This window comes from Babylonia areolata, chromosome 1 (genome assembly GCF_041734735.1).
Source record: "Babylonia areolata isolate BAREFJ2019XMU chromosome 1, ASM4173473v1, whole genome shotgun sequence".
NCBI lineage: Eukaryota > Metazoa > Mollusca > Gastropoda > Neogastropoda > Buccinidae > Babylonia > Babylonia areolata.
The window spans coordinates 23,696,323-23,768,411 of record NC_134876.1 but is presented as its reverse complement, the minus strand read 5'-3'; the positions used below and the strand labels follow the sequence as shown (position 1 = coordinate 23,768,411).

The 72,089-nt window shown below is 39.6% G+C and overlaps 2 protein-coding genes across 4 annotated transcripts in view; both read right to left on the bottom strand.

Annotated features, from left to right (window-relative positions):
• Nucleotides 1-22,582: 22,582 nt before the first annotated feature.
• LOC143280963 (uncharacterized) lies at nucleotides 22,583-52,762 on the bottom strand. Of its 2 annotated transcripts, XM_076585816.1 has the most exons (18): nucleotides 52,661-52,762; nucleotides 48,967-51,056; nucleotides 46,230-46,295; nucleotides 44,933-45,115; nucleotides 43,457-43,593; nucleotides 42,430-42,541; nucleotides 40,670-40,969; nucleotides 39,244-39,355; nucleotides 37,241-37,344; nucleotides 36,731-36,807; nucleotides 35,206-35,354; nucleotides 34,016-34,131; nucleotides 31,292-31,426; nucleotides 29,337-29,649; nucleotides 28,783-28,871; nucleotides 28,081-28,176; nucleotides 27,212-27,280; nucleotides 22,583-23,112 (listed from the first exon to the last, which is right to left on the bottom strand). In XM_076585816.1, exons 2-17 carry the CDS (start codon nucleotides 51,052-51,054, stop codon nucleotides 27,215-27,217), a joined length of 4,143 nt encoding a protein of 1,380 aa, XP_076441931.1. In that variant the 5' UTR covers nucleotides 51,055-51,056; nucleotides 52,661-52,762; the 3' UTR covers nucleotides 22,583-23,112; nucleotides 27,212-27,214. The 2 variants fall into 2 exon arrangements, with proteins under 2 accessions (XP_076441931.1, XP_076441923.1); XM_076585808.1 differs by having other exon boundaries at nucleotides 22,583-27,280.
• Nucleotides 52,763-59,953: 7,191 nt separating this feature from the next.
• The window catches only part of LOC143280958 (erlin-2-B-like), a 24,474-nt gene continuing 12,338 nt past the window's right edge, over nucleotides 59,954-72,089 (bottom strand). For both annotated transcript variants that reach the window (XM_076585785.1, XM_076585795.1), the window contains exons 8-13: nucleotides 70,630-70,762; nucleotides 68,615-68,706; nucleotides 67,737-67,826; nucleotides 66,880-66,959; nucleotides 65,339-65,500; nucleotides 59,954-64,728 (exon numbers count right to left, since the gene is read on the bottom strand). In XM_076585785.1, the coding sequence (XP_076441900.1) occupies nucleotides 64,717-64,728; nucleotides 65,339-65,500; nucleotides 66,880-66,959; nucleotides 67,737-67,826; nucleotides 68,615-68,706; nucleotides 70,630-70,762 (569 nt within the window). In that variant the 3' untranslated portion in view covers nucleotides 59,954-64,716. The remainder of the gene's footprint in view (nucleotides 64,729-65,338; nucleotides 65,501-66,879; nucleotides 66,960-67,736; nucleotides 67,827-68,614; nucleotides 68,707-70,629; nucleotides 70,763-72,089) is intronic.

Genomic DNA, 72,089 nt, shown 5'->3' with positions numbered 1-72,089 from the left:
TGGGAGACAGACAGACAGAGACAGAGAGAGAGACACAGAGGGAGAGAGACAGAGACAGACAGGAAGAGGGGTAAGAGAGAGAAATACACAGATAGACAGGGAGGGAGAGAGAGAAAAAGAGAGGTACAGAGGGAGAGGGGCACACACAGAGAAGAATCACATCCAGACAGAGAGTCAGACAGACAGACAGACAGACAGGTAGATACAGAGACATAGAGACATGCAGACAGACAAAGAGAGCGAGAGAGACTGAGAAACAGATGATGTACACAAACACACACACACACACACACACACACACACACACAGAGAGAGAGAGAGAGAGAGAGAGAGAGAGAGAGAGAGAAAGTTAATCTGCTCGCAAAACAAACCGTGTGTTGTTTGTCCAGAAATCGACAATCATAAGAAATGAAATGCCGAAGCCGATTTCTCCGCGACGTAATTGGTCTCTTGATGTATATTACAGTGGATTCAAGAGGAGTCGAAAAGATGGCGAAAATGAAACAATATGGTCCCTTGTAAATAAACATTTGATCCGAAAACTGAGTGCTCCAAATCCTCTTCCACTTTTTTTCTTTTCTTTTCTCCCCCCCCCCCCCCCCCCCTTTTTTTTTTTTTTTTTTTTTTTTTTTTTCTAACATCGCCGCCTTGTATTTCGCGATTGCCCAACTTTGTACTCTCTCCTTCCTAGTGCTTTCGATACCTTAAATAAAGCTTTTGAAGAAGTATACCTGTGCTTATCGGTCGTAAACTGGGGGATATGTTTTTGGCCGTAAAAGGTGCTGTTCACTTCTCCACCACATCACCCCCCCCACCACCACCACCCCCTTCACCCTCACCCCACTACTCCCTCCATCCCTCCATTCCTCCGTTTCTTGTTTACTGAAAGTTTTCTGAAAAAAAAAAAAAAAAAAGTAGAGAAAGAAGAACTACGTTCCGTTCTGTCTGAAGCTGGCTAAAAACGTGTGTGGCATTATTTGGTTTCCATGTGACGTGACAGTGTGAACGTCCATGTTTTTTTAAGAGATCGATTACGAACGGGGGTCAGTGGAACGATATTTACAAACTCTTTGAGTATCGTTTTAACAAAATGAAAAAAAAAAGAAAAAAAAAAAAAAAAAGATCGAATCAAATATCAAATAAAGTGGTCGGAGCGGAAGCAATGATCCTATCTATCTATCTATCTATCTATCTATCTATCTATCTATCTATTTATCTATCTGTCTGTCTGTCTGTCTATCTATATATCTATCCATCTGTCTATCTATATATCTATCTATCTACCTGTCAATATATCTATCTGTCTGTCTATCCATCTATCTGTCTGTCTATATATCTATATATCTATCTATCTATCTATCGATCTGTCTGTCTGTCTGTCTGCCTGTATTAATATATATATATATATATATATATATATATATATATATATATATATGCATAGAGAGGGGGGGGGGAGAGACAGCGTGTCACAAGTGAACCAAACTTTACGAAAGTTTCTCCTTGTAACATTAATCCCCATACGACTGTAACAGTGTCTTAATTATAAACTGGTAGACATGAACCCGAAATATTACGTTGCACTCCACACTCATTAATCGGGTCGGATTACATTGACTGGAAAGGAATCCAGATGCACATGGTTCATCAGTGAAATGCATGTGCCTCAGAATGCTGTTTGCTAGTCTCCGTTCTGTGCAGAATAATCGGCAGAAAGAGAGGAGACAATAGAGAGACAGACAGACAGACAGTGACAGACAGAAAGACAAAGAGAAAGAGAGACAGAGAGAAAGACAGGGACGGAGAGACAGACTGTGACAGAGACAGACAGAGAGAGAGAGTGTGAATGACTGACCGACTGAATGAATGAATGAATGAATGAATCTTTATTTTCCAACGGTGGAGATATTAGCATATTGGCCGACTTGCATATTTTGCCGTTGTTCAAAGAGACACACAAACATTTTCACATATAAATGTAGTTATACTCAATACGGAACTTTACGATTGACCATGTCAAAACACTGCTCTAATCTGTAGACAGTTAAATAATATACACTGATAAATGGAATGCTTGAATATTATCATGAAAATTATGAACGAAAGAAAAGATAATAAAAAAAACAAGCAAACATGCCTTTGCAAAGTCAGCACAAAAAAACAAAAACAGACAAACAGAAACACCACGACATAAAATAACACATAAAAAAAAAACCCTAAAGCAACCAACTCATGCAACTCAGCCACAAAACAAGACAAAATCATTCAGATTACAACACCGCCCCCCCAACGAAGAACAACAACACCAACACTTCCCCTCCCAGAAAAACAAAAACTTTTCTCGACGATAGAAACCAAAGTGAACAAGACCCTTCCGAAACAGACACTTGGAAGTTGAGCCCGTTGACACCGCAACGTGGGGCCGTGTTAAATACTGGCTGCTCGTGAATAATGAATTGATCCTTTTGGCCCGGTGGCTAAAAACTGGTACTTACGCAAACGTCCACCGCTCGTTAAATGATCAACCCGAGACCCACATAACGACATCACCGCTTAATCCTGCAGCCAGAGAGATGGCGGTTTACGACCTGATTAAAACACAGTGCCAGAGAGAAAGGAAAATACAGAAAAAAACAACAACAAAACCTCCAAAAACCAAGGGGGTGGCTTTTTCTCCCTTTTGCTTCTGCGACTTTTTTTTGAGTGTGTATCTTTTGTTTTTCTCTCTTCCTTTGAGGCGGTATTCTTTTTAACTAATCTTTTGGATTTTTTCTGTTTCTTTTCTTTTCTTTTTTTTCTTCTTTTTTTTTCTTTTTTTCTTTCCTTCCTTCTACTGCTAGTTCTTGTTCTTGTCATTCTTGTTCTTGTATAACTGTGCATGTGTATGTCTGTATGCCTGTGTGCCTGTCCGTATCTATGTCTGTGTGTTTGTGTTATGCGTATATGTATGTTTGTGCGTGTGTGTTGGAGTGTGTGAGTGTGTGAAAGAGAGAGAAGGCGGGGGGCGGGGGGGGGGGGGGGAGAAAAAGACATTATACTGTGTTACAGGCACAAAGAAAGGGAGACAAACAAAAACAAGCAGACAGACGGAGACAGAAAAAGACACCTTTCTTTTCTTTTCTTTTTTTCTTTTCTTTCTCTCTCTCTCTCTCTCTCTCTCTCTCTCTCTCTCTCTCTCTCTCTCTCTCTCTCTCTCTCATTTTCTTTCCACATCTTTCGATGCTTTGTCATTCAAGAGGATTTCAAATCGGACTGGGTGTCAATCGAGAAGTGCTATTATTTTGTGTAAACCACTCTCGTCTTCAGAGACACAAGATGCATCCAGCCAAATGGACAGCGAAAAAGGTTTCCGCCCTTACATTACATTATCCTGACAATTAGCTAGTGTTCAGACACTTCTCCAAACTAGTTGCATGATCTGCTTGAAAGTGATTGAAACCTTCGCTGCACATTTCGGAGTAATATCATTCTTAGAGAAGCAAGATGGGGGATTCAGTGTGTTTTTTTTCAAGTTATTAGAAAAGCTTTTTGAAGCGACAGTTTGTGTGTTTGTTTAGCTGTTGGATTGTCGGGGATATTTGTATTGTATTAGGCTGGGGGGGGTTTTTGTTTCGCATTTCTGTTTCCTTTCTTACTTTTCTTTCTTTCATTCTTTTCCTGTTCTGTGCAAGTGTAAGTTAATTGTTCTTTTATTGTTGTTACTCTTGTTTGTTTGTTTGTTTGTTTGTTTGTTCAAAGTCTGATCTCTGCGTTGGGTGTATGCAAAGCAAAGTATCTGCTTCTGCTTTCTCTCCCCCCCCCCCCCCCCCCCCCAACCCCCCCCCCCCCCCCCCCCCCCCCGACCCCCTGCGACCCCCTCCCCCTCCCCACCTCTCCCCACCTTTTTTCTTTCTTCCTCCCTCTTTTTTCTTTCTTTCTTGTTCTTTCTTTTTTCTTTTCTTTCCTTCTTTCTTTTTTCTTCTGTTTTTTCATACCCCAGCAGATGTGGTGAAGTTTCTGGATGAGTCCTCTCGCGTTGATACCGCGTTGAAACTGAAACTGAATTGTTAATTGTTTTTGGTTTTTTGGTGTAGCTTTTTGTTTGTTTTGTTTGTTGTTGTTGTTTTGTTCGTTTGTTGTTTCTTGCTCGTTTTAATTCAGTTTCAAAGTGAGGGGGCTGACTACTTTTCTGAGGACAATTATCTTAAATGCATACCAGTTGTGAAGAGGATTGTATCCACAGTTAAAGGGGAAAAGCCAGGGGTATTGTTACTGATCAGATGTCTGACCCAGATGCCTGCTACGACTTTCCTGGACAGGTTTCTTTCTTTCTTTCTATTCTATTCTTTTCTTTCTTTTTTTTATTTCTTTGTTGTTGTTGTTGGGTTTTGTTTTTTTTTTGGGGGGGTGTTTGTTTCTTTTTCTTTCTTTCTCTGTTTCTTTTTTTCTTTCTTTCTTTTCTTTCCTTCTTTTCTTTTTTTCCGATTTTTCTTTCTTTCTATCTTTCTCCCCTCTGTTTTCTTTCTTCCTTGTTCTTTCTAAATTTTTTTTCTTTTCTTTCCTTCTTTCTTTTTTTCTTTTTTTCATGCCTTCCGACTTATCTTTCTTTCTATCTTTCTCCCCTCTGTTTTCTTTCTTTCTTCTTCTTTTTTTTTCTTTTTCTTTTTTTTTTTCTTTCTACCTTTTGTTTTGTTTTGTCCTTCTTTCTCTTTTTTTATATCATAATAATTATTTATTTATTTATCTATTCATCTATTTATTTACTTATTTATGTACGCTTATCTATTATTTATTCACCTTTTTTCTTTTCTTTTTCTTTTCTTTTTCTTTTTTTTCAAGGCCTGACTAAGCGCGGTTGGGCTACGCCGTTGGTCAGGGATCTGCTTGGCAGATGTGGTGTAGCGTTTACGGATTTGTCCGAAAGCAGTGACGCCTCCTTGAGCTACTGAAACTGAAACTGAAACCTTCTTTCTTTCTTCCTTTATTTGTATTTTGCTTTCTTTTTCCTTTCTTTTCTGTTCTTTCCTTCTTTCTTTCTTTCTTTCTTTCTTCCTTTATTTGTATTTTGCTTTCTTTTTCCTTTCTTTTCTGTTCTTTCCTTCTTTCTTTCTTTCTTCCTTTATTTGTATTTTGCTTTCTTTTTCCTTTCTTTTCTGTTCTTTCCTTCTTTCTTTCTTTCTTCCTTTATTTGTATTTTGCTTTCTTTTTCCTTTCTTTTCTGTTCTTTCCTTCCTTCTTTCTTTCTTCCTTTATTTGTATTTTGCTTTCTTTTTCCTTTCTTTTCTGTTCTTTCCTTCCTTCTTTCGTTCTTCCTTTATTTGTATTTTGCTTTCTTTTTCCTTTCTTTTCTGCTCTTTCCTTCTTTCTTTCTTTCTTCCTTTATTTGTATTTTGCTTTCTTTTTCCTTTCTTTTCTGTTCTTTCCTTCCTTCTTTCGTTCTTCCTTTATTTGTATTTTGCTTTCTTTTTCCTTTCTTTTCTGTTCTTTCCTTCTTTCTTTCTTTCTTCCTTTATTTGTATTTTGCTTTCTTTTTCCTTTCTTTTCTGCTCTTTCCTTCTTTTTTTTCGTTCTTCCCTTTCTTTGTTTTTCATTCCTTCTAACTTTTCTTACTTTCTATCTTTCTCCCCTCTTTTTTTTCTTTCTTTCTTGTTCCTTTTTTATCTTCGTCCTTTTTTTTTTTCTTTCTCTCTACGTTTTGTTAAGTTTTGCCCTTTCTTTCTTTCTTCCTTCTTTTTTTTTTTTTTTTTTTTTTTTTTTTTTTAGAAGAAATAAGTCATTTATAGTTTCAAACACACACACACACACACACACACACACACACACACACACACACACACACACACACACACACACACACACACACACACACAAGAATAGAGAGAAGAAAGGAGGAGAGAGAAAAAAAAACGCAAAGCAAGTACATAAATCTGTTAAAGACCAAGTTGCAGACATGGGCGAAATAAGGTCACAGCGAAAGACATAATTATTATTAACAGTGGAATAGAACACGGACATATCATTCTACATGCTTAACCCCTTGACACTTCACAAGTCAAGGGGTTAATCGGGAAGGGGGGAGGTGAGTGTGGAGGGAGGTGAGCATCACCTGCAGCGTAAAAATGTCATAGTCCAATAAAGCAGTCAGCTGACAGACGAAATAATAATCATTGTTTTCCTTCACTTGGAATACTTTCCTTTTAATTGTGGTAAATTTCATCATCCCTGATTATTTGATAGTTAACAGTAAATTCAGCATCATACCAGTCTATTTTCCGTGTCATCTGTGGATAATGTTGGTAGCAGCAAGCAGCAGTAGTAATAGCAGCAGCAGCAGCAGATGTAGTAGTAGTAGTAGTAGCAGCAGTAGTGGTTGTTGTGATCACAGTAGAATTGATATGAGCGAATGCTACTAATGCAAACGTACTGGTTTGTAAAGAAATAAACAAATAAATCAATGAATAACTAAATAACTAACTAACGAACGAACGAACGAACGAACGAATGAACTAACCAACCAACTAACTAACCAACCAACTAACTAAAACAGAACAGAATCCCTTATCACCCTCCTTCTTCTCCCGGCGCCAACCACCACAGCCGGCATCCCGCCTCCCGTCGCCCTATTCCCTTTCTACCGTTTCACTGAAAAGAAAGAAGGCAATAAAGATAGTAAGAAAAACAGACAGAAAAAGAAAGGAACTGTAACGACAAAACTAAGTTATAACGATATTGCTGCAAGTCTGAATGGCTAAAAACAAACTTCAAAACAAAAACAAAAAAAAGAAGTCAACTTTTATGATAGAAAACGTAAAAAAAAAAAAAAAAAAGAGAGAGGAAAAAAAACAACAACAACAAAAAGACAATCTAATCTAAGAAAGAGAAAGGTCAAATAGAGAGGTTGATCCTCATCATTTGATTACCAGACACAAACTGTGTTAATGACAATCAGTTTTAAGCGATAACGGCAGCCATTTCGTTTCGTGCTGAAAGGACACAAAAGAGATGAATATAAAAACCTGGAAAGGAGCAAGCACTGGTTACAAGATGATATAAATTATAGTTTGTACCTTTCTACCCTCCACGTACATCTATCCCTCCGACACTCCCTTCTTTGCAGGTCACCTGTAATTAGCTTTAAAACACACACACACACACACACACACACACACACACACACACACACACACACACACACGCACACACACGCACGCACGCACACACACACACACACACACACACACACACGCACGCACGCACGCACACACACACACACACACACACACACACACACACGCACACATTCATTAGAAAATGAATATATCAAATACTGGAAAGATAACAGAGAAAAAACAATAAAGCTAAAATTTTACAATACGATTGTAGCAGAGTACAAAACTGAAACCTATCTTTTAAATATATCAGATGTAAAACACAGACAAGCTTTAACGAAACTCAGAATAAGCGCGCATGACCTAAAGATTGAGAAAGGTAGATATTTAAATATTCCACAAGAAGACAGATTGTGCAAAAAGTGTAACATCCTGGAAGACGAAATCCATCTTCTTGATCATTGTATTAAATATAAAACCTTAAGGCAACAATTTTTAAAGGATATTCAAAATTCGAATTACACGGGACATATTCCCAGTCAGGTGATGCTAACAGATGATGAATATATACAAACAAGATTGGGAAAATTTGTTTATGAATGCTGCTGCAATTTACTGCATTAACTGATTGATTAATTGTGTGTTTTTTCATTCGTTCATTCATTTACCATTGCACTTGTGTCTTATAAACCTTACGGTTTCATGACAATAAAATCTATTCTATTCTATTCACACACACACACACACACACACACACACACACACACACACACACACACACACACACATGTATATATATATAGTTGTCTGTTTCATGACAATAAAATCTATTCTATTCTATTCACACACACACACACACACACACACACACACACACACACATGTATATATATATATATATATGTGTGTGTGTGTGTGTGTGTGTGTGTGTGTGTGTGTGTGTACAGACAGATAGATAGATAGTAAAGTCATACTACCAGCATCCTGTGATGCTTACAGTTCCCGTAAGAGCAAAACACAAATCAAAGTACAGAGTTCCACAAATTTGAGGCCATTGCAAGCGATCTCCCCAGTACACGACGCATCTAAATAGCAGAGGGGGGAAAAAACCCCAGAAGAAATGCGAACAATGGTGGAACAACAGAAAGCCAGAAGACTCGAGGCCAGCGGAGCTTTTAACGACAAAAGCCGCTGTCCAAGACCCCAGCAGAACCTGCTTCCAAGCAGGCAAATGATACTGTGGTAAATTTTGGTCAACCAGTGATGGATAGCATCTCTTTTGGGGATGCAGGTAAAGGCTGGTATATCAACTCTGCACTATACTTCTTCTGTGTCGGCCGCGGGGCTTGTTTGCCTCACGATGCTTGGTTCATGACACAGCTCGACTCACCACCAGTCATGATGTTCACAAATTTTGACACCCCATCCCCCGACCTCCTTTAGTATCTTTTAGGATTCACAATGCATAAAATTCAACGATCACTTATTTATCTATAAGTCATTTCTTAGTTGCTGATGCAGTTGGCTGTCTGTTTGTTTGTTACATTTAGGTGTTTTGTCGTCTTGTTTTCTATTTCTGTCTGTCTTTCTTTCTGTCTTTCTTTCTTTCTTTACTGACTTATTTACTTACTTTTTTCACATCACCCCTCATGAGCTGTTTGGGGAAGTTACTGGCTGGATTGTGGAGCGATTGTGTCTTCTACTGTAGCTGTGGCGTCTGACGTGTAAAGTAATGAAATTATGGTGCTTAGAGCCTCGCCGACCACTAAGGCCATCTCAAGGCTATCGCCACGTTAATAACTACTACAAGGGTAAAAAAACAAACAATTAAAACGAATCACCACTTCAAACTTTCCACTCAAAATTAAAAAAAAAAACTTCCATAGTTTAAAACCTTCAAATCTGATTAAAAATGTTCACTTCTTTCAAGAAGTCCATCAACGTCCACGGAGGGACATCACGAAACAAGGTCTTCAAAGAAACCGCCGTGTAATATCTGTGTCTAACGTCATGCAGATCCCAACAGTCAAGGAGCATGTGACAAGACAAACTAACATAGGAAGGGGAGAATAGTCGTGTTTGCCCCCGCCTGTCTTTGGGTCCGCTCTACATCTCTCCCCTTCCCCCGTGTTAACGCTTGGCTTTGGGTGGACACTGACCATCACATGTGTTTCCATGCAATCGTTATTTGTAATCATTATAGCCTGTAATTATGCCCGGTGCTAATTTAACGTGCTGAAATCAAGTTAAACAGTTAAATCTAACACACACACACACACACACACACACACACACACACACACACACACACACACACACATTGTCAGACGACAGGAAAGCGAGAGAAAGTGTGTGGAGAAAGTGACAAGACAAGGCAAGACAAAATTCTTTATTTCCAATGATAGTTTAGATAATTATACACTGGTGTGCTCTTTAAGTTGGTTTTGCGTGTGTGTGTGTGTGTGTGTGTGTGTGTGTGTGTGTGTGTGTGTGTGTGTGTGTGTGTGTGTGTTTGCGGTTTTTGTTTTTTGGTGTTTGTTTTTTTATATTATTATTATTATTATTGCTACTACCTTTTTCTATATTATAATTATTATTTATTTATTTATTTATTTATTTATGTAAGCTTATCTATTATTTATTCCCCTTTTTTTTCTTTTTTCTTTTTTCTCTCAAGGCCTGACTAAGCGCGTTGGGTTACGCTGCTGTGGTGTAGCGTATATGGTTTTGTCCGAACGCAGTGACGCCTCCTTGAGCTACTGAAACTGAAACTGTGTGTGTGTGTGTGTGTGTGTGTGTGTGTGTGTTGTTGTTGTTGTTGTTGTTGTTGTTGTTTTGTTGTTGTTGTTTTGTTGTTGTTGTTGTTTTGTTGTTGTTGTTTTGTTTTTTTGTTGTTGTTGGTTGTTGTTGTTGTTTTTTTTTTTGGGGGGGGGGAGTCCTGGGTGTTGTTTGTTTGTTTGTTTTGTTTTTTCAGTTTGTTTTATTTCATTTCTTTAATTTTCTCCATTTTATTTTTCTCTTATTTTATCTTAACTTGCAACCAGTCCCCGCCACGACCAGGGTCCACACTGCACGATACTTAATGGAGACATAAACAGCGGTATACAGAAAAAAAAAAGGAAAAACATTTTTTTTTTTTTTTTTAGAAAACAGGCATAGACAGACACGGATATATCTATATGATATAAGAATTATATTATTATTATATTATATTATATATTATATCATTCTGTTATATTATCTTATTTTATTTTATATGATACTATGAATTTTTTATATCATATCATAAGTACAATCAAATAGCATAGAAGCGCAATTATGGATGCACAAATAGACTGGTAGAGATACACATAGCAACAGTGGGAGAAAAAATGTAATGTTCTTTACCAAAGGAAAGGAGAGACAGACAGACAGACAGACAAAGAGACAGAGAGCGATACAGAGACAGAGACAGAGAGAGACAGAGAAAATATGACAGACTGACACACTGACATGCGTGGAAGAATAAACAATAAGTAGAATTTAAAAAAAAATTTAAATATAATATATATATATATATATATATATATATATATATATATATATATATATATATATATATATATATATATATAAATGCTGAGAGTGAAGATGATGGAGTGGCAGGAGGGTACAGGGCAGACAAGATGAGTGCCCTCAGAATGCATGCGTCAGTTTTCTCCACCCCTCACCCCTCACCCCCACCCCACCCCACCCCACCCCCCACCTCCATTTGAGATCAAAGAAAGAGAGCTAACTTGTCAACACGGAAATTTCATGGCCCGCTGCTGTGTCAGTGACAGACGCGTTTCACTGCGGGCTTTGTTCCGAACGTATAACATGCAGGCCAGTCTGTCACGGTGACGGGTAGCAGCGACTTGTTTTGTTTGGGTTGGGTGTTTTTTTGTCTACGCCATCAGAGCGAGGGAAGGAGACACAGGCATCTAAGAGTAAATTGTTTAACTGTTTGTCTGTCAACGGTGGGAATGGAAGAAGGACGCTAAAATCACCCAGGAGACCAGCAGGGGAGAAAAGCATTGCTTTTTTTTTTCCTCAACGCCTTAGAGTTCTTCCCCATTTTGTTGTTGTTGTTTTTGTCGCAGGCAACGGTCGGCAATGAAGATAATATATAGAGAGAAACTGATTGATAGATATAGACAGATATATATATATATATATAGGTATACGCACACACACGCACACACACACACACACACACACATACACACACACACACACACACACACACAATGCAAACGCAAATGCAAACAAATGTACTTTTTTTTTTCTTTTTCTTTTTTACCCTCTCATCAGTTCAAACGACTTAAGTAATTCTTCAGTCCGTCCAGAATGCATAAATTTGTATTTCATTTTATAGTTCCGTGATTTAAAACATCGAAGTTCTTCACGAAATTGTGAAACTATAAATGCAAAAATGGACTGGTTTCCCATATGATTATTTTTATTTGGTGGTGGTGATAAAGGTGGTATTTTATTGTAACTGTTATTACATTCGCTTTCTTTTTTTTTTTTTTTTTTTTTTTTACCCGGACTTTCTTGGGTCGACCATCGTTTTATTTATATAAAAAAAAAATTTAAAAAAAAGGAAAGGAACAAAATAACAGCAACAAAAAGGATACAGTGAACCTAAGCAATCACACACACACACGCACACACACGCACACACACACACACACACACACACACAAACCGTGACAATAATCAAAAGCAATACCCTGCATTCCATAACTATGTCGTTTTTTTTCCCCCACTTACATATAGATTTGTTTCCCTTTTCTTTAAGATTCATAAGGTATTATATAATATATCGATGTCTAATACTGAATTGCTGTTCAAAGATCAGTTGTAAAATAGACAGTCTTTTTGTTTTTTTAGCAATACTGATACACATTTTACCTATCAAAATAATATGATTTATTTTTATAAGGTCATGTTTGCTATATCTGTCATCCTGAATTCCAAATAAAACGTCTGTGGGATGTAATTTCATACACTTACCAGTATTTCTAAGTATCAAATTTTCTATGTTTTTCCAAAGTATTTTCACAGATGAGCACTCATAGAAAAAATGTTCAATAAAATCAATTTTACCAGGACAGTAGTAACAATTTTCTGAGTCTACTACTTCCATTTTTTTTAGAATAATGTTTGTTGGGTATATATTATGACTTATTTTCCACTGCAATTCATGTAAGCGTACTTCTTTTGTTGCTTTCCTAGGTAAAATCCATGTATTATGATTGAAAGAAAAGTCAAATTTCCTCTTCCAAAATTCGGCTTCTCAGCTCTGTTTCTTCTTCTTCTTCTTCTTCTTCTTCTTCTTCTTCTTCCTAGTAGTGGTAGTAGTAGTAGTACACTTGATTGTTAGACATATTGACGAATGCCGGGTACCTGAGATGCATGTGTTTGGAATGATTTGTGACTAGTAGCAGTCAGTACTGCACAGGATGAACCTGTTATTATTGACTTCAGGTTAATTTATGAACTGAGAAAAAAAAAATTGCTGATGTTGTTTTCACAACTTTATCTGAGAATACATACCATCAGTTATGTTGACTTCTTCCTTACTGTGTGTGTGTGGAGAAGCTACTTGTACAGCTAGTCACGTTGTCTAACGTCATGCAGATCCCAACAGTCAAGAAGCATGTGACAAGACAAACGAACATAGGAAGGGGAGAATAGTCGTGTTTGCCCCCGCCTGTTTTTGGGTCCGCTCTACATCTCTCCCCTTCCCCCGTGTTAACGCTTGGCATTGGGTGGACACTGACCATCATATGTCAGTGCTTCCATGCAATTGTTATTTGTAATCATTATAGCCTGTATGATGTTGTTGTTGTTGTTTTTTCTTCAATCTTGTATATGGTGACTGAGTAATTTATTTGTACACATTGTGTGAGATTTGTTTATCATTCAAAGTGGACTTCGTTTTTTCTTAACTGAATTTCACCAAAGACATATGAACTCTCTTTGTGGCATCAGTTCCTTCCCGTGTGCAACGTGGGCGCTGCACACCACGGCAAATCCTCCGTCGGTTTGTCGCTGTTTCACTCAGTGAAAACAAATACATGGAAAAAATAAGAAAATTGAAACACCTGGAAAACCAGACCACCTGGTTTGTGGTGATGAGTGTGTGTGTGTGGGGGGGGAGGGGAGGTTGGGGGGGGGGGGGGAGAGTGAAGATGTCGGGTGGGACTGGGTGTGGGTTGAACACGATCACCATGTCTCCAATCCTAGACCCAGGAACTAATTAAGACACATGTGTATCAATTAAGCTTTCCAATGGACAACCTCTCCACTCTGGGGATCAGGCTACAGGGATGATATAGTGTGTGTGTGTGTGTGTGTGTGTGTGTGTGTGTGTGTGTGTGTGTGTGTGTGTGTGTGTGTGTGTGTGTGACTGAGTGTGTGTGTGTGTGTGTGTGTGCTAACAAGGAATCAGTATTGCCTTTCTCTTGGTGTGTCATATTTTCACTTGATATCAAATGTACGATGTCACATTTTCTCACAACTCTGTCTTCTGTTCCTCAATACAGCACGCCAGTCAGGCAGCTGAACAAACTGGGGACCATGAAAAGGGGAGAGAAATGTTGGTTTTATATTCCACTGTCTCCGACTGTGTTGTATTTCCTTCCCTTCCCGTTCCGGCGGGACACGCCCAGTGTTTCTGCCAGCCAATGGATGTGCGTCACATAAGTGACGTGGGTGGTGCGCGCGCTCTTTGCTAAGAGATGGATGGCTGTGACACGCAAAGCAGCGTTTTTATCAAGAGGTTGTGAAGGACAGAAATAAACAATCTTCGCTGGCACCAGATCTGTTCAATGTCTTTAGTCGTGCGTTTTGAAAGACCCGGTGTTCGTGTCGTGATACTGAGTTGCAGCCAGGCTTGTGTGAGCCTCATGTCATTATCCCTTTATCCCTCGTCAGAAAGCAGATTACTATTGGCTTACAAGAAGAAAATAACGACATAACGACATTGCTAGATAAGGAGTCAGGAAGGATCAAGAAGGGTCACAGTTTCACTTTCACTGAGAGGTGTCAAAGCATGGCAAACGAATTGAGAGCCTGCTCTACGTTTGTGTAAAACAATTTCATTGCTGATGTGCAATGAAATAAAATCATTGAACAAAATAAACAAATAAGCAACTGAATATAATGAAACCTATCAAAAGCAAGAGGCACGCAGAAGGCAAATTATTTTTCTATGACAAAAAAAAGAGATACGATCGAGGTGCGCCGCAGAAAACGATGACAAAAATGAATGTTGAGACACTGCATGGCAGGAGCTGTGCCACATTATACTGATGGCTGAATCAGTAAGGAGACAGACCGTACCCCGACGCTTCAGAATGTAGATAACTGAGAAACCCCCGAAAACGGAGTATGGCTGCCTACATGGCGGGGTAAAAACGGTCATACACGTAAAAGCCCACTCGTGTGCATACGAGTGAACGTGGGAGTTGCAGCCCACGAACGAAGAAGAAGAAGAAGAAGATAACTGAGAAAAGAGGAGCAAGACCACAAAATATGGAGAGAGAGAGAGAGAGAGAGAGAGAGAGAGAGAGAGAGAGAGACAGAGACAGAGACAGAGACAGACAGACAGACAGACAGACAGACAGACGAATGACAGGCCACGGAGCAGGGACACAGAACATAAATGACTTTTTTTTTTTCATGAGGTAGCAGCTACTTTATAGAATCATTATGAATAAATAAGGAGAAAGGAATTGCACCACACAGCATGAATGGAATAAGATGAAGGGGCTGAACCACATGATATTTATGAAAACCGATAAGGAGCCTGAGAGCAAGTTTGTATTTGATGTGTGATTGAACTGGAAGCCAGTGAAAGGTTTTGAGAAAGGTAGCGCTTGAACGATACAATACGACTGATACGGAAACTGAGATGCGTTTACGATACAATCCAATGCGATTCTGTCGGGTTACAGTTTGCATAGTGCAACAAAGTGCAGTAGTGTACGATACTCAATACAACACAGCATCTTCAGGCTGTGCAAAGTTTTGAATGACAGACGATAAGCTATTCACTGCAGTCAACGGATCTGGGCCAAAGTATCTTTCTGAAAACCTCCATATCTAATACTCTGTCTCGCCAGCTCCGTTCTTCCTCTGATACTCGACTTATCAGGATACCCCACGTCAAAAGTAAGACCTAAGGACACATATCGTTTTCTGTTCAATCGCCAAATACGTGAAACAAACACCCTGATAACCTTCGTCATTCTGATTCCCTTGCATCTTTCAAATCTGGTTTCAAAACTCACCTCTTCCCTCAGCAATAAGTTCAGTTGTTCCAGGTTCACTTCTTTGCATGCGGTGTGCGTGACTATGTGTATATACATATGCATGTGTACATAAATACATGCATGTGTATACATGCGTGTGTGTGTGTGTGTGTGTGTGTGTGTGTGTGTGTGTGTGTGTGTGTGTGTGTGTGTGTGTTTTGTTCTGTTTTTGTTTGTTTTTGCTGTTGTTGTTGTTTTTTGTTTGTTTGTTTTGTTTTGTTTTTTGGTTGTTTTTTTGTTTGTTTGTTTGTTTTTGTTTTTCTGAAAATCATTCCTGGCGTATTTATTGTGTGCATCTTGTCTCTTTCCAAGTTTTTATTTGGATTAGATTAAAACTATAAAATTCATAACTTCTGATCTGATTCACATTATTATGCAGATTTCTTTCTCTCGTGACTGGTGATTTCGCTGCAAGTCTAACGCCGCTGCTGTCGTTCAGAGCTGGTGGTACCAGCGCAGTGCTGGATGAACAGGTCTCTTTCCCAGCGCACTGTCAGTCGGCCATAATTATCATCAGACATGGATGTTCACACTGTTCTGAATAATGTGGGCCTTGACGATGAAATCGAGATGAAATTTATGAAGTCTTGTAAGGGCAAAGACACAGTTTAAAAGTGTTTTTTTTCCCTGTTGCAGATTCAATAAGATGTTTTTTCAGCTTCATCCATGCGTGTGATAAATGTCTTCTGAAAACAATAGAAATCCAAAGAATATAATTATTCATCTCCTCTGTCTGTTCTGTTTCCGTGACTCTCTCTCTCTCTCTCTCTCTCTCTCTCTCTCTCTCTCTCTCTCAAGTGTTATAATACCCCTTCCCATGCCCACCCCCAGTCCCCTGGTTTTGAATTGTGGTCCATGGCCAAATTTCATTAAAACAATTTCGTTCGTTCATTCGTTCTCTCTCTCTCTCTCTCTCTCTCTCTCTCTCTCTCTCTCTCTCTCTCTCGTTGAGTTGTATTATGTTTACGTATACCCCCTTCACTTGGGGCTGTGGCCTGATTGTGAATAAATCACTCCAATCCAATCTCTCTCTCTCTCTCTCTCTCTCTCTCTCTCTCTCTCTCTCTCTCTCTCTCTTCTGTCTTTAAACACGGATCTACATATTTATTATATGAGGTGCCAGATGAAATGGTAGTACGTCAGGTTCAGTTTTATCTTCTGTTGTTTTTTTTTTTTCTGTTTTCTCCATTCGAGGTCTTGCCATTGACAAATGACTTGTATTAATGGATAGACTGTGATAAAAATCAACTTCAAAATACACTTCAAAAGTTACTTCTAATACGGCAGTCAGAGGCATTTTAGAATGAGACACAATTCACTGTATATCAGTTCATTTCAATTAAAAATACTAATTTGTTTAATCTTACCCTCTTCGACAGCGACATAAGAAGTCCAGTGTTCCCTGGTCTCCAAGACGCCAGCACGTGGCGTGCTTGAATACAATAGAAGTACGGCTGCACCCTTGACAGAGAGGAGCTTTTGTAGTATCTGTTTTTTGGTGGGGGTTTTTGTTTTTTGTGTTTTGTTGTTGTTGTTTTGTTTTGGGTTTTTTTTTGGGGGATGTGTATTTGTATTTGTAGTTCTTTTTATCACAACAAATTTCTCTGTGTGAAATTCGGGCTGCTCTTCCCAGGGAGAGCGCGTCGCTACACTACGGCGCCACCCATTTTTTGTATTTTTTCCTGCCTGCAGTTTTTTTGTTTTTGTTTTTTTTCCTATCGAAATGGATTTTTCTACAAAATTTTGCCAGGAACAACCCTTTTGTTGCAGTGGGTTCTTTTACGTGCGCTAAGTGTATACTGCACACGGGACCTCGGTTTATCGTCTTATCCGAATGACTAGCGTCCAGACCACCACTCAAGGTCTAGCGGAGGGGGAGAAAATATAGGCGGCTGAGATGTGATTCGAACCAGCGCGTTCAGATTCTCTCGCTTCCTAGGCGGACGCGTTACCTCTAGCGCCATCTTCTGCGCTTGATCAAAGTGCTGATGGCCAGCATGGTGGTTCTTCCTGGTGTTCAACGTTTCTGACAGTGTTTGGGGAAAAAAAAAAAAAAAAAAAAAAAAAAAAACTCTTCAAAGAAGCAACGGTTCTGTGCTCTCTGTGATTTACCAGGACTCTAGTACATTCAGGAGTGTGGAACTCGTCTGACAAAATTACGAAGTAAAATAAAACAACCCAGTACCTCATGTTTGGTTGAAACACGCAGCGTTAGAACGTCATGTATTTACAACGATTCGTCGACAAGCTACACAGCGTCTTTCTTCAGTCCGAGAGGGCTGGAGCCTTCATTCATTGAGCGGGTCCAGCATCTGAGTGAAGATTAATGACGAGTCCATCAGAACGTGGTGAAACAAAAACGAACAAAAAATAAAAAATAAAAATAAAAATAACCCCACCTTTATCGCCTCTGTCCGTTGAATTTGTTCAAGTTATTTCAATATTTTACACGTTCCCATGGCCTGACCAGCGCACTGGGTTAAATCACTCAGTACGGCCAGTCCTCTCTTCTCCTCTACACAGACCCCTCGGATGTCCAGTGGGTCTCTGAATGATCCAACCTTTAGCTTCCGTCGTCAGAACTGTGGTATTCTTTGTCAACATTCACCTCTTCAGTGTAAGAGCTTTCCGCTTGCAATATTTTGACGATGGTAATTGGGATGAAACGCTGTTAACGTCGTCTCTTTCGCCGTTCGTATGGAGAGAGTTAATGCGAAGGTCAGGCATACTTTTTTTTCTAGTTTTAATTTCTTCTCTTTTTTTTAACATAAGATGTGGTGGATCAGTCCACAGTCTTTGATAACTCTTTGAAACTGTAACTTGTTGAAGAATGCCTCCGTCACAAGTTACTGTAAGTTGCGTACTTTATTTCTCTTAAGAAATCGCTAAGGACGTCTATGCCTGCTCGTGTGTGGGATAAAGAAAGGAAAAACACAGTAGTGCGTTCTAAACATGTTCTGGTTTTGTTTCTTTATTTTGTGGGGAGGGGAGAGCGGGGGGTTGGGGGGGGGGGGGGGGACGAATAACTGCGCCAGGTCAGGTTTGAACATGTGTCGTTCCACGTTGAGGTTGGTCACTTATTTCGCTGAGAGCTGAGAAAATCGTTCGATGCGATTTTTGTTTGTTTGTTGTTGTTTTCTAACCTGCGAGTGCAGTTGGGAACGAGATGGCTGTTCCAATTCTTTAATATGCAAACCATCTCCAAATCCTGAAACTTCCCGTCATACTCATAAAAAACTGTTTCGGTGTGATCTATCACTCTTCCTGCAGTATTTTCTAAGCATTGTATAGCATTTCATGTCAAGCGAAAGATGGACAGTGTTGTCTTGATAGCGCAAAAGGGTTATGAGAGGTGCTCTTTGGGTATGTGATTATGGAACGTCCAAGGTCTTGTAACTGATGAATTACACAGAGCTCTTGGTAACGTGGGCAGACTGACCATTCTGCATTTGGGCATTTCCAATTTACGCGAGGTCTGCATGCATACAGGGAAATTAATTTTGGTCAAATGAAAACCATGGACATGAATAATGTCATCAGCACAGATCAAAATCATCTCAAATCAGCCAGGAGTAGATCTGACATAAGGAAAATGTCACGTGTTTCGTGCATGTTGAATGAAATGAAGTACAATGATTATGATAAACATTAGTTATAGAAGTGTTCCCTGTGTCGCTCATGCAATTTTCATCTTCGCAGACTAGCCTCGGTCAGACCATACTTAACGGAGAAAAACATGGCTCAGTTGGTTTCCTCTTTTGTCCTGTCCAGACTAGATTACTGCAATTCTACCTTGGCAGGTTTACCATCTTCCTCTCTTATTAGACTACAGAAAGTACAGAACAATGCTGCACGACGTGTTCTAGCAAAAAAAGAAATCTGATCATGTCATACCTCTTTTGCACCAGTTACTCTGGCTTCCTATAGAGTCCCGCATTCACTATAAACTAGCGGCACCTGCCTTCCGACATTCTGATGAATCTCTTCCCCCATATATCTCCTCTGTGCTGGAAACGCACGAACCATGTAGAACGCTAAGATCCATTTCTGAACTGTTACTTAAAGTCCCAAGAACTAATTTAAAAAATGCAGGGAATAGGTCTTTTAAGGCTCAAGTACCTCAAATTTAGAATTATTTGCCATCGTCCCTCAGAAATGCTCCTGATCCCCAGACCTTCAAGTCAGATCTAAAAACGCACCTTTTACGCAAACATTTATGTACTCAGCACGATGGATAGTCCAAAGTCTGTTCACCACATGGAGTTTTATGCTAGAGATATTTATACTCACGTAATCCTGTTTTAGTGCAACTGATATATTTAATGTGTCTGAGCGCGCGCGCGTGCACGTGTGTGTGTGTGTGTGTGCGCGCGCGCGCATGTATGTGTGTGTCTAAAAATGTGTGTTTTTAAGGAATGTATCTCTTTTTACTGTAAGCATTATTGACTTTTATTGTTTGGTGGATCATGCTTTTTTATTCATTCTGTGATCGCATTTGGATTGAGCTGTTGTAATTTTTTTATTTTTTTTATTTCTTTTTTTATGTCATGTTAATGTCTGGCTCGATGATGAAAGGCGCTTTGAGCAGCAGTACTGGATATCGCGCCATAGAAAAGTTATGAATTATTAAGTCACTAATCCCTCTTCATGCACTCTGGCATTAGGGCCGCCACCAATGATTTCCACTCATAGCAAACGTTCTCCTTCAGCCCCCAGCCCCCCCCCCTCCCAATCCCCGAACCCCTTCCCCCCAACCATTCTACACAGTGTGCCAGCTGGTCTTCTTTGCACTCTTTTGTCCAAAAATGTATCACTCTTATTTATGACCGTCTGGTGGATTCTATCGACGTGTTCCATCCAGCGCCATCTTCTGCACTTGATCAAAGTGCTGATGGCCAGTATGGTGGTTCTTCCTGGTGTTTTGGAGGAAAAAAAAAAACAAAAAAAAACAAAAAAAAACAAAAAACACCTCTGCATTCTTCAAAGAAGCAACGGTTCTGCATTTTTTTTTTTTTTTAAGTTTATGACTGGTGCTCTCGGTGATTTTCCAGGACTCTGGTACATTCAGGAGTGTGGTGAGAACGTTGCTCTTTTAAATGTTTAGTGTTGATGGTGCTATAGCGTTCCAGATGTACCCCGCGTGACACAAAAGCCTTTCAAGCTTTAGCGATCTGTGTCAAAACTTCTGCTTCTGCATCACCATTCTTTGTGTGTGTGTGTGTGTGTGTGTTTTAACCATGGTAAAACTGTTGTGAGGGAGCTTGGGGGAGGATGTGTGGTAAATGATTTGAATATACCTCGCTGTCACTTTATCCACTGAGCCACCATTCCACGAGTGATTCTGGTGCAGTTTTCAACACACCAATCACCAATATAAATATCAGTAAATGTATAAAGCATGCACTCCAAATCTGTTGCAGGCTGTATTGCTGCATGCACCATGCATCAGTACTATGCAAAGCATCGTTTCACAATCTTGCTTGAACACAAGCATTGTATCTCACGAAACAAAAACAAAAACAACAACAAAAAAAAAGCTTAGAACCTGGAAGCATCTGGTTGATTGTAGCATGTGTAACTGTCCGTCAAAGTTTTGTAGACTCAAGCATTCTTACATTACACAGGTAGTTTTTTTTTTGTTTTTTTAATAAATATATTAAAAAAAATGTAAAAAAGAAGAAGAAAGAAGAAGGAAAAAGTGAGATGACTGCGGTAGAATTTTGTCACTGACAGAAAAATATAAAAATGGTCATTCTGCACCACAGCAAAATACTCTCCAGAGACAAGAGCAGAAAAAATACATTGTCAGAAGAAAGCCATATATATATATATATATATATATATAATATATATATATATATATATATATATATATATATATATATATATAAAGCCTGCAAACTGTTCATTCTTGAGAACTGGACATTCGTTTTTGTTTCTGGATATGGTTGTATCACATTCACACATAAAGACTTACAAAACATTTTTTTTTTTAATTAAATTTTATTCATTATTAATGCAAATTCTAATTATACAAATGACAGATTGGGCTCCTACAATGATTAAAAAGTGCACATATATGCAATGATTATACATTCTATAGTAAAAGCTGAATGATTTTCTCAATCATCACTGCCATTGAAGCTCAACTACCACTGAACCAGCCATTCCGAAATAACCGCTCATTACGAGAGACAGACAGAGAGAAAAACGGACACACAAGCAAACTTATACAGATGCACGGACAAAGATGACACATTCTTCAATATACCATACATTATTTACACCTTACAATCATGTTGACTGTATAAACCCCTTAAATGGATAACCACACTGCAATCTGGCACAAACGTATTCAACTTATCTGATATTTTTTAGTTTAAAGTTTGGGATACACCTCAGAACCACCACATATTCTCATTAGTGGTCACTGAACCACCACATATTCTCATTTGTGGTCACTGAACCACCACATATTCTCATTAGTGGTCACTGAACCACCACATATTCTCATTTGTGGTCACTGAACCACCACATATTCTCATTTGTGGTCACTGAACCACCACATATTCTCATTAGTGGTCACTGAACCACCACAGATTCTCATTAGTGGTCACTGAACCACCAGATTCTCATTAGTGGTCACTGAACCACCACATATTCTCATTAGTGGTCTCTAAACCACCACATAAACCACCACATATTCTCATTAGTGGTCTCTAAACCACCACATATTCTCATTTGTGGTCTCTAAACCACCACAGACTCTCATTCACGGTCTCTGAACCACCACAGATTCTCAGTAGTGGTTTCTGAATCACTGTAGATTCTAATATGTGGTCAATGAAAACCACAGAAACTCAGTAGTGGTCTCTGAAACACCATAATCATATCTTTTTTTTAGTGGTCTCTGAACCACTCAGTTTTTCATTTAGTAGGCTCTGAACCAACATAGTTCAATAATGGTCTTTCATTCACATCAGATTCTCACAGTTGCCTGTGAATGACACCAGTGTTAATTACTGATCTCTGAACCACTGCAGGTTCTCAGTAATGGTCTAGCTGAATGTGAAAGGCAAGAAGGGATCAAGGAATCGCATGAGGAATCAGAAAACAAAAACAAAAAAAAAAAGACAAAGAAGTGATGGGGAGGGGAAGGGGGGCATGGGGGGAGGGGGAGGGGAGAAGAGAGAAAGAGAAGACATACAAAAATGAATGTGCATGTATTTGTGAGGGAAATACATGACAAAATAAAGCAGAGTAAAACAAACAAGCTCAAATGAGAGACAGAGCATAAATCTATGCAAAAGATTGTGTGCATAATATGTGCGTGAAAAAGAGAAAAAGTGAGAGGGGGTCAAGAGAGAGAGAGAGAGAGAGAGTAAGAAAGAGAGGGAGAGAGAGAGAGAGAGTCAAAGGAAAAACTCCATCCAGACATGAATTTACATTTCAAACACGTCCCCATGAATCAGTTTATACCTCAATGTAGCTGATGAAGACAGATATATATTTTGCAGGCCATGAAAAATGGCTTCTCCCCCAAATCATTAAACAATGTGATATACACAATCCGCTCATTTACCAATCACTCTCCCAGTCACGCGATGTTAGCTTTCTGTGCTTTAAACTCCACACACTGTTCAAGCCATGTCCTTCTGACACATATGTCGACAAAATGACACCTGTACGAAACAAAACAGAAAAAAACAACAACAAACATTTTAAAAAATAAAAAAAGACAACCTATCTGAGAAATAGAAGAATAATTTTACCATACCAAGGACAATTAACTGTACCTAATGTATCGCTCCACCTCACCACACACACACAAACACAATACAAAATGAGCAAAAGATTCGGGAAAATTCATTAATGAACCCAAGGAATAGATTCAGTCTTTGAAAAAAAAAAAAAAAAATCAAAGGCAAAGAAAGGACACATGATAGTCGGAGACGCAGTGACGGAGAGAGAAGAGAAAAAACAATGCCTCTTGTACAAGGTTCACAAATGGCTGTCATCTCTGTGGTAATATAAATGTACAGACACTCATCAGAACTTCAACATTTACATCTTAAAATCGCAAGATCTATATATATATATATATATATATATATATAAAAGAGGGAAAAAAAAAGACATATCAAATATACACATGCAAGTAGTCTCTACAGAGACGACAATTAAATCCCCACCATTTTTAAATTATGGTAAAGCAACAAAAAAAACAACAACAAAAAACCCACACAAACACACACAAACAACAACATCCATACACAAAAACTAACGAGCAAAGAATTTTACAATCACAGCTTCAAAAACACCCAGAACCATACAAATCCAAAACCCGAAAAACAATCCTGATCCAAATCCTGAAATACAATCATGCATGATGTATACACCAACCCAGTCACTATACAACTCAATGCATTCATACATCTTACAAATCCATGATAATCATGGCTCAATCAGAACAGTAAAATATCTTCTGAAAGTCTTATCTCAGTTTGACATGATGTTTTATTCTTTGTCTGCAAATTTTGTAAAGATATAGATTAACACAAAATTTACAACTAAAACCCTTTAAAAAATGTTTTTAAAAAAACTTCATCTGTGAAAGAAAATGCATGTCCCATTAGACAGCAAAAATAAATTGGACTCCACAACTGTTTGCATTAAAAAATGTTGACCTTTTTACTCCAGTCAGAATTATTAAACAAAATGTATCTTCTCCCGAAGACTATGATGTATAAACAGAGGCAGTGAGGGGGACACAAGGGACAGAGAGAAAGAAGAAACAGCACTCCACTGATATGACCAAGAACAGAATACCAGCTTCTGAATCGCCTGAAACAACAGCGTCTGTTGTTTCATCAAAAACAATCTTGTCAAATGGAATGGTTTAAAGAACAAAAATTATCCTTGACCTTTAATGAAAATAGCTCCAATACACAAACTTAAAGAAAACCATCAATGTTGCTGATACCATGTTTTTATCATGAATTCATGGCTGTTTGGGTTAATGTCTTTTTCTTTTTCAAATGAGCACTTTTTTGGGTCACAAACCAAATCATGGCTGCTTGGGTTAATGTCTTTTTCTTTTTTCAAATGAGCACTTAAAACGTTTTGAAACAGTAAGCAAATGTTAGTCTCCCTCCAGTTTTTAATTTTAATTTTCTTTTTTTTTTATGATCAATTTTGCCTTTCTTCTCAAATTTCAGGGACTATTCAAGAAGTCAAATAATCATGTAACGGCTCTGTAGTATCAGGTGAAGATTTGCTTACCACAATGACTCCATTAGATTTTAAAAAGCTTTCTCTACATTACTGCAACTGGGAACTGAAGACAGAGGAGGTGGAAGGAGAAATATCTCTGTGTGTGTATGCCTATGTTCTAAGTATAAAAGCTGTATGAAAGCAGAAAAAGGAGCAGCTAAAAAAAAAAAAAAAAAAAAAAAAAACACACACAAAAAACCCCCAAACAAACAAAAAGAAACTAGCTAATCAGATGAGTATAAAACATAAACTAATAATAATAATAATTATTATTATTATACAGGAAAATAGCAAAAACCCAAATACAGCCATAAAATTAACACACAATAAATGGTTAATTACTTACTGTTTTTAAAATGTCTGGAAACCGTGCAAGTGGAAAAAAAAGAAAAGAAAAAGAGGCAAACAAGTGAAGGGCAGATCTGGTGGGTGAGATATATGATCAAACATTAGGTCTTCTTCAGTCGTGCTGCCAGTGCAACACCCCAACCTTTCTGTGACAACAGGTGGGAAGAGGTGAAGGACACAAAGGTTAAGGGTGAAGGTCACAGAGCCTTGTACAACCCTTCAAGCAATTAATCCATCGTCACATTGTCTATGGCTGGGCACAGGAAGGCAAGACCCAATTTTCTCCGCCCACTGTTTTGACCGTCCAGAGGTACCCATCCACACCTGCGGCGAGTGAGGAAACTAAAGAGTAAAGTGCCTTTCCCATGGACACAAAACTAAGCCAAAATGGGGCCTCCAAAGCTGATCACTGATGAACACTGGTTCAGAAATCCAACACATGACCAACTGCACCACAGCATCCTCCCTAAAGGGAAATGGGGAAAACAGCGGTGCTCAACAACTGACAAAACTTTCATCTTCAGTCCCCTGAACTATTCTGAACACTGACAGCAACAGAATGATGATATTCCATATGAACTGATCACTTTTACACTTTACCAGCAACAGGAGTGAAAGACGAGACAAACAACAACTTGGATATATTCAAACAAACACCGACATTCTGGAGCCCAGACAACCAAACACATCTTTTAAATCATATCTTTACAAAATTCAAGAATATCATTTGGGGGGAAAATGTATACATATAGCTAGCTGCTCAATAAAGGTCCTTATCGATCACTGAATTTTTTTTTTTTTTTTTTTTAAGAAACTTTATCAGCACCCCTTTGCGCTTTAATATGGAATACATGTTATAACAAGGTATAACACAGAATGCCATTTGCTGGCATTCAGAAGGCAGTGATTAAGATGAGGACTCTGACATATATATATATATACACACACTACATTTTGAATATATACACTTGTGGCTTAAATGACACCATCATCATCATCAACTCAATCAATGTATGAGAGGGTGAAGTACTCAACAAGAAGTATGCAAATAGACAGCATGATTTCATGTACATTTCTCATCATTTGGGCGGTGAAAAAAAAAAGTTTTTCATCTAAAAAAAAAAGAAAAAAAAAGAGGTCATTCTTTCAATCAATGCACGTAGAAATTGTTCATGACTTACAAAGCCCATCATTTCCATCCTCTGTAATCAAGGGGGGTCAGTCAATGAATGGATTCAGTACACTGCTGACAAGGCAATCGAGTGAAAGTGTTTCAACAGTCCAAAACAATGTAGAATCGAAGCAACACACTGAACATGATTTGATAAGAAGTTTAATATTTGCATTCAACATTTTCATGAAAAAAGCAAGCAATGACTGAATATCAATGTCATATAGGCAGAAAGATATAGCCTGTCTCACCCTTCCGAGCACCCTACCAAAGAAACCAGCACGCAGTCAAAGAAAAAAAAAAGGGGGGTGAGGGGAGGAAGAGATATGGGACTTCATGGACCTATTTGCAACTTGAAAAAAAAACCCACAAAAAATAGCTTGATAAATAAAGCAGCAAAAGAGCCCAGCATTCAGAATAAAATCATGATAAACGTTTCGCAAATTAAGACAAGAGAAAATCAAGTTTACATGCTCATCAGCATATACACTCTAAACTTGATGTGTCTAATCGCACACATACACACAAACAGCCCCATCTAAAAATATATTTATCAAACACAACTTTTATTGTGTGTGTACGTGTGTGCGCGTGATCTGATGATAGCTGTCTTCTCTGATAAATGTTCTGTTTCATAAACATCTGTATTTCATACAAGTGCTCTACACAGACAGGTGACAAATGTAAGAATGATCAGAGACACAGACAATCAAATTGTAACTCTCCTTTATGTACAGGCCACAATGTCTCTGACACCCACCCACATGCACACACAGAGCAGCAAAGGAAACATTCCCCACCCATGAGAGTGAACAAGCACCTCCACATTACGCTCTTCTCATGTCTCTTGCACTTGCAACACAATCTGTACAGCCAGCCTTGGGTGCACACATGCATGCGCACACATGCATACACATAAAAACATACACACACACACATGCACACTCAAACTCAAACATACACACACATGCACACACACACACACACACATCTCAACAGGCTTCCAGAGTGTCGATGACTCGCTGAATGGAGTTGGCGTCTGTTGACCCAATGGCAGTCTGCAAACGAAAAATAATTTTTACATGCACAGAATTTGTAAGGAACAATGCTTTTTCACAACTAGGATGCTTAACAAATAGGAAATTTTCGCTGCCGGAAAAGAGGGTGCTAGTCAGGGATGCAAAGGGGAGGCAACCTGCTTCGGGAGGTTATCGGCCGTAGCTACTTTCATTTTCTCCACACAGGCGGATAGCAGTTTGCACAGGACAGGAATCAGACCCCTGCCGGAGTCTGCACTAGTGGGTCACGGTTAAGTATGTGTAATTAAACTTAAAATCACTTAAAAGTCAAAAGTAGAAATCAATTCATCATGTAAACGCACACACACACAAAATTTACTTTAGGAAACTGTTGATGGGATGTAGCCTATATCATGACTTATGGAGAAACTGAGTCCTCTGAATGACATTTAATATCCATGTGTTATGTCTTTGGCTTTTACAACCAACACACTGTCACTTTCAGCAGTGAATGTTCATCCATATCTTATTATACTATCCATGGCTATCACACCGTTTTCTTTATTCTTTTTCTGAAAGTGCTTGTAACATCTGAATAACATGAGCAATTGTTACACTGCCCCCCCCCCCCCCCCCCCCTCCCCAAATTTTTTTTTTTTTAAATAAAATTAAAAAAATGAATTAAAAAAACAAAAAAAAAACAAAGAACCCAACAAAAACCACCAGCAGAAAACAGCAGATTGATAATTTCACTATCACATTCATAGCAGCTGAAAGAGGAGTGCCTGTGGTGCACAGGGAGAGGGAGAGGGAGGCAGGGACATGGTGACGCAACTGACCGTCAGATTCATGAAGCCCAGGAATTTCTTGAGGATCTTGATCATGGAGTCAAAACTGCCCTCAGGGAGATGCTTCCTCACAGTCTCCACATAGTCCTGAAAAGTCAATCACCAGCAACTCTCAGACAGTTCAATAAGAAATTCAAACAACAATAAGAAGAAATAAAGAAAGAAAGAAATTTCACACACTAATGCATCCTTGAAGTTTCACCAATTTCAAATCTGATGATGACAAAAAGAGACAACAAAGATGGGATGGGTGGTGGGTAGGAAGGGGAATTCACAAACATACTGACCCCCACCCCTCAAGCTCCTGTCAACCAAGAGTTATGCCCCTTGCACAGAACCATTTCATATTGACTTTGCACGATCATCTTGGACAAGCCATCTATGTCACATCAGCCAACTTCTGGAACAGGCTGTTCAACTATGTCAAGCCACAGGCATTTCTGCAACATACAGTTTTGTCTCTTTTTCTTTTTCTAAATGCACACACCCAGAGCAGCGACTTTTTTTTAATATCATTAATATAGCACTATAAACATACACATTCTCTCTGCCATATGCACACGTAAAAGACACAGGGAAACACTTTTAGAGTTGTCAGAAAGACAACAACAGACACACAAATGGGGTAAAAACAAACCAAAAACAACAACAACAAATAAAACAAACACTTAAAACTGTCTCTGACAAGCTCACCTTCTTTTCTTGGATAAGGCATCCCAGCAGAAGACCAACGTAGGAGGCCACAATGCTGTTTTCCATGTGCTTCCCAGCTTTATGCAAGGCTGAAAGAGAAAATGGAGGCAGAATGGTACAGAGGATTATCTATCAATCCCGGTCTGGCCCTTTCTTTTTGGAAAATCAAATCGAGTGTTAAGTTATTCAGACGAGATGATAAACCAAGGTCCCACATGCAGCATGCATTTGGTGCAGTGAAAAAACAACCCACTGCAACACAAACTCAATAAAAAAATAAACACACACCACTCACTCACACACCACACAACCACTCACACACATACTACTCACACACTAGAATCACACATACCACTCACACCACACAACCACTCGCACACTACACAAACACACACGCCATTCCAACACTACACACACACATCACTTCCACACTACACTCACACACACACGTGACACACCACACAACCACTCATACACTGTACACACAAGCAGTCAAAATTCTGACCCAACAACCCCCCACCCTCACACCACAGACCAACGTTCAAAACCCGTACCTTTAGTGAAGGTTTCCTCATCCTCCAGAATGCTGGCACCGTCGATGGGTTTCTCAGCCTCCTCGCCTCCCTTCTCTTCTCCCTTCTCCTTGCTGCCCCCGTCACCATCCCCTTCCTTCGCTCCCTCCTTCGCTGCCTCCTTACGCTGCTCCTCCTCAGCGGCCTTCACCTTCTCTGCGGACCTGGCGATCCACTCGATGCCCGAGTCCGATTCCCGCCACTCCCCGCTTTTGTTGACAGAGTCATCAGCCTTGGAAGGAGTCTCCGGGGCCTCTTCCATTTGGCGGGCGGCCGTCTCTCTTTGCAGGAACAGCTGTTTTGAAAAAGGAGGGGGTTGGGAGTGGGGGCAGGGGGTGGTGTACTCCAATTTGAATGTTTGTAAATGAGGATACTTCTTTATACTGCAAACACCAGCATATTGTACAAAACTTTCTTCATGTCATGTTTTAACCATTGGTGTAATTTTTTTTTTTAGAGACTCAAATGAGACGTTTGATACTGTAATCATCAATATTGTCTTTCTTCTTCTTTTTTTTTTCTTTAGCTGTAATGATTCAAGAATAAATGTAATAAATTACAGATAAACGTAGCAATATCACCTAAAAAAAACACACAACAAAAAACACACCAATAACAAACAACTGTAGAAACTTAACTTCTAACTGATATGTTACTGCTGTACAGAGGTGGAGACTGCAGAGCAGGCAAATGTATACCAGTGGTTCCCCAGCAATGATCACTCCAAAACAAAATTTCATATATGTCCACTGATAAAATAAAGAAATCATGCTTGTAAGAAACACATCCATTATCAGCCTTTGTTTCTTTTTGTTGTTGTTGGTTGGCTAGTTCGGGATTTTTCTTTTTTTTTTTTAACCTATTCTTCTTCGAATGAGAGAGAACAGTTACCCCACAGTCACTCTGAGAGACAAACAGCTGTGGTAATTTCATAGGCTCAGTTTACAACAACAACAAAAAATAAATAAATAAATAAATAAAATACAATAAAAATTTAAAATTTAATAATAATAAAATAATAAATAAACAAATAAATGAAAATAAATCTGGGATATGCCTGTGTGCACAAAAGTATATAAAAAAATAAAGAGATAAAAGCTGTGGTAATTTCATAGGCTCGGTTAAAAAGACTCATTCTGGACATATGCCTATAATTACAATAAATTAATAAAGAGAGAGAGAGGGAGAGAGAGAAAATGTCTGGACCTGCTGTAACAACAACAAAAAAACCTGGACACATGCCTGCAGTTACTAAAAAATCTGGACACATACCTGCAGTTAAACACATATACAAATAAAAAGAGGGGGGTTCTGGACACATGACTGAACACACATATAAAGGGAAAACAGAGAGAGGGATAGAGAGAGACTGAGAGAGAGAGAGGAGAGAGAGAGAGGGAGAGAGGAGAGAGAGAGATAGAGAGAGATGAGATAAAGAGTGCATGTGTACCTGAACTAATGTAAAGGGAAGACCAAAGAGAGAGAGAGACAGAAGAGATGAAAAGAGTGGATGCGTACCTGAACCAGCGTAAAGGGAAAAACTAAAGAGAGAGACAGACAGGAGAAATGAAAAAAGTGGATGCGTACCTGAACCAGCGTAAAGGGAAAAACTAAAGAGAGAGACAGACAGGAGAAATGAAAAAAGTGGATGCGTACCTGAACCAGCATAAAGGGGAAAACTAAAGAGAGAGACAGAAAAAATGAAAAAAGTGGATGCGTACCTGAACCAGCATAAAGGGGAAAACTAAAGAGAGAGACAGAAGAAATGAAAAAAGTGGATGCGTACCTGAACCAGCGTAAAGGGGAAAACTAAAGAGAGAGAGAGAGAGAGAGACAGAAGAGATGAAAAGAGTGGTCGTGTACCTGAACCAGCGTAAAGGGGAAAACTAAAGAGACAGACAGACAGACAGAAAAGATAGACGAGAGTGTGTGTGTACCTGCACCAGCGTCTCCACGGCCCCCTTCTCCACAGGGTCCTGGTGCTCTGAGGTCTGGACCATCAGCCTGCTGTCCACCAGGTACTGCCGGCTGGACGCGCTGTGCTCCATCAGGTTGATCAGCAGTCCCAAGCTCTGTGCCAGCAGGAGCAAAGCCACACAGAGTGAGGAACTCAGTCACAATACCCCCCAAAATGGAGTATGGCTGCCTACATGGTGAGGTAAACCGGTGATATACGTAAAAGCCCACTCGTGTACATGTACAAATGAACATGTCAGTTGCAGCCCACAAACAAAGGAAAAGAGTCACAATGATCATCATAGCAAAAGTCACAACTGTCAAAACAGTGATGACTACAAGCTCAGGGGTAAACACCAAACCACTGAACAATTGCATATAAACAATCAAGAGATATAAACATGCACACAGACAAACACATTTTAAACACACATCAACACAGACGCAGCAAAACCATCTCCACTTTCTACACTTGTCAATCACACCAGCAGCTGGTCAAACCTCAAGCTCCAGCTGTGGTGATTTGAATCTACCTGTATGCCTACTGTCAGACACAAACATGTATAGAAACAGACTTCAGCTCAATATACACATAACATAAAACTGGTGACTAAGCAATAAATCAAATGGAAGATAAACGCCTGCAGACAGAAACCTTATTTCACCAAATCATGAAACTGTGTACGGGCACTTATACTATTCAAACTGAGATTTGCCTGCCAAAAACCAGCCATCTGGTTGGGGAAGCTTTGGAAAAAATGCATCTGAATTTTATATGGTACTATAACTTTACGTTTTAGAAACTATTTAGCTCAATATTGTGAAAGATACTTTGCAAACATATCCATTTAAAACAATATAAATTAAGTAGACCAAAGTTGCTTTTTTTTCATCTTTCTGCACTTGATTAGATGAACTATCATTTGGTCAGATCTGGCATTCTTTTTCGTCTCTTTGTCCTTGATTTGACATACTGTCAGTTGGTCAGACCTGGCATTTCCAAACAGTGCCTATCTATCTATCCAGACCTGACCACCCTGACAGAGTTGTAAACAGCATACCACCTAAAGAAAGACAGCAACAAAGTTGTGAAAGCAAGACCAGCTTGTTCCCTGCCAGTTTTACCATTACAAGGAAACAACAAGTGGTTCAGAACTGCAGATCAGTATGTCGATATCTTGCAGTGAAAGCAGAAATGGTGTGAGTCCGTATGCCAGTAATCTTACGGGCTCTTATGAATGTTATCAATGTGTGTTTGGAAACCAATCAAACTAATCAATAATCAATCACTGTGTCAGAGAACTTGTGCAACCTACACATAAGAAAAACTGAAAGAGACTCTTTTTAAATCTGTCCGACAATTTTCGCAGGCAATTCTCTATAAACACAGTCTCTCTTTTGAAATGTAGCTTTTCTATACTGTCTGACTGTACCCACACACACCTTTATACATGTGCACACACACACTCAGAGATGCCAACCCCTGTCAAGTGTTTGTATAAACAATCAGGAAATTTGGAAGGAACATTTTTATTTTGGAAGGAACACTGAGACTCCAAGCCACATCAGCAAACCGGCAAAGATGCTGTTTGACTGAGACACAACTTGATTCAGCCACGTTCTCTCTTGTTTGGACACATGAATAAGATGATTGGTCCACTCAATGCTGTTCCAATGTAAACACACACGCAATTAGCTGAGCATCATTACGTGAGACCAAGATTAGTAGTGACTGCCCTGGCCTCGTGATCGGTAAGTCTAGAGTAGTCTTGGTAATGTCATGACAGGAACAATTTTGATGCTGGCATAACGTTGAAACAAACTGCGATCGAGCATAACAAAATATGGCGAAATCGCAACAGTTGGCATCTCTGCTCACTGTCCCTCCTCCTACCACACTGACAGACAAGCAGGCACTGACCACTTTTACACACACACAGACAGACAAGCAGGCACTGACCACTTTTACACACACACAGACAGACAAGCAGGCACTGACCACTTTTACACACACAGACAGACAAGCAGGCACTGACCACCTTTACACATACACAGACAGACAAGCAGGCACTGACCACTTTTACACATACACAGACAGACAAGCAGGCACTGACCACTTTTACACACACACACACACAGACAAGCAGGCACTGACCACTTTTACAAACACACACACAGACAAACAGGCACTGACCACTTTTACAAATACACAGACAGACAAGCAGGCACTGACCACTTTTACACACACAGACAGACAAGCAGGCACTGACCACCTTCACACACACACAGACAGACAAGCAGGCACTGACCAATTTTACACACACATAGACAGACAAGCAGGCACTGACCACCTTTACAAACACACAGACAGACAAGCAGACAATGACCACCTTTACAAACACACAGACAGACAAGCAGGCACTGACCACCTTTACACACACACAGACAAGCAGGCACTGACCACCTTTACAAACACACAGACAGACAAGCAGGCACTGACCACCTTTACAAACACACACACACAGACAAGCAGGCACTGACCACCTTTATACACACACACACACACACACAGATAGGCTCTGACCACCTTTACACACACACACACACACACAGATAGGCACTGACCACCTTTACACACACACACACACACACAGTGGCACTGACCACCTTTACACACACACACACACACACACAGTGGCACTGACCAGCACGAGGAGGTCGAAGCGCTGGTCAGGGGGCACTGACCACTGGGTGCAGGCCACACAGGTCAACACTGTGTGCAGCAGGCCCTCCTCCTGCCCCACCCGCCCGCTGCCCTGCTCTGTTCACATACACACACACACACAATATATATAAAATATAAAATGTATGTGTGGTAAACAAACATCTTTAAGTCATCTTCTCAATCACTGTCCAAGCATAAGACAGTTAATTCCAAAAGCTGTAGTTAATCACTTTTCTACTAATGTTCCATTAGCCACTGAAAAAATTTTTGAATGATTCTTCATTGCTTAGAGTGTTTTTGGAAATTTCAAACACACTCCAGTCCAACTGGTATCCTCCTTTAATGTATTTTAACTAATGTCGTTACTTATATTTCCATTGTTGTGATACTTGCTGATACGCATACACCTATTTTCCCTCCAATAACACCTCATTTTTTACATTTCACCATCTCTTTAAACTTTATTTCTTGTAACAGACTTATTTTCATTTCCTCTAGTACAGACACTGACACTTTCTTACACTAATATTCACAAGCATTCCCTCTCTTTCATCCACTACCTCTCTTCTTTCCGTCTAATAACACTTCTACTGAATAGACATTAAACTGAAGATCTCACATACACCCACATCCAAGTATCTTTCATTGCAATCATTATAATCGGTGGGAAGAAAACAAGAGTTTTGATGACATGTACCACAAAAACAAAACAAAAAAAAATTTACACAATTCTGAATGATGCAACTCACCCTCTTTATTGAGACCTCAACATCAAACTGGTGGACAGATTTAAAGCCCTCCAAGCAAACACAACAATGTATAACTGTCCTTTTATTCCCAAAGCTATATGTACACTGAACCTTGACAGGCAGTACACATACTAATATATCTCCAGGTGCCATTTCTTGCTGTGACACTGTGTGGGGGTAGGGAAGGTGTGTGTTTCTTGATTTTAGGCAAGTCTTATTTTACAACTAACAGGTTTTTTGTTTCGTATTTTTTCTTAAGACTTTCTCCATATAATGAAAAAGAACAAATCTGGCAAAAAGACTCGCCAAACACCCAAGCCCACCCCATAAGAGATGACCTGAGAGTGCATCAACTGTACAGTACAACAGGTAACAAAAAAAAACACAAGAAAAACATGACAAGTTACAGTACACCCCTCACCGTTGTCATGGGTGACGTTGAGCATGACCCTGAGGATGGCCAGGAGGCAGTCAAAGACGATCCAGCCGGCCTGCTCCTTGAGCTCCACCTCGTTCTCCACCTCCTGCAGGGGCATGGTGGGCAGGCACTCCACGCACTGCTGCAGCAGTCTGCACAGCACAGCACGGCACAGCACGCTGCAGGGTGAGGGGAGACAGCTGGCACTATGTTACTATGCTAATCTGACAACACAGTATCTGCAAAGGTCTAGGGTTTGAATCCCCCTCTAACCTTTCTCCCCGGTTTGACTGGAAACTCAAAACTGAGTAAATGGACTGTCCACATGCAGTGATGTCTCCTTGAGAATTAGTGAAGCACGGCACCCACACAATTATGTGATCATTGTTCCATAAGACCCTCAATAATAAATTTTTGAGAAAGAAATATATTACACTTTCGTCATTCAGGCTGTTCTCCCAACATTTTCTTTTACTTTTTCCTGTCGGTATGTGTATTTGTTTTATGATCAAGGAGGATTCTTTTTCTACATAATTTTGCCAGACAACCCTTTTGTTGCCAAGTGTTCTTGCGCAACATTCTATGTATCTTCTTCCTTCTGCTGCGTTCGTGGGCTGCAACTCCCACGTTCACTCGTATATGCACGAGTGGGCTTTTACGTGTATGACCGTTTTTACCCCGCCATGTAGGCAGCCATACTCCGTTTTCGGGGGTTATTGTTTGAAACAAAAGAGTAGCACCCAGACAACCGCCCAAGGTCTGGTGCAGGGGGCAGTAAAAATCCTGGTCCATGTAGGGAATCGAACCTCACTGGACACTCACTTCCTAGTCAGGCTCATTATCAAAAAGCCACCACACCACACAGGTATACATGCATACATGCATGTGGGTGTGTTTGTGTGAGTAGGTGTGTGGGGGTGGGTGTGTATGTGGGTGAGTATGTGGGTATGTGTGTGGGTGTAGGGGGGGGTGTAGGTGTGTGTTGGTGAGTGAAAAGTGTGTGCACATTTTGCAGGTAGGTGTGCATGCGTGCGAAAACCTTGCATGTGTGTTTGAGATTTGTGTAGAATAATAAACAGAACAATTCAAGCATGGATACTTTTCTACTACTGTGTGTGCGTGCATGCGTGTGTGTGTGTGTGTGTGTTTGTGCATGACAGATAAGGAAAAAGATTATGCCAACATCAGAAAAGAGTGCTACAGCCAAAATACTCCTTTCTTGCAACACAGACCTATGTTGTTGTTTTTTTTCCAAAATGAGAACCTGCAAGGAATAAAGACATAGGCTGGATTTCATGAACAATTTCAGTTTCACAAAGTTTGCTTAGCGTTAGGAATTGTCCACAATGCTGACTTTGCAAAGTCTGCTTGGCGTCTATGCCACTTCCATTTCTGATGAATGCACAGTTGTTGACGCATGTGTATCAAAACTGACACACACACACACACTTACTTTCTGAATATACACTCTTCAAAAAAAAAAAAAAAAAAAAAAAAGATAAATCAACAAAACGGAAAAGTGCCATACCGGCCTGTGGCCGTGATCAGCAGCCCATTGTTGTAAGCAATCACATGGTTCTGGTTGTCAGTGTTGGTCAGCGTGATCTGCAAACATCAGATGTCACACACAGTTCAGTTTTCATATTCGAGGAGGTGTCACAGTGCAGTAGTCAAGTTCATGTACCGTTATACTACATCAATCCCTTTAACCTTTACTTTTCTTATAAAATATGGTGTTGGTCTTCCCAAGAGTAACGAAACATTCGGATAAAAAAAAAAATTAATAATAGTTACAGATATCAAGAATGTTTAAAAGACATTTCCTAGGCCTGCATTTTGCAATTTCAAATTATAAAAAAAAAAAAAATTTACACTTTTCCTTCACACACACACACACACACATATCACACACACACAATCACACAAACACATATCACACACACACAAAGACACACACACATCACACACACACACACACACACACAAAGACAAACACATACACACACACACACACATACACACATCACACAACACTCACATTTTCCAGAACCCGAAGACAGCGATCCAGCTTCCTGAGACTTGGGGTGTAGTTGTCCAGATTGGAAGCCAGGTCTCCCTTCATGCCTGATCCACACCGGTGAACTGAAAGCAGACACCTCATCAGCAATCCATCACAAACCACACGCTTTCTTTCTGTTTCTCAAAGAGGCAGGCGACACTGGGTTCGGACAGTCCGATATATGCTGCACAACATCTGCTAGGCAGATGTCTGACCAGCCATGCAACCCAATATGCTTAGTCAGGCCTCCAGTGGATGCATATAATACTTGTTTACCAATCGGAATGGATTTCATCTACAACTTTTGTTCATAGGAAAACACTCATGTTGCCATGGGTTCTTCATCAGCACACAAAGTTTGCCCTGCACATGGAACCTGTTTATAGTGTCATCTGAATAACTAGATGCTCAGACTATTTTCCAGCAAAACTTGGGAGAAAGGGTAAGACCCAGAAAAACAACATCAACAAAAAATAAGAGAGGCAAGGCCTTCAAGACTCACTTAATCAACCGTGACCATACAACAGCCTAGGAAGCCACAGAATCTAAACACACAGGATTGAATCCCACACTCACCAGTATGTCCTCCCTGTCCTCTTGACCTTGAAAGGTGGTCTTGATGCTAGTCATTTGGATGAGATGATTAACTAAAGTCCTGTGCACACTTGGTGCACATAAAAGAACCCATAACCCATAGCAACAAAAGGGTTGAAAGTGTTGTCCCTGGCAAAATTCTGAAGAAAAATCCACTCTACTAGTAAAAGCAAATACTTACATGCAGAAAAACAAACAAAAAAACAAAAAAACAAAAAAAAAAAAAAAAAAAAAAGGATGGTACTGCACTTTTGCTATGTGCTATCCCCAGGATTGTAATACAATAGTGAAATATAGTGCTATAATACTAGAAAATTCCAATGTTAAAGTTTACCATGGGGACAAACACTGACTACAAAGACTCACTTTATTTACTCAGGTAAGTCAAAATAAGACTGACAGGAGCACTCTAATTATCAGAAGATAACAACTGCAGTGACAATTGCAAAGCTGCATTTTCATGTGTGCTGCATGTCAAGTAAAATCAAATCTTATCTCCCTTTCATCATGTAAAAAATCCAGCAAATGATGAAAAGAAATAAAATTCAATATAAAACTGACATACAGAAAGACCACAATCAACTTTGACTGGATGGCAAGTTTAGTAAAACAACCAACCAAAGGTGTAAAATATACCCACTGCACTCAAAGACTGCCCTTCCATTTTTTTTTTTTTTTTCTAAATGACAAAAAGAAAGCAAAACATCTAAATATCCACAAGCATTAAAACTGATGAAAATACACACACACACACACACACCCTTGCCCCTCTCTGCCCCCACCTTCCACACACATGTAAACAACACCTGAATATTGTAAACACAATCTTCACATTCTCCATCAGTCCAGGATACTGAACGTAACACTTTTAAAAAATTCACCCCAAAATACAATAAATAAATAACATGGCTAGTCAGGAAAACAAAAAGAAAATTGTTTCTAAAGGAAAACCACCAAACCTAGAACTTTATTTGTGGGAAAAAGAAACGAAAAAGAAAAGAAGCAAAAAAAACAAAAAAATGAAAAAAACAACCTTTTATTAACTCTTTCACCACCAAGTTTCTGTGTGAAAAACACTCCCAAGTGCCAAATATTTTAGACTTTATACTCTCAATCACAGGCTTCAGCTGTGTCAAAACAACACAATGGGCTTGTTTACTTCAGACTCGATCAGGGGGTAAAAGTTAGTCATTGTTCTAATGAACGGGAAATTGGCGGCAGCTATCAAAATTTGTTATAATGTGTAAAATGCTCCTTTTAACATTACCCCTCGACGTCAACTAAAGTCGCCTATGGCGGTGCAATGTCTGGTCCACTAAAGTTGACTAAGGAGGCAAAAGAGTTAATGAAACTTTGCCCATGTTGCAAACAAAACCCCTTCCACCTACTTGTCTCCACAAAGTGGTCCAGACCCCCCAGGACTCGCAGCTCCTCCTTGAACCATTCCCCTGCACGCCGGGAAGTCAGACTCAGCAATGATTCCATGGCCAGGTTCCCTGTCTGTAATGACAGTAGTCTGTACTTTAGAAGGGTTTGCTGGTATGTAATTACATGTTACATAGAAACAAGGAACAATACTGAAGATATGTATGTGTGTGTGTGTGTGTGTGTGTGTGTGTGTGTGTGTGAGCAATCCAGAAATACAGCATACATAACAATCAAAGTCAGTGAAAACAAAAAAAAACCTGACTGAATTATTGTATTGTATTGCATTGCATTGCATTGTATTGTATTGTTTTGTATTGTTTTGTATTCAGTCACAGCACACTATTCTGCATGCAATTCGGGTTGCTTTCCTTGGGACAGTACAACCCCATAATTCAGCGCCATCTTTTTTTTTTCTATTTTTTTTTTTTAACCTATCTGGAAGTGATCATAGTGGTTGGAAAGTGGGGACAGAAATATGTGTAGTTACTAATATATTTGCATATATAGTTACGAACAGATAGGCATTTGGACACCAATCAGACACCAATCAGTATGCAAATGGATACCAATAACCAATGGATATACATGATATGGATACTAATGGTTATGCATGCTTTTGAGCATTCTGAATGCCTCTAAACATTCTACCACACATCAAAACTTTTGAAGGTCATTCTTGTACTCTGAACTTACAACATGCTGATTTCACTTTCAGATTTTAAATCTGATTTTAACACTATTTCTCCTGCCATATCTGCTGCAACAACATACAATCCCAAGTTCATCATCACTAAATCAAAACAAAACTAAGTTACTATCCATACAGAAACAAAAAAACAAAAACTTGTTGTGTCTCTAATCCAACCACACTGAACTAAAAATCATCCATAAAACTCCAGACTAAAGCGTAAACAAACACACACACACACACACACACACACAAAAAAAAAAACCAACCAAACACCACGACCAAATTTCTCACTTCAACTTTACTAAGACAAAGTCGACACTGAAACAAATTCTTTTCAACAGTTCCAGTCTATAGTGTTAACAACAATAACAACAAAAAAAACCATTATTTCTTGCTCCATCTTTATTGAGGCAGTCAATACTCTGTCCCATCCAAACTGAAACACACCTCATCCGTATGAATTTAAAAAAAAAAAAAAAAAAAAAAAAAAAAAAATATATATATATATATATGTGTGTGTGTGTGTGTGTGTGTGTGTGTGTGTGTGTGTGTACACATATTTTTTTATTTTCTCATGACGATCTTTACCAAGAGGATGCCACCCAATCTGAAACAAACTCCACCCACCAATCAAACTCCAGCTACTACAAGTGTTGGACAAAACAATCCACACAGTGGCTCCACAGCACACTCACCGAGACAAAGTCCAGGTCGATCTGCTTGGCGTTGGTCTCCTTCTGCAGCTGCACCAGCAGGTCCTGCACACGGGCACGCCACTTCTCCAGGTCAGCACTGTCCTCTCCGGCGCTCTCCGGCCCCTGCTCTGCCTCCGCTGCTGCTCCCACCCGGGGGCTCTCCGGCACCTGTCCGTTGGAGCGCGGGGTGTCCACCTCGTTCAGCTTCAGCATGAGATGGAGGCTCTCCTTGTCCAGGTCCATGTTCAGCCGGTCCCGTGACAGCATGAACATCATGGACGCCGTGCTCAGAGCCAGGCACTGCAAGGATGTTTTGAAAAAAATTATCTTATAAAACATAGTTGGGGGTTGTGTTTTTTCATGGTTTTTTTTACTTGTTTTTATTCAGTTCACATCTACAAGGTGGTTAGCAATCACACTGTCTTTTTTTTGTCTTTTCTTAAAGACAATACGACATATAAGGAGGAAAGTGGGGTTTTTTTTGTTTTGTTTTATTCTTTTGTTGTTTTTATTCTGCCCAATTATCTGCGGCTTTTCAGTGGCATTACTGCTCATTCCGAGTACCCCATACATGACCACACCCCGGTTCATTTGTCTCAGTCTCAGCGCCAGCTGCCTACACAGAACCATCAATGTTAGGCCACCAGGAAGCCAAAACACCAGAGGAGACCCTGCACTGCTGCTGAGTCACTTTGGTGTTGTTCGGTAGTGCCTGTTCTGATTTTACATATTTAGGACACCTTCTACTAAACACCGTACCGACGACAAAACAAAAAAGGTTTTGAGTCATAATGTTCAAGGAAGTCACCACCTACTGATGTCTACTGATGACAAAAATAGAAAAAAATAATAAAAAGTTTTTGAGTTATAATGTTCAAGGACACCACCTACTAAGCACCCTACTGATGACAAAAAAAAAAAAAAAAAAGTTTTTGAGTTATAATGTTCAAGGAGGACACCACCTACTAAGCAGCCTACTGACGACAAAAAAACAAAAAAAAACATAAAAGTTTTTGAGTTACAATGTTCAAGGCAGGAAGGTTGCAGACTGGTTAAAATTCCAATATGCCAATACAGTGTCCGTGAGGGTTTGGGTTTGAATCTCAAATCACCCTTTCTCCCGAAGTTAACTGGAAAATCAAACTGAGCGTCTAGTCATTCAGATGAGACAACAAAACCGAGGTCCTGTGTGCAGTACCTACATGGCGCACTGAAAAATAACCCATGGCAACATCTTCATCCGTTTCCTCCATCCAGCACATGCAAAACTGCTGATCGACTCATCCTCAGAAAGGAAAGAGCATACCACTCCTCTCTTGCAATCTCTGCCTTGGCTCCCTGTCTCACACAGAATTAAGTATGAGATCTGCACTCTCTGGCATAGATGTGTAATTAAACAAATTTACCCCATTCTATCTATGTGACTGTCTTCACCCATACACCCCATCTCGCTTTCTATGATCAGCTTCAGATCCACAATGTCCACAACCAGCCTTTTTCTTTCTCTAGACCATCCTTTTTCGCTTTGTCAAATCTATGCTCTCAGCTCTTTCAAGTCAAACCCACCTCTTCCAAAAACACCTCCTCCCTACCCTCTCATTTTCCATGCTTTCTTTCTCTAGCCTTCTATCTACTGACAGGTTTTCATCCCTGAAATGGCCCTTCTGTGGCTGGCTGGGTTGTGAGCAACATGACCTAATTGGAATACATCAGTAATACAGAAATGGTAAATCAGTGACACACCAGTCACTATCACTTACAGGAGAGGAGCAGGCATCATGAAGCAGGCTGAAGATCTTGGTCACTGTGCCATGAGCTCTCAGGTGCATCCGGAATGCTGGGGAGATACACTTGGCTGCCAGCTGAATGGTGCTGTTCAACACAGGGGTTAAAAATGGTTGAGGTTAAAGGAGGCGCCAAAGGGTTGTTGACATCAATGGACTTTATGATACATGACAGCCCAGCTACCAGTGGCTTTCTATCTCTGTCTTTATTATGGCTTCCTCAAGCTGCAAACATCAAGTAATCAAAAGTAGAATAATAAAAAATACGAGGCAAAAACAAAGTAATCAAGTGAGTAAACTATCCTCAACTGATCAAGGGAGTCTTGGAACCAGTGCATACTATCAATGTTTCAACTGGCAAGCCGAGTTCAGAATCATTACAGCACCATGGCAGAATCAGTTAGGCATTGGATTTCTGATTCAATGTTCACCAGTGATCAGGTTTCGAGGCCTCATTTCAGCATGGTGTTGTGTTCTTAGGAAAGGCACTTTGCTCCGACACGAGAGCAGCATTCAACAATGACTGACACTATATTGTTGTTCTTCTTAGGGTGTCAAGAGTGGATCAACATAATAGCTATTTAGACAGACACATCAATATTCAACTTTAAGCTTTTATCATACAGTATTTTGTTTCAGTATGACCATTCAAGTAAGATTTTTTTTTTTTCTTCTTTCATTTGCTTTTTTTTCTCTGAAAAGGAAGTTTTATATCTTCAGTCTTTTCAGTTAAATTAAGAGTATACATCCATGCTTGTACACATGTGTACATACATGTATGAATGTACACATCCTTGTTTCCAGATTTTTCTGTGCATGTTTGCATGTGTCTGTGTGTGTGCTAGCATGTGTGTATAGTTTCCAGATTTTTCTGTGCATGTTTGCATCTGTCTGTGTGTGTGTGCTTGCATGTGTGTACAGTTGTTTGTTTATTACTCTTTGTTCAGAGTCTTTCCATCTTTCCTATCCTCAATCCACAGAACTGCTGGAAATCACGACTGACCTGAGAGCCCGTATAGAGATAGGCTCACTATCTTTGAGATTCTCCAGCAGATATTCCACGTCATCCATAAAGTCCTGAGTCTCTCCAGACTCCTGCACTTCATATGCCATCTTCACATTGTGGACCACTGTGTAGAGCTGCAAACAAAAAAAACAAAAAAAAAGAAATATTTTTAAATGTTGCTACTGTCCACAAACATATGTACCACTCAGCTACACTCAATATAGCAAAAATGGTTTGGAAATCATGGAATACTGCTTCTCCTCGTTCGTGTATCATGGAATACAAATCTAATGTTTAACAGCATATGACAGGTGCTGAGAGACAAACACTACAACCAAACATAATTCATGTAAATCACAGACCTGCCTGACTCACTGCTGGCCTACATCTGCTCTGAGAGCTGCATGTCAAGTTTTTTTCCTGGTCTGACCAGATTTTCATGTCTGCAGATTTTTTTTCTTTCCCCAAACTTCTTCTGGGGGGTAATAATTAACTTTTGTGTAAGCTTTGTCCATTTAAGAACGGAAATTTGCAAATGAAGAAAAGCGTACATGCTACAGCTGTCTTGGGTCACTCATCAAAATTTGCATTCAAAATTTGTCTTTGAAGCAGGAAGCGACATTTTCAAAGGATGATGGAGAAAACCTGAGGTTACAATGGAAACCATTTTCTTTTCATCATTTAAGCATAAATCCTCTCAGCCTTTTCATTCTGTATCAAAAATATAAAATATAAAAAAAATGAAAATAATTTCTCCTCTGTTTTTATTCATTCAACCAATGTGAATCAGTTCAGAAGAAACCTAGCTCTGCCAAAAATAAAGAACAAAAAGTACACAAATGAACTAATGACGCAGGATTCTCACAGGTGTGACCCAAAAAAATTCTGTACAAATTTTTTTCCACACCAGACAGAAAATGCTACACACCACATACAAAGCCAAAGTGAATCAAAATTTCTTCCACTACACTGATGATGGAGAGATCAGTGGATAACCCTTTATCTTCCCCCCCCCCCCCCCCCCCCACCCCAAATGTAATCAAGCTCTTGTTGACAGCACCTGGGGAGCTTTCAGCCTCGGCAGGCTTCCGTGCCATTATGATGCAGAAACATTGCAGAAAATTTACTGTTTTTCCTACAAATTTCCTGTGGACACATCAGAAATACTGTGGAAGTTAGTTGTCTTCCTTTACGGTTTATACATGAATATACAGGAATGTGAAAAATGTTTAATGACACAAATCTTGATACCAGAAGAGTGCTTGGGCACAAGGCTCAATGAGTTCAAATTGCAAGACTGTGCTACACTCTGAAGGGCAAAACATATTTTTCCAAAAATGTTCAAGACCAGGAAAAAGGTTAAAAACTCTTCACTTTAAGTTCTAACATGACTTTTCCAGACTTCCACAATTTTATACAAATTCTGTAATGTTGCAAGACTAAAACCCTAAACCGCATAATCAATACTCTCACATCTTTGTGCTGCTTTTGAACTTTGACAGAGGTGTAGGCCTGCTCGTGTTTGTCCTTGGGCCAGTGCACTGAGCGGGTCAGCTGGGGCTCTCGGGTCGCTTTCCTTCCTTTCTCCAGCTCTGCTTCCTTGGAGAATGGCAAAGCTTTCTTGGCTTGTTTGGCTGGTGGTGGGCCTGCGTCACCCTGCCAAAAAAAACACATCAACAAATATGCAACAAATATTGAATAGCATTTTTTGTCAACAAATATGTAACAAATATTGAATACCTTTTTTTTTTTTTTTAAACATAAGCAGTGTATAATTACTAAAAATCCAGATTGTTTTAAAATTCAGTGCAATGTATTCAACTCCTACAACCAAATTAAAAAACTGGCTGAAGTTTCAGAAACCTCTGAAAAGCAAGACAGCTACGAGTGAGTTCCAGCTGAAGTGATATGCCCACTCACTTACTTACTGTATAACTGTTACACTTATAAAAAAAATAAATAAATAAATAAAAATAAAAACCCTTAAGATGATACATTATTAACAGTAAAGAAGTAAGCCAAACCTGATAATCTAATGGTAATAACCATAATATTAATAATATCTATATTATAAGCTTTACATTGAAACCCATGTGTAATGATATATATATATACAATAATAAATCATGTTCAAGTTGTATCTGCCAATACAATTCTGAAATAATGAAAACAACAAATAACATTAAAAAAAAAGCAATCAAATACAAAATATTTATTTAAAAAAAAGGAAATTTTCTCGATTTCTGGATTATAAAAACAACAGCTAAACAGTGATATTTAATGGTTTAACTGTGTGTTATTTGTTCCAGTTAGTTATTATCTTTTCTGCCAATGCATAAAAGAAATTACTTAAAAGAGTCATATATTTAGGTTTAATGAATAATTATGTACAGAAAAACAAGTATACTGTCAGTATTATTGTTAGCATAGTCCAATTATTCACACACACCCTCCCCCCTACCCCCCACCCGCTTCATATATTTGGTTTGAACTGACTTTCATCTGGAACAAGTCAAAATACACTACAGTTACTGATTTAAACAGAACAGGAAAATCTAATATAGTGCTTCTTATTCTTAGAATATGAGGCCAAGAGCGAAATTACTCAGAAGATTTATTTCAATCTTAAGAGTTGTAGGACTTGTACAGTGTGTACTAGCCAATAATAACTAAAAAAAAGTTCCTTGCAGTCTAACCGTGGACAAAACAAAAGACCATTATAAAACATTCAAAACAATAATAACAAAATAAAATAAAAAATGTTACCAACCTCCTTGTCTACACCTTCCTCTTCTCGCTGCCATGATCTAACATTGTAGGAAGCCTTTAACGGGGACTGCAGATTTAAAAAAGACACAAAGAAAATCAGTTCATTCACATGTGATATGGTCAATCAACAGAGTAAATTTGTCAACAGAATTTGAAAAACTGTAAACACAAACAAATAGTGACATACACTTAAATTTAAATCTAACATGTGTTTACACACTCACACACACACACACACACACACACACACACACAAATTACCTTTTATAGATATGCGTACATATGCATTTGCTGGTTCATATGTGTGTATATTATATGGCACCTTTGTACATGTATGCATACAGTGATACATGTATAGTATACTGACACACGTACAAACACAAAACAAATGACATACACAAACAAACCAAAATATATTCCTGCACTTGTAAGTTGTACCTTCTGACATAATGAAATGGCAAAATTTAAATATTACTGAACATTCAATTCATCCTTATCCACAATATAAAAGTAGAATTTATAAACTTCACACACACTGACACACACACACACACACACACACACACACACACACACACACAGAGTGACAGACAACACAGACAAACACACACACACACACACACACACACACAATAAAACACCAACAAAAAAACACAACCATGCATGACTGAAGTCCATGGCAATCTTCTCTTTTGAGACTGACAAATGGTAATTTAAAGACAAAAGAAATTAAACAGTCACTGAGTAAGTGAGAATCTATCATTCTATGCTAAAATCAGTACATGTATTGATATGATGTAAACATATTCAAGAAATTACAAACTGAAAGACAGCCATAGCACTCACACATGCATGCCATACAATATAAATATACTTAATTCCCACCAGTCAGCTTATAGACGTGGTCATAGTTGCGAAACAGCCCTTCTTAGAATAGTGAATGATTTGCTTTCGGGATTTGATGAGGATAAGATATCTGTTCTCGCTCTCTTAGATTTGTCAGCAGCTTTTGACACTATCGACCACTCTATCCTCTTGAACAGACTTAAAACTTCCTTTGGTATTCGTGACACTGCACTAGCATGGATCACGTCTTACCTGTCAGATCGTACACAGAAAGTGTGTGTAAATGGTACATACTCTAGAGTATCTGCCTTGAAATATGGTGTCCCACAAGGGTCCGTCCTAGGTCCTGTTCTTTTCGTGCTGTATGCGGCTCCTGTGTCGGATGTCATCAGTCATCATGCGATGTCGCATGAGAGCTTTGCTGATGACACACAACTTTATCAGTCGGCTTCCATAGCTGAATTTGATGCACTGGTGACTCAAACACAGGAGTGCATTGCTGGCCTAAAGGACTGGATGACTCTCAACAAGCTGCAATTAAATGATGATAAGACTGAATTTATGATAACCTGTCCAAAGAAGTTTCGTCAACATCCTTCCTTTCCTGACTCTGTTCTGATCAATAGCACACCTGTTTCACTTTCTCCCTCTGTTCGCAGTCTTGGTGTAATCCTGGACCAGTCTCTTTCCTTCCAACAGCACATTTCGAATATCTGTAAAGTTGCCTATTTGGAACTGCGTAGAATCAGCTCTATCCGCCACTATCTCTCAACCGATGCAACCAAGACACTTGTATGCTCTCTGGTTCTCTCAAGATTGGATTACTGCAACTCTCTTTTGGCCGGCCTTCCCAAATACCTGTTAGACAGACTCCAACGAATTCAGAATAACGCTGCCAGACTCATTTGCAGAGCTTCTAAATTTGACCATGTTTCTCCTCTCCTTCAGTCTCTCCACTGGTTGCCTGTTTCTGATCGAATAGACTATAAGCTATCCACTCTGACCTTTTCTGCAGTCAACGGATCTGGCCCAAAGTATCTTTCTGAACTCATCCATATCTATACCCCGTCTCGCCAGCTCCGTTCTTCCTGATACTCGACTTCTCAGGATACCTCACGTCAGAAGTAAGGCCTATGGACACAGATCGTTTTCTTTTCAATCGCCAAAGACGTGGAACAAGCTCCCTGATAATCTCCGTCATTCTGATTCCCTCGAATCTTTTAAATCTCGTCTCAAAACTCACCTTTTCCCTCAGCAATAAGTTCAATTGAGGCAGGTCCACAACTACATGCATGTATATGAATGTGTATTGTGTGTGCGTGTGTTTATGTAAGTTTGTGCCTGCCTATGTGTGCATATGTGTTAGGGTAGCTGTTAGATACACATGTATGTTAAAATGTATGTATGCAGTGTGTGTGTGTGTGTGTGTGCGTGCGTGCGTGCGTGCGTGCGTGCGTGCGTGCGTGCGTGCGTGCGTGCGTGCGTGCGCGCGCGCGTGTGTGTGTGGTCACATTTTGGTGTGTGTTTGTAACATAGATATAATGTTTTAGGTTATCAAAAGCGTTTTTGTAAAGCACCTAGAGCAGATTTCTGGATAGTGTGCTATATAAGTATCCATTATTATTATTATTATTATTAAGTATACATGAGGTAGAATACACTAACACAGAACAGATGCACAGGAACATACTGACACTTGTCACACTTACACTCAGTTACAGTGTATCATACAGGTACATGCTGACATGTGTACATTACACATGCACATTGTTGAGAGTGACACTCTGATCATTCAGTTAAGTTTTTAACTGGCTCAAGCACAAACTCTAATTGTGTACAACTAAACTACACTACATAATTTAAACTTTCAATGCATTTCTGGTCAACCATACCTTTTCGAACACCTTGCGCTGCAAACTTGAGGCACTGGATGAAGTCTTGGACTTGAAGAATCGGCGTGGAGCAGCAGGTACACTGTCTTCCTTCTGACTCCCTTCGGCAGGCGACACCTCTTGAGAGAGTTCCTGAGAATCATCAGATGCCACCGGAGAAGGAGTCTCCTGAGAGTCTGAAGTTCTCGCCTGAGAATCAGCAGCAGACTCTTCGGCAGTTTCTGAAATGTCTTGACCACTTTGCTGAGATACCTGAGAGTCGGTTGACGGTGCCTCTTTTTCCAGAGACACCTGGGGAGATTCTGCTGCCGGTTTGGCTTCTGCCTCATCGGTGATGTCAGGTGGGTTCTGCTCCTTGTCTGCAGTGTCCTCACCGTTTGAAACCTCAGCTGCTTCAGGAGTCAGTTCTGGCATGGGCGGTGAGTCAGCCTTGGAACCATTCTCGTCTTTATCTTCCTGCCCGCCAGACTCGCCTTCTTTAGCGGTGTCCTTTGTGGCAGGCTGTGGAGGTCCTCTGGACTTGAAAATCCTGTACTGCCTGCCACCACCAGAGCGTGTCCGTGAGGCAATACCAGAATCGTTTTTGTCAGCTGAACTACTGTTGGGGGTGCTGTTGGAAGAACTGTCACTCAGATCTGAAGAAACTGATTCCTGGTTTGACTGCGAGGCCTGTTTCTGTCTACTGTCAGTCCTTGCTGGTTGTTTCTGAACCAAAGACTTTGATAAGGAAGTTAAGGTGTTGGCAGCAGAGCAAGTTTCTTCATCAGCAAAACGAACCTTCAGTATCCGAGTCGGTGTGCTGTTAGCTGAGCTGGTGTCCTGTGAAGACGCTGATGATTTTTTGATGATTGGAGAGGGGGTTACTGCTGCTGCAGGCTGTGAAGATGGGGTGGATGGCACAGAGCTGGCATCTTCCTGGGAAGTGGTTTCCGCTGCCTCCAAGTTCTTGTCTGCTTTGTTCAGTTCCTTTTTCACATTTTTGAAGTACTTGGTCTGCACATCATCTTTCTTCTCAGACACCTCAACCTTGGGTTTACAGACAACCACTAACGTCGTACCTTGTGTTCCCTTCAGCTCTTTGCTGGAGACCACAGTGCTGTTAAACATGCCTGCGGTGGGTTCCTTCTTTCCATGCGTTGCTTCATATCTCTTACGGTATTCCTCTATCAAACCTGGGTCTGTGTAACGCGATGGTCGACGTCCTCTTGGTAAACCCGTCGGCCCCTTCTTTCGCTTCTTCGGAGGGGGGTCATCAGGAATATCAATGACAGGCGTGATGATCTCTCCAGTGTACGTCTTCAAGGGTGTCCTTCGAAAGGTAGCAGGGAAGATGTCATCATCATCCTCATCATCAGACACGGCACTTGGTTTTGCACTTGATTTTGCTTGGGCCCTGTTCTCATTACCTGAAGGAGGAGCAGCTTCTGCTCTAGGCCTTTTCGGAGGAGGGGTTTTCTCTTTGACGCTAGGTGGTGAAGACCCAATGGTCGCAGGAATCTGGCTTGTTGTACCAGGCTCATGCGGTTCAATGGAATACACCACCTCATACCCAGAATCCGTCCTCACTGTCTTCCCCACTTCCACAAACTGGTCCAAGATGAGCTGCGATGAGGGAACTGCAGGGCTGGAGGGCAAACGCCCCTCTTGTGATCTGCTGTAGGTTCTACCTGGCCGAGCAATGGCAGTCTCATTACTTTGGGCACCCACAAAGTCCTTAGGCTCCACATTCGCTCCCCTCTTTCCCTGTGTCACGATCCTGGAAGCAGGGAGGCGTGTAGAGGCCTTCTGTGGCTCAGCAACGATGACAGTGCGCTGGGTTTTTGTGTTACCCTTGCGCTTATCTTCAGTATCAAAACTGAAAGGATCTTCTGGCTTGGTATCCTTCTTTGCTGGTTCCGGCTGAGGTTCAAACACAGACTTTTTGTCCTCACGAATTGCGACAAAGTTTGTTTTACCCCATTTTGTGTGGGCTGGAGATGCTTTGATTGCTACAGTTTTTTCATCAAAAGACGTCTTGGAGTTGCTTCCTCTGGTTCTGCCATAGGTTTTGGTGGCTCCAAAACGTCTCACAGTGCTGGAGGTACTCATGGCTGCCCACCATAGTGACAGGAAACCACACATTAAAACACAAACCCCTGAATAATGTGAATAAAAATGTTTAGTTTCATACTGTAACAATATGACTTATGAGTGAATGAACATGAAAATAAACCCTTGAGTAAGCAATGCAGACATACTGATCACCCTTCTGCTCTTAGTACTCTTACTACTGATAATACAACCCACCTTAGTGTTTATGTCATTGAGTGTATTTTCATAATGGGTCACTCACAAAAGCTGATCAAAAGTATAACATAAAAAGACAAAAAAATTAATTTAATCTTTTGAAATAAAAATATATTTAAACTGAAAATCAGAAATGTAGGCTATGACCAAGATTAAAATTATAAGGAAAATCAAGTTCCATAAATGTAATTTGCCTGTAGTCAGTTTTGCATGATTCAGAGACAGCAATCTAAAGCAATTTCTTTAGAAATAATAATCATTATATGTCCTTTGAAAGGTAGAGGGGAAGTTGTCATCAGATGTCATCAGTCCCATTTATAGCCTTTTAGTTTTACAGCCACATGGGCAGTGAATTCATATATTCACTATGTAAAAAGCTTGGCACAAGAAATCTAAACCACACGTGTTTCCATCTTTTCTGATGTATGCATGAAATATGTTGCAAAGATTTTTTTTTTTTTTTTTTTCAAATTAAGCAACTGCAAGACTAAATTCATATGATTTTTTAAAACATGATACCCATAACTTATGAAACATAATTATTATAGAATTAGAAAGGAGAGGATGAGTTTCTGACTGGTGACAATTTTTGACATCACTCAGTCATGTGTGTCAACTTCTGTAACATTGATTTTTGGAATAATGCACTTCTTGCTGGGGATGTTTGGATTCTGAACTTATGTCTGCCTAATTCTACATAACAAAGTTTAACATGATCATGATGATTTTTCATTATTTGCCATGGGTGGTAGCTGCTCTTATCATATACTGACACAGGATTTTTTTTTTTAATTCTGCATACATACACACAAATGAAAAACCCCAAAGAGGCTTCTAGCACTGTATCTTCTGACCACAGAAATCGTAAAACCTCAACCTTTAAGTTTAACCCTTTAATTAAACCCTACTGCAACGGAACCCAGGAACCTCATATATAAACTGGAATGCCCTCAGTTTCAACCAAATTCATCATTCGCACACTCAGCTATTGTGCTATTGTACCTGAGGCAGTATAATAAGCGTTTATATAACTTAGTTCAAAACCTAGTCTCCTGATCGCAAGCGTGTTCACCTATTCACAAGCATAAGTAGACCAGTACTAAGGTTCAACAAGTGCTCGTTGTGCACTAAGTGCACAACTGTACCCTGTGCAATCCACCAATCGCAGCGTTTCAGACGACCAACAAGCTCGTTACATATAGCGTATGTAATTTTAATTTCAAAGACAGAGTAAAACCCCTTCCGGAAACATATGTATGGACTGGTACACTGATCTGTGTGACTGCAAGTGACGGACGCCTAACGCTCGCATTCGTGTTTACAGTTTTTGCACGTAACAACTGGCGAAATCATGCAACTGACGTTTCATCCAACATATGCTACAGAAACCAATTATAGTGAAATGTACCTGTAGTATGTCTTCAACTTGTAATTTGTCCCTGATTGTCTGCATTCAGGCAAAGTTTGTTCACAAAGCGTCAGGATCAACGATGGCAAGCGCCATTTTACCTCACGAATGTGTTTTACCCTAACGCGCAGGCGCAGAGGCCTCATTTATACAAAGTCACCAGCATTGATGAGGGCGTCTTTTCGTATAAAACACGGAAGATTATTCTCGATTTTAACATTTTGAAGAATTTTATTTGTCTCCCTTAGACCAAGAAATGCATTGACAACTAAATTACAGTTGAAAATGACATGCAGTCCGCCTGCAGCTGGACAATTTATGGGTTGCTAAGGATTCCCGTTGTCGAAACACACAGCAAATAATTACACACTCAGCAACTAACAGAAGCAGATGTTTTGCAGTGCCAGCATCAAACAATGAATAATATAGAACCCCATTCTTTAGCAGTACAAGAGTGAAGTGGAACAATCTGTCTGAAGACAAGTCAGCTAGCTTCAGACAGACGGCCTTCAGCCAACACCACTTGTTCACTTGTCTCTTTCTCTCTCTCTTTTCTTCTTGAATTAAGTTAATGATGTAAGAATGTCGCACTGCATATTGACGGTAATCGTGTCAGTATCACATGTAAATGTATTGCTATTTACGCTTGTATTATTTCTGTTGTTGTTGTTGTTGATGTTCTCGGTAGAATTTTTGTGTGTTTCTTGTAATTGTTTATTTCCATATTATCCTTTCCAGACTCCCACTTCCCCCATTTCTTCCTTTTTTATTTATATTTTTTAATTAATTTTCTTCACTTTTTTTTCTGAGGGCAGGATGTCTAGTAAAAAAGCTGTATAAGCTTATTCTTTTACCCTCAATAAAGATCATTTTGACTTGACTTGATTTGACTTGACTTGACTTGACTTGACTACCCCTGTGCGCAAACTTCCTGTGTTGCGGTTATAGTCAATCTTGGCTTCAGCAACGTATTCACCCAGATCCAGACAGTGTTACTTAACCGACTGACACTAAAAAAGAAGACACATGTACATCAGTACCACAAAATGAAAGATTTGTGTTCGTTTGGGATGCCTTGAAACTGAAACTATATCCGTTTGGGTTGGGAGCAGATGCCACTGACCTTTTTCACACCCGCACACGTGTCAGTCAATCTTCATTTCTTTTTCTTGTACTGATGTGTGCATGTGTCTCCTTTTCCCGTCTCGGTCTCGATTAATACTGACTTGTGATTAGTTCTTCTGAGTTTATACACCTTTTTACTCCGGCACTGAATAATACGTATACACATGCACACAACTGAGCACATGCACGCGGCAAGCAGACCGTGATGCAAGCATGCAAACCGACACACGGCACAGAGACACACTGGACACACACAGACACACTGTCAGATTAACTTTTTGTTGTACTGAACTTTAAGCAAATCATTTGAATTGATGTTACTGAACTGAGCAACACAAAGAAAATCAAATTTAAAAAAAACAAAAACAACTGACAATGATATGAGCTTTAAAAAGCAACATATTTAACAAATCAATTTAACAAGTTTCAATAACATCAATCTGATTAAAAAAAAAAAAAAAAAAAATTAAAAAAAAAATGTCACGTTTTAAGACACACACACACTTACAGATGTGTATCCCCCACCATACATCAATACATCCATGAATGCACACAGACGCCCATTTACATTCCCACATCTCATCCCCGGCCCTACCCCAAATACACTTGTATACTCATATTACAACACACACACACGCGCGCGCGCGCGCACTTTCAGTAACAGAAAACTGAAGAAATAAAACAACATAATATGAAATTGTTTAGCGCCCAACTCTCCAACCAACGGCTGGTTTGCATGAAAGAAACAATTAGAAATTTCAAGAACCACTCGATTTCTCATCTCCCCACCCGGGGCTCCCCGCAGGATGCAACAGTCAGAGGCCGGAGATCGGAGATGAGATTCAGTTCCTGAGGGGTTGTAAACGTTGATCCGTCACCGTCACCGATCCCTCAGATTCCGAATCCTTTGGGACGCCTTCGAAGCTTTGTCAACCACCTTTCTCCAGTCCTCGCGTCTCTCGGCCGCTCTCAGGGTGTCTCTCAGCTCCATGCCTGTCCACTCTCGAATGTTGTCTTCCCATCTCTTCCTCTGTCTGCCTCTTCTTCTTCCTCCCCTCACTGTGCCTTGTAAGATTGTTTTAGCAAGACCAGAGGAGCGTGTGACATGACCATATACAATCTTGCATTAACTGAATCGGATTGTCAATTTGGCTTGGTAATGCAGACTTCTGTAGATGAGTATCACTAAAAGAATTGTGACTCGAGAACAGAATGACGACCGTCAAATGACATCAGGAAGAGGAGTAGTGTTTACAGAGCGATCACAAAGGAGATATAGAACAGAGCCTTAGCCCAGTCAGGAGATCAGGGTTGGATCAGACTGAGATTGTTCAAAGAGACAATTTGGAAGTGGGTATGAAGAAAACTGATTCAGAACTTTTGCTGATTGAATCCCGTTCCAGCCTGTCAGATGGAGCATACTGTGGTCTGTTGCCGGTGTGGAACGCAGCCAACAGATCAGCTGAAACAGACAGTTCGCCTCGACAGTTCATCAAGAGACAGTACAGACGGTCATTTACCACTATTAGCAAAGCAGCTCCAGTGCTGTGGGTAATTCGTGCTGAATGAAAAGATATGAGATTTAGAAGAAAACGAAAGTTTGTTGCCAGATGGTCTACAGCTGGAAGGGAACATTTATTTTCCCAGTAACTGTGGAAATAAAAGCAGTTAACGATGCCGTGGATACAGGGCGAAAACTTTTGAGGTCATTTTGATCAGGATTGGCTTAACAAGCGCGTTTTTTTTAATAATATGAGTATTATTCATTTTTGTATACACATACTCACACATGCAAACATTGTTCTGTCAATGCAACAAATTGTGTCCTCATTGTCATACAAAATGGAGCGGGGCCCGGGATAGAAAGTGCAGAATTTCCATAATAGTATTTACCCAGTATTACAGAACAAGTCCAACACTCGGCTTACATCACAGATTGACATAAGTTTACATTTGGGCCAACAGCAAAGTGAGAGCTGTATTATCAATGGTTTCTCCAGTCAATGGGAAATCATTTACAGCTTAGTCTTTTGTGAAAGATTATGACTCTCAGACTAGGAGGCAAAATTGCACTGGCTCTTAGTGCTGCAGCCTTGTGGGCTGGTTGACCTTTTGGAACCATCCCAACGCCGACTGTCCTAAAACCCTCTTGGCCGAGAGAGTGGGGATGTAACTTGGGCGAGACACTCTCCACCATAATCAAATTCTAGCCCAAATAGTCAGAACAGCAGTTGCCTCCTCTCCTTTTCTGATGGTCATAGTCGGACACGACTGACTATCATATAACAGAACAAGTCCTAACTTCCACGAGCACACAACGTTTACGACTGTAACTATCAGTAATAAAGAAAAGTCATAAGAATTCAGTAATGCCATAAAGGAAGCACTGTTGTAGACTGGGTTAGATGCTGGTTCAATTTCTGATGTTCAGTATGCACAAGTGATCAGGGTTTCGAGGCCTCAGTCGTGTAGGCGTGGGGTTATGATCTTAGCACTTCCTTTACTCTGATTTTAGTCACTTCACATGTGCCATGTCGGTGATTTGATGTGCATACATGCTGTTTATTAATTATGTAATTATTAACATGTACCATTAGTTGTTCTGTTATAAATCACGCTTTCATTCCTACATTTTTATTATCCTGTCTTTAATTTCAATCCCCAACACTTTTATTTCTCTCCATTATTCATGTTATAGTAGCCCACTACATAATTATGATACTGATAAACTGAATTGATTTAACGCCTTTCACTATCTTTTAACTTTTATTTCTTTTGTTTGAGATATTTTCATTCATCCTCTGTAACCATCATCCTAGTATTGTTATGTTGAATCGTTTCTCTCCGAATAAAAAGAACAGTTTAAAAAAAAGGGAAAAAAAAAGAAAGAAAGAAAGAAAGAGTTAATGGCAATAAACTCATTGTCATTGCTCTAAATCAGTCAAGATTTTCAATTCCACTGTGTTCTTGCGCAACATTCTGTGTATCTTCTTCTTCTGCTGCTGCGTTCGTGGGCTGCAACTCCCACGTTCACTCGTATGTACACGAGTGGCTTTTACGTGTATGACCGTTTTTACCCCGCCATGTAGGCAGCCATACTCCGCTTTCGGGGTTGTGCATGCTGAGTACGAGTATGTTCTTGTTTCCATAACTCACCGAACGCTGACATGAATTACACATTCTTTATTGTGTGTATTTGATCTTCTGCTTGCGTATACACACGAAGGGGGTTCAGGCACAAGGAGCTTTGCACATAATTATGTTGACCTGGGAGATCTCGGAAAAATCTCCACCCTTTACCCACCAGGCGCCGTTACCGAGATCCGAACCCGGTACCCTTGAATTGAAAGTCCAACGCTTTAACTACTCGGCTACTGCGCCCGTCATTCTATGTATCAATATGTATCAGTTGATAAATATCGAAGTAAGTATTCCCACATACTTTGTTGTTTCATGCATGGATTCTTTAGGTTTGTCCAAACTTCGTTGAAAAGGTCAAAGCTTCCATAGCGTTTTACAGCCATCATGGCAGTGGGTACACCGCTTGAGAGTTCCGTGCTTTCATGACGATTTAATAGAGGCCAGTTATATCATCTGTACTAGGGACGTCGCGAGCACCAGCCTCGGGCCGACAACCAGGACTCTACCAACCGAGCACAGCCAGGATGCAGCGCGGACCACCCTCGGACCGCAAACACGGACATCGCCAGCGGTTAGGACACAGGGAGGATCCCCCCTATGCCCCCACAGGACCATTGGACCAACGTCTCGACCACATCACGCCTCATTGATAAGACCACAGCCACGAACAACTTGACCTTAAGGGCGAACGCCAATAGGTCGTTAAAGTCACTCACTTAGGTGACCTGTTCTCTCAAAGTTTATTGCACTCACGATGGCGCTTCATTGTACAGGGTTTATATGTATTTTAACTGTGCTTTCATATCTGTGAAACTGCATGTTTGGTGCATATCTGTTATGCATGTGTGAGTGTATGTGTGAATGTGTGTCTTCATGTTTTACATTTATTTGCTTATTTATCATCATTGTTATCTTATTTCTTTATTTATTATCATTATTTTATTATTATTATTATTACTACTACCTTTTTTTATATTATAATTATTATTTATTTATTTATGTAAGCTTATCTATTATTTATTCACCTTTTTTTTTTTCTCAAGGCCTGACTAAGCGTGTTGGGTTACGCTGCTGGTCAGGCATCTGCTTGGCAGATGTGGTGTAGCGTATATGGATTTGTCTGAATGCAGTGACGCCTCCTTGAGCTACTGAAACTGAAACTCAAAGTTGATTGGCTCTCCAAAGCTGCAAGAAACAAAGGCGATCGAGAGAGGCAGAACGTGCAAAACAGCAGACTTCTTTTCTCGACTTTTTGCTTCAGTTTCTTTCTTTCTTTATTTATTGCACTCACGATGGCGCTTCATTGTACAGGGTTTGGTTGTTGTAATGGAGGCTATCAACTGAAGAAATGGAGGACAGCACATATTTGCTGCAAAGTGCCTTTCCTGAGGATACACCACTACTGAAACGGGGCCTTGAACCCGATCACTAGCAGATCAGAAAGCCAACACCTAACTAGTTAATTCTACAATGGCGTCTGTTTAATTCCTCTGATTGCCTTATGCCAATGTCAGAGGTCCACTCCACCTTTCTTTTTTCCCCCCACACATTTTCTAATGCAACCACCCCACCACTAAATTTTTTTTAGCAGATCTCATGTACTTGAACTAATACCTTATTCTGGCATCATTTGCACAAATATTGTGAATACCTTTCACACCGAGATGTAAATGATATGTAAAAATTCTAAATGAAACTTATCACATGCATCATTCAAGGAATGTCAGTGTTATCTCTCTCTCTCTCAGACACAGTAGCACACACAGACACAAACACACACCACACTTGTGCACACACACACACACACACATTCAAGTCTGCATAACAAAACATAATCACACAGAAAGATGTGTCAAGTAATTTTTTTTTAATACAGGTTTGCATGTACAACAAGCCATTCTTTTAGTTTTAGGCAGGAAATGTGAAAAAAAGGAGAAAAATCAAGATGATTCATTAATAAATAAATAATAAGAAGAAAGATATGTTTTTATTCTTTTCATTAAAACACCTGGTTCATAAAGATTCACTATAAAGCTCTTAATATAGGATTAATTAAGGTGTTATAGAACAGAAATGGCATATCTAAAACAAATTGGTGAAACACACTTGTTTCCAAAGGACAACAACAACAACAAAAAAAGCACAGGAAAAGATAAGAAAAAAACCACAAAGAAAAACAACAACAAAAGTATGAGAACAGCCACACAAAAAAAACAGAAGACAAATATAATAAACTGTGGCCCATGAAAGAGCTAACATTCTGAGAACAAACAAAAAGCATAAAATAACTGACCTGAAAATTACTACATCCTTCAGAGGACCCACACATCGCATTAAAACTCTTGGTAGAAAGCAGTGCAAACACCCCTCTACCACAAACAAAACCAGTTTCAGTGACTAAATCAAAACCATTGCTCACTCTTTCAGATCGAGAGATCGTAAATGACAAAGTCAGACAGACTGAGAAAGAGAGGGAGAGAGAGAGAGAGAAAGCAATGAAACACACAAACAGGAGAGAGAGAGAGAGAGAGAGAGAGAGAGAGAGAGAGAGAGAGAGAGAGAGAAATGAGAAAGACAGAGAGGGAGAGAAAGACCTACAAACACCCACAAACATGGACTCTCTCCCTCATCATGCAACAGATGTACTGATGCTAACTGGGGTATTATTCGGTAACTGCAGGAATTTTGATTACAAAAGGGAGCCAAGTCAACAATCGCTTCATTAACCATGCTCTGATTAGTCCACTACCATTATACTCAACCATGATAAAGCCAATAATCTGTGCACATCTGATATAAATGTAGATGTCAGTCAGAGGCATCCTGTACATATATTTTTTCCTGTCTAATCTGTGCGTTTCTGATAAAATGAGTATGCAGAAAGCTGTATAAAATGAATGAGTACACAGAATACATTTTAAGAATTATTTCAATAACAAATATATACTTCTGTAGAGTGTATCAGATGCTTATGTGTTTTTTTGTTTTGTTTTTTTTTTGTTTTGTTTTGTTTATTTTGTGTGTGTGTGTGTGTGTGTGTGTGTGTGTGTGTGTGTGTGTGTGTGTGTGTGTTTGCCTGTACATGTATGTGCACACACATGGTTAAAGACCTAATGTGTGCATTTCTGTATGTTGAGAATGTGAGCATGAGGACAAGCATTTCATCATTTGCAATCATAACTAGTTAAAAACAAGAAAAAGTATCCAAGGTTTAACTGAAACCGCAGGCGTTACGGTGAACACACTCTCAGCTGTCAAAGAGACAGAAATCTGTGGAAGAAATCACAATCAAAAGCAACCGAGACAAAATTACCCAAGAACAATAAAATTCGTACTTCCTTCTCATCCTCCTCCCTACTTCCAGATTGTTCTTTTTTTCACTCCTCTTTTTTTTGTTTTGTTTTGAGCATTACCTCATGCTGTTATTCAACTAATTGACAAACTGTACAGACAACATGTACTCCTTCATTCTCAATCACAAAACAGCTTTTCAGATATGCCACTTGATGTTCACAAATGTGTGCACACGCACACACAGGAAAATAGACCTAAACATTTGCACACACACCCACACACACATGATAAGCAGTCAAACAAAAACACAACAATTATTACCATCAATGTTGCTTACACCCAAACACACATGGCCATAAAAAAACAACAAAAAAGAACAGAAACAAAAAAACATGCATACATATATACAAACATATCAAACAATCATAATCATTTCACAATATCCTAAATGTACACAAACAATTACCATACATAAAAAAGCAAAAAGTTCTATTCAACATCAATGTTCAAAAAAAGATGCTCAGAAAAAACAACAAAAAACAAACTTTGAACAAAGAACAATTAGAATTAAATGTCACAGTTTATGAACCACATGAATGTCAATGACAAGCGACAGTACATGCAGCAATCATAACAATCAATTTAGGCATCAGCCAAAAATGACAAACTAAGTCAGAATTCAGACAGTGAAGTCCACTTCCTTTACATCAATCTGGATACTTAGAAGATGTTCATATAGCAATATCTTTCACGGCAAACAAGTCGAAACATTTCTGGTTAAAGCAAGCTTTGAAATTTCTATTTTTTTAAATTATCATTTACTAGCTCAAGCACTAGGTTTATCTGAATGTCAGGCATCTGCTCACAGTCTTCCATGAGGCACTACCCCTTGTCAAGCTCCCACTAATTTCTTGCATGTATAAAAAATAAGAAAGCAAAAGTTATATGTGTTCTTCAGCATCAAAACTGCAGGTGTAGCAGAGAAATATGCACTAGTCTCCTCGCTATGCCTCCTGGAAGAGCTGAGAACTTGATGGTAGCAGCAGCAGTCGTTTGTGGGCCTTCCATGTAAAGGAAGGTGCTAGAATCTAAATCTGATTGTTACCAGAGCGTGAACAAACGATTCTAACTTATGTACAAAACGTTTTTAAGACATTAAGGGCACATTGCAAAACGGTATATTGCATAGTTTGTGGGGATAAATGATCCTTCAGTTCACCACCAGACAAGCCTACCAGAAAAAAAATGATACAAGCTTCAAGTCTGTATATCAATCCATACATATGATTCTTCCTTTAAAAAAAAAAAAAATTATGTCTTTTTTGTTAACACAGTCTGTGATAAGTGTTCTGGATAATGGGTCATTCGCTTGAATATTTCTTTTGTTTCTTTCTGCCTCCCTGTCTTTTCTGACATGTAGAATCAGATTTGACTTGCAGCCAAACATGTGATCTGATCTCCCGTCTCATACTCAGACATGCTTCTCAGAAATATGCTCTCTGTGACTGCACAGTCAGAGAGTGAACTTTCAACCAACTATTGAGAGAGTGAACTTTCATCAAACAATTATTTCTCTCCGCACTGTACACACAACCAAGTGCTTTAGGAATCTGAATCACATCTCGACCTTTCTTTGCTTTCTATGTTCGTGTTATTGTTGCTCATGTTGTGTTTCAGTACGTTGCTCATTTTGGTTGAAAGCGACTTGCACTGAAGCATCATTAAAACCTTGTGAAACCTTGCTCTGTCTAACACCACAAAATGAGAACCTGCTTGATCTGACAACTTGGCTCTGGGGCCATTTTGAGCAAAAATCTCAAAGTTACAAGTGCTGCCATATTTGAATTGTATTAACAACAGCTCACAAGAAACAATACTGAGCGTTCAAACATGCAGCATTCTGGTGATGAGTTCAAGATTTTTTGTGTCCTGAAAGGACTGGATGATAGACAGTGCACATCATGAATTATCACTCACAACTTGTTTTGTTATTGTTGCTTTTTTTTGGATTTTTTTTTTTTTTTTTTTTTTTTTTACAACACAACACAAAACATACAATATTTTCATCAGGAAGTGCCATGATTTAAGTGTTCTGATATTATGTAAAAACAAAATAACAAAAAAAAAATAAAAAAAATAAAAAAACAACAACAAAAAACCATCAACACACATCGAAATTTTTGTTGAACACTCTGTCAACATTGAAAAGAAACATGAGACTTGTTAACCTGTTCAAGAAACACTTTTTTTTTCTTTCTTTTTTTTTTTTTTTTTTTAATAAAGAGTTCACAAAAAGTGGCAAACAGGAACAAGACTTCTTCAGCTTGAAACCCTTTGATTTTTCGTTCTCACAAATCTTGAGTGAAACATAAAATAAAAAGACATGTTTTCCAAACCATCTTCTGATACAAGCTCATGACAACACCTGCTTCAATACCATTACCAGAAAAAAATGACTTTCTGCACCAAACTGGTCAAATACACCCAAACAAGATGTCAGAGGTCAACATCATGACAGCAACAGATAGTCACAGATGTGCCTGCTGCCAACCCAACAACAAAGATCTGCCTTGAGGGAGATACTGCAACACCAGAACCAAACCTTCTTCAGAGTACCTTCAACATGTCTGGGAAGACCCATTTTAACCTTCACCGTACTTTGTTATTTACCAATTTATTCCAACAAAGAGAGAGCTGTACGATCAATTGCTTCTCCACTTCAGTGAGGATTCATTTTTATAGCTTTGTCATTAATAAAGAACTATGAATGACTCTCAAACTGGGAGGCAAGATTGCACTGGCTCTTAGTTCTATAGCCTCGAGGGCTAGTTGGCCTTTGGGGACCACCCCAAACGCTGACTGTCATAACAGAGCCGTCTTGGCCAAGAAAGTGGGGATGTACCTTGGGCAAGTTAACCCTCTCATTGTAATGGGGATGTACCTTGGGCAAGTTAACACTCTCACTGTAATGGGGATGTACCTTGGGCAAGTTAACCCTCTCACTGTAATGGGGATGTACCTTGGGCAAGCTAACACTCTCACTGTAATGGGGATGTACCTTGGGCAAGTTAACCCTCTCACTGTAATGGGGATGTACCTTGGGCAAGTTAACCCTCTCACTGTAATGGGGATGTACCTTGGGCAAGCTAACACTCTCACTGTAATGGGGATGTACCTTGGGCAAGTTAACACTCTCACTGTAATGGGGATGTACCTTGGGCAAGTTAACACTCTCACTGTAATGGGGATGTACTTTGGGCAAGTTAACACTCTCACTGTAATCAAATTCTAGCTCAGATAGTCAGACAGGGCAGGAGAGTGGGCGTGGGAATCCACACAAACCCGAGGCTGCCTTCTTGTATCATGGCATTGACAGATGTCTTGGAGACTGAATTTGAAAAGATGGGGAAGTAAACAGTGTATAGTTTTGTGCTGATATATTTTGTTGTTTTCTTACAAAGTGTGTATCTATTTTGTAAGTAACAGAGACAACACAAAATGTGCAAAGAAACAATTCCCATACAGAATTAGAGGCGTTCACAAAATCTAACCATAATCTAATTAAAAACAATTCTTACTATTTACTTACAGACAGAAATAGGTCGACCAGAACCCCCGACGTATGGTGAAGGTTAACAACACACTAACTTGCAGATCTCTTCTCCACTTCATTCAGCATATAAATCTGATCCAGTGAACCAACAGAAACGCCGACAGCATCAACCAAAACTATGCCAGACTGACAAAACTTTGTCTAAACTCATGGTCACAAGAATCAAACCAAACATATTCACAAATGAGAAACACCCAAGTGCATTATCCCCCCCACACCCCCACCGCACCCCCCCCAAAAAAAACACCCGAAAAAGGGAAGGAGAAAAAAAAGGGTCTGATTGTAATCTGAATGTTTTCCTGACACAGACAAATCAAATCAAACACGTTCATCAATGAGAAACACCCAAGTGCCTTATTTGAGAAAAAGAAAAAAAAAAGAAAAAGAAAAAAAAGAGGTTCTGATTGTAATGTTTTAGAGGAATAACTTTTTCGACAGTAAGATGTCTTACAATGGTATCAAACTCCTGAAATCTGTGTAACAAATGTTAAAAAAAAAAAAAAAAAAAAAAAAGAAGAAGAAAAAGACAGAAAAGAAAAAAAGGTAAGTCACAAATGGGTTGAAAATGTCAACATCTCAAAATCAAACTTGTTTTGAAACATGCGCGTGCACACACACACACACACCTTGTCAAACTGCCATCATCCAAACGCATCTTGCTCTTATGGTTACAAATGCATATTCAGTCTTATTTTCTTTCCATTACTCTCTCTCTCTCTCCCCCTCTCTCTCTCATACACACAACACAAATGCCTGAAAGGGATCACATCCAATTCCCCATGCACACACACATCGGAACCCAAAGTTGACACTGGATGCATATGACGAAGATGGTCTGGAATGTTCTGGAGTAATGCTGGCAGCTCGCACGCCACATGAAAAACTAGAGTTTACTCTGGAACAGAAACCCAACCCGACTGATCAAAACAGAATAATAATTATAATAGTTACTACTGGTAGTCATAATGCGCTCTACCTTCTTAGCACAGGGGCCCATAACTTTGACAATTAACATCAATAACAACAAAAAACCAAAAAGGTTAAAAAAACAACAACAAAAAACAACATTTGGGCAATATAATTAAGACTTATAGCAAGAGATATCTTGTCAAAGCATACACACGCACCCACACATGCACACATGCATGCACACAAACACACACATCCCACCAACAAAAACACAGTTGTGTACAGTAACTAGCTATCGGTACAAAAACAAAGATATTGTTCTGCTCACTGAGTAGATACCCCAAAACAGGGTATTTGTTCAGCCCAAAAAAATTCATTAAAAAAGTCATAACATGCATGCTGGCTTCTCAGCCATCCCCATCTTCATATTTGTGCCTTTCAGTTGCAGTATATTGTATGATACAACAACAACAAAACTCTGTCTCCTGTAACCACAAAAACTACTAAGCAAATGAAAAAAAAAAATGTCATACTCAGCAAAATAAAAAAATTGACAAACAATTATACAAAACAAAAAAAACTAAACATTCCCTTACCTTCTTGGACTCTGGTGACTGGTCAAGGGCGCTTGGTGATGTGCCACTGAGGACGGTGGGGTCGACAAAGATGTCAGGTATCTGGTTGCCAAAGAACACCTTGGTGTTGGCAGCCAGCGCCTGGTACTTGGAGTATTCCAGAAACTCCTTGGACAGCTTCATCTGAAAGGCAACAAATCAGCATGCGGTGCTCTGTGAGGGTGATGCGGCCAATTAGCGGTAAGTGATGTAAGTGATGCGTGTGTGTGTGTGTGTGTGTGTGTGTGTGTGTGTGTGTGTGTGTGCGCGTGCATGTGTGTGCACAGGTGACATTAATTTTGCTTGCAGCCTTATGAATGTTTTAGTTCACACATGCTCACACACACACACACATATTGTAGAAACAAACACACTAACTCAAAAACTCACATACTCAAGCATGCACACATATAGCTATACATACACAAACGTACACATGCACACAAACACACAATCACACAAATAGACACACACACACACACACATACTCTCTTAGAAATTTTGGGTTTGGAAAGCTGACTAAAAACTCAGATGCCTATTGGAAGCAAACACATCATTTCATTTAATCATGTTCAGTGTCTCTAGCAATCTTTATCTTTGTTTCCATCAACAAAAGCCCAGATATAACTTTTAAAAAATGTTTAATTCATAGAGTGACTGCACTTTATGTAATGTATTTAATCTTTTTCATCTAATCTTGAACAAGTTTTGGGTTAATCGTATCAAAATGTAAATGAAGCATGCACACACACACACACGCACACACACACACAGACACACACACAGTATCTCTCTTTTCCACACCTTCCTGAATGACGTTATTCCCAAGCCAAGTTAACCCCCTTCCACCCAACCCACTTTTAACCCTTCTCTTTCATGGCCTGTGTGCAGACAACGCTGACTGCTGGCTAAGAGAAGCATGCAGCTGCTTTTAATCAAAAATTTTATTATCATCACTGATAATGCTTTACAAAGATTTTTGCAAACCAGGCTGCCTACCTGCGTAGAGCCAACTAAGAGCTGCTCTTTTGTTCCATGCGTCATTCAGTCAGGCCTCAGTCAAGTGCAAGCATGCATGTGTATATCACTTATCAGAGAGGATTTTGCTGCCGACTCTACCAGGGACAACTCTCTTGTTGTCATGGGTTCTAATGTGTGTGCTAACTGCATGCTGCACACAGGATCTTGGTTTATCCCTTCATCAGAATGACTAGCATCCAGGCCACCGTTCAAGCTCTGGTGGACGGGGGGGAGAACATTCTGGCGAGTGCAGGATTCGACCCCACACCCTGAAATGTTCTTGCTTCCTGGGCAGACGTGTTGCCACTAGGCCACCACTCCAAAACAATTTTTCTCCAGTGAGCAGAACAGCAGAATTAAATGCAGTCTACAGAACAAGTTTATGCCAAACAGTACGCACAATCACTGCGTTTCAAAATCGTGACAAACTGATCTCACTACTTCAATCTTCAGGCGCCATGGGACGAAAAACACAACAACTAACCCAACGAGACACAACACACCTTGTTCGCCTCAGCGTCTTTCATTATTCTGTAAAATTCCGCATCCGCCTTCGCCCTCTCCCTGGCCAGATGAGTCAAATCTGAGGAAAAAAAACAACACAAATACATGAAAAAAATAACATTATATACAAATATACATAAAAAAACCCAACAACCCCACTATGTATAAAAAGTCCAATGTCCAGGCAAAGCTTCATTAACTCAAACAGATTCCGATGAACACGTCACACAATCTCTGATCTGTTGTCTGATTTCAGAGAGGCTATCATGACAATTACAAACGCACACACAAACACATGCACATACTTACACATGCATGTACATATGCACACACATACACACACACAAAGTGAGAAACACATACATTGAAATTCAGAAAAAAATTAAACACTAGGAAAAAAAAAGAGGACTCAAATGACAACCACAGTTCCCAAAACTATGTTGGCCAAAGCCATTACTACAAAACATAGTTCACCTCTATAAAAGTCACTAGGCATGCTGCTTTAAACTTAAACCAACTCAGCAGGCACATGAACCTCTGTTGCAGCACAAGAATGGTGAAGTCATACTCTGCACAACTTTAGTTTCATCCAAACAGAAAAAAATAAAGGCGGAGAATGACCAGACTTTCCCAATACTTACCTAGATACAGACAGATAGATATAGATATATATATACAGAGACAGAGAAAGAGAGACAGACACAGACACAGAAAGAGAGAGAGACAGAGAGAGACAGACACAGAGAGGGAGAGAGACAGAGACAGAGAGAGAGATACATAGATGCATATGTACACAGACGGACAGACAGATATAGATACAGAAATGAGTTTTGAGTTTTTTGTTTTTATTTTCTACCTTCAATTTCAGCAATTTTCTTTTCAGACTCCTTCTCCATGATCTTCTGTTCCCACACAATCTTGGCCACCTGGGCCTGCTTCTCTGCCTCTGTAAAGATATACAACAATGATGATGGTGATGGTGATGATGATGATTGTGAAGATGTAATGATGTGATGATGATGATGGCGATGGTGATGATGATAATTGTGAAGATATAAAGACGCAACGATGATGAAGGTGATAATGATGATGATTTTGATGATGTGACAATGATGGTGATGATAATGACAATTGTGGTGTGAAGATGACGGTGGTGATGATGAAAATTGTGATGATGACTGTAAGGAAGTGATTATGTTTGATATTTGTGATGACATGACAATGATATTCACAATTGTGATACCCACAACTGTCACGAGTCCAGTGACACAATCAACAATAATGCTCAAATCTAGACCTTTGGGAAACATAGTTCAACAAACAAACTAACAGAAAGAAAAAAAAAAGGTGTCTCTGCGTGATAATGATAATCTCTCCCTGGGGAAAGCAGCCTGAATTCTATGCAAAAAAAAAAAATCTGTTTTTGGTTGAATAAAATACAGCACAACACAACACACAACCTGGTAACTGTTTTCAGTCAGACCATGTTTCAAACACATCTCTGTGATGTCACTGAAAACTGTGTGGTGTCCCCGACGTCTGTGTGTGCATGAACGAGTGTGGAGGAGACAGAAATAGTACTTACCTGTTGTTCTTAAGTATGTGTAATTAAATCTGAATTTTGCACAGTAAAATAATGCATGATTCCTTAAGAGGAGAAACATCTCAAAACACGCCCGCCTGGTATCTACAATATGAAGGAATACAGGTGAGAAACCAGTGATGCCTCTTTACCAATGACAGCCTTCTTTCTCTCTGTTTCCGCCTCCTTCTCCACCACCTTCTGTTTCTGGATGGAGATCAGCAGCTTGGTTTTCTCCCCTTCCCTGCAAGCAAGGTTCAAAATTCAAAATATTTCAAAAAAGGCTTGCAGTTTGTTTTGTTTAGTTTCTTTCACAATATAGAATTCATTTCCAGTACTATCAATGGCAAGTTTCAGGTATATATATAGATATATATATATATATATATATATACATTTCTTTATTCAGTGGTGATTTATCTTTATAATTTCAAATCATTTATTTGTTGTTGTTTATTGTTCAATTATATTTTCTTCAGGTAAATACAAGTGTCTTGCACAGAATGACAAGCTGGCATACATACACCGACACTTCCACCCAAAGCTTCAGCCATCACCCCCCGACACCCCCCTCCCAAACAATCATACAGAAATTTGCCTTAATTTTGATCAGCAGAATAGTTTTTTTTTTCTTTTCTTTTAAACAATACCTGTGTTTATCTGGCTTAGCATCACACAAACTTGGGAGAACAGACCTATGGTGGAAACCACTAGCACTTAAATGGCTGATGAGCAGCTTCAGTTTTCAGAACACACAGGCAGGTAAAGTCACAGTAAGTCACAACCAGCCCAAAGGATTTACAACAACAACAACAAAAAAATCTAAAACCAAACCTACCAAAGCGTTTTTGTGATTTTAATTATGCACCTCCGAAATGAAAGTCTGACACACTTCAACATTTCATATATCTCCTTTATGATATTCACATATTCTCATACACACACAATCACTGATGCATGCATGCAAACACAGAGACATTCCTTGTGGTTTCAGCAACTATGTCAAGGAGGCTCCAAAGATGCGGACTGATCCATATACAATACACAACATCCACTTTAACAAATATCTTATTTTTTAACCAGCCGCCATGGCGAAGTGGCTAGCGTCGCGGACTGATGGCTGGGAGGATGCGGGTTCGAATCCCTGCGGAGGTGGGTTTTTCGGCCCGTGGCTGGCTCCTACCCAGAGTTGAGTGTGCTGTGGGCTTAAATGGGGAGACTGGGACCACACAGTTGAGTGTCATCCACTTCACGGATGCGTCTTTGGGTGTGTTGCTCTAATTACCTGACCAATAATGCAAGTATCTGTATCTCTCGGGCCTTGTTAATGCCGGGATATCATTATGACACTGCCTTGTCATGCAGTCCCAAACCAAAATGGGCCTCCATAGCAACATCGTCATCATCACCGTCATCCTCCTCCTCCTTCATCGTCGTCAATATAAACAAAATAGTCTCAAAGTCTGTGGCCTTTCAAGCCCTGCTCTCATGGTGACCTTAGTTTTGATACACCTCCACTTCCGTGCTTGGGATGAGCCCTGTCAATGTCGTCAGTGTTGGCAGATTCATGGGGGGCTGTTGTTTGAGGGGCATGGTGGCTGTCTCCACTCTGGGAGGGACGCTCACTCAGTCTGGCTCCGCGACTAAGCCATTATTGTTGTTAGTATGGGGCTTAGTAGGTGGTGTCCTAAGTACGTTAAAACAGAACAGGCACCACTGAACACACCCAAAGTGACTCAGCAGCAGTGCAGGGTCTCCTCTGGTGTGAGGCCTCCTTGCGACCTAACATCAATGGTTCCCTGTGGACTGCCGACGCTGGAACAGCGACGGACGAACCTGGCTGTGGCCATGTATGGGGGAATCTAAATGAGCGGCGTGGGAGTAATGCCACTGAAACGGAGCAGATGATGGGGCAGCAAAAAAACAAACAAAAAAAACCAACTTATTTTAAAACAAGCAGATGCCTGACCAATGGATACACCATCCGTGCTGGTCAGGCCCCTGAGAACCTAATGTATCAAACATTAGCCAAAAATGAAATAAGACAATAAAAACAAAACAACCAGGTAAATAATATACACTAAAAATATAATAACACAGATATTCCACTTCCAGACAGACAGAGATACAATTGCTCACAAACAGTGAAACCCAAAGCCCCACTGACATGGCTTCATAGTTCTTGCGGATCTGCTCTGGGATCTTAGGTTTGGTGACACGCACGGCCTGCACCGTCAGACCCGGCGCCATCTGGTACAGGTCTCTCTGCAGGGCCTGACGCAGGTTCTCGTCTATCTGATCTGATCAAGCATAGCAAACATATCATCATGTTTATGCATACATATATACATATATATACATACATACATACATACACACACACACAAATATATATATATATATATATAAATATATATATATATATATACTTTTTTTTTATTGACATAACATAACAGAGACATAGAAAGAATGTACACTCATAAACTCACAAGGATGAAATACATATGGATGCATAGAATACCGACCTAGAATGGAGTGCCTTTGTTATGTAAAGAACTCTTGAAAAGGAATGCTCCAGTCTTAGATTTGCATTATAAAGGATGAGAGAGAGGAACTGTAACGGACTGAAAAAGGCAGTGAATTCCTGGTTTCTGAACCATACGCGTGCGCACATGCACGCGCACACACTCAGGCACACACACACACGCACATGCGTGCACGCACACACATACCTATGCATGCACATGCGCACACACAGTTGTTTCACTCTAAATTATAATGTAACATTATCTTACCCAAATGTTTTTTCTTTTTACATAATAACTGATGAGTGCAGGGTGATCAGTGAAGGATGTGTCAGAAACTCAGTTCTCTTTGATATTTGCTGATGGGCATGATGTGAACCGAAAGGGAATTTTCTGTTTTGGTTGAAGCAGACAATAAAGTATTTTGAATTAAACTGAAGAACTGAAATGTCTTCCACTATGTTGCTATCACTTGACTTTGGGAACACAAAAAAATAAGTCAATCCGATGTAAATGACTTTATTCAGCCTGTTTCTGAGTAAGGATTTCTTTCTTGCAGTTTCACTGTTTCATTCATCTGAAATACATCAATAACAACAAAAACCAATGCACACGCATCTCTGACATCACAGGAAGAATTAGAACAGTACACAGACTCCATCAGTGTGTTAATATATTGTGTGTGATTATGTTACAACACAACACAACACACACACATACACACCCCTACCAATCTCTCACACTCTCATCTCCCCAGATACATACATGCACATGAAAACTTTGCAAGGTAAAAGTAATACATTCATGATATCACACCATAGTCTTCTGTCATAATGACAGTCACTTCAATCTCAATAACTTCACTCAGAGGCTGTCAAAAGCAAATCACGTGTATATGTTACTACAATGGGTTTAAAAAAAAAATGTTTGGCAGTTTCTGCTGGTTCAGGTTAATGACAAGTCAGAAATGGAAAAAAAGCTACAGGTACTTATCTAATATGAAGGAAATATTAGCACATATTTCAAAAGGCAGTTTCAACAGCAGGTATTCCATCCTGAGATTACCTTCACCCACTGCTGAAAACAATTGAAATATTCATTA

Excerpts from the sequence above, each read along its gene's own strand:
- LOC143280963 (XM_076585808.1), bottom strand. The coding sequence starts at position 51,054 with ATGAGTACCTCCAGCACTGTGAGACGTTTTGGAGCCACCAAAACCTAT. Across the intron at positions 40,970-42,429 it reads ATGATGCCTGCTCCTCTCCT|TGCCTGGCTCTGAGCACGGC; the intron begins GTAAGTGATAGT and ends ACATCCTTGCAG. Across the intron at positions 35,355-36,730 it reads CTGATCACGGCCACAGGCCG|ACTGCTGCAGCAGTGCGTGG; the intron begins GTATGGCACTTT and ends TGTGCTGTGCAG.